This window comes from Callorhinchus milii, unplaced genomic scaffold, assembly GCF_018977255.1.
Source record: "Callorhinchus milii isolate IMCB2004 unplaced genomic scaffold, IMCB_Cmil_1.0 Scaffold49, whole genome shotgun sequence".
In the NCBI taxonomy this organism is placed as follows: Eukaryota; Metazoa; Chordata; class Chondrichthyes; order Chimaeriformes; family Callorhinchidae; genus Callorhinchus; species Callorhinchus milii.
In genome coordinates this window covers 342,141-414,229 of record NW_024704790.1, presented here as the reverse complement: position 1 = coordinate 414,229, position 72,089 = coordinate 342,141, and the positions used below count along the sequence as shown (strand labels likewise).

Genomic DNA, 72,089 nt, shown 5'->3' with positions numbered 1-72,089 from the left:
GAGGATCTGAGATAATATTGCTCTCCATCACACAGATGGGCTCCAGGCCATTTTGAAGAAAGGATTACCGCAAGTCTGACAATTAAACTTTGGCCTAATTACAGTGAGAATGTGCTTACGTGTTACATTTACCAAAAAATTATCTCAATAAATATTGACCCGATAGGTCATTACCGTAAACTATCAATCATTACCTGGAAGTATCCTGCATTCAGTGTGATTCGTCATTTATTTTATTACTACAATTACTTTATAGTATATCCTGTGAAGTGCTTTGGGACATCCTCTTGACATAAAAGGCGCTGGAACAAATTTAAGGATTGATTATTATTATGATTTTCTCTATTTCCTTGTTTTTTAATGTTGTAATAACTTGGGATACCCACATCAATAGTATTACATGTACAATCTATTTAGAATAATAATAATCCTTGCATTTGATATAGCGCTTTATCACATCTTTGAGATGTCTAAAAGTTCTTCACAGAATACACTGTAAAGACTGTATATTTTGGGCGAAACGAGGCAGCCAGTTGCGCACAGCAATGTCCCACAAACACTCGTGGATTGAGTAACCAATTTTTTTTTGGTGTTTTTTTAAGGGATTGTTACCCCCAGAAAGCAATTCGCCAATAGACTTAACAACTGCTTACTGCTTAAATAGAGGTGTGTGTGTGTGTGTGTGGAGTAAGCAAACTTGCCTAACGTTTTGTCCTGACCTGCCCGGGAATCGAATCCAGCTCCTCTCGCTTGCAAGGCGAGCGCTCCAACCACTGCACTACCGGACTCCATCCGGCTAAAAACATAAGAAATTGGGAGCATTTGGCTTCTAATTTGGGAATCCAATTTGAAATAAAAACAAAGTTTTTTTTAAAACAAAAGCTACACATTAGGTTTCATGCTTGTGCCGGGCAAGCACAATTGTAGGTGGAATGTGGTTAATGATTGAAATGAACAACAGACCAAATTACATCCTAACGCCCACAACCTGCTACGCGATTACTATATATAGCGATCGAGATCGAGAGTGAACACGAGAGTGAGCTAGCTTCACTGATAGCAGTAACAGGCGTGAGTTTTTTTGTCAAAAATGTCCGTGAGAGGTATCACTGTATCTCTCTATAAAGAGGTGACCCAAGCTCAAGCTGACAGAGGTCTCACTAGGGTTACCAGCTACCTCAATCAGGATTACAGAAAGCTGAAGGCAGCATGTCTGTCCAAAAGGACACTCTTTGAGGATCCCTACTTTGACGCTGGTCCGAAATCCCTTGGATACAGTCAGCTGGGACCTGGGTCTTCAACAACCAGAGACATAGTATGGCTACGGCCCAAGGTAAGCAATGTACATTGGGACGTCCTCCCGACGTGAAAAGTGCTATATCAAATGCAAGGATTATTATTATTATTATTATGTTGATTTGTATTTTCTCTTCACTTTGGTGTCAACTTGGTCCAACTGATAGTGCTCTCCTGATCAGAATTGGTTAATCAAGTGGAGAGCTCACAGTCAAGGCTGACAAAGTCGAGCAGAGCTGCTTTTTCAGATGCACCGTCCTCTTCAGTTGAGGCGTTAAACCGGGACTCCACAGTGGTGTGTCCATTGAACCAGTCGTTGAGGCTAAGTGTCCTGGCTGGCAATCCGGGATGAGTACTTTAGAATGCATCAACACAGGTTTAAAGTCGCAAAAGGGCAATTTCAGAACAGAACCAAGTGTTTCTTTATTCAGAGGGTCTTCAACAATTGGAACAGGTTGTCAGGAAGAAAGGGGTTGAGGCCAGGATACTGGGACATATTTAAAGAGCAGCTCAATGACTTGATCGGTGGTGGGGAGGGGTTCTAGATAGTGCGATCAGGTGGGCCAAAGAGTCTTCGTCATCTGAACTGATCTTGTGACCAAGCTGTTTTTGATCAAGTCCAGGGTCCTGGCCTCACCCACTCTTCGTGGCAATAAACATTACAGATCTGAAATTGCCCTTTGCTTCTCTAAACCTGTGTTTGAAGTGTTTTGAGATATTGCAAAGTGACAAGGAACTATAAAGTATTTTTCCAATCCTCCCTATGTGTTAATATTTACCCAACAAAATCAATCTGCTCTTTATTATTGATTCTATTATAATCTGTTATGTGTTGGCTGTTGAATTGAGTTCCAGAACCATCTGTAAAAGGGAATCAGATAAATAATATTGGGAGAGAAAGCAGGGAATGGGATTAGAGTAGAGAGCTTCAATGGGGAGCGAGCACCAGCACAGACACAATGGGGAGAGAGCAAGGAATGGGGTTACAGTGGAGAGCTCCAGTGGGGGACACGATGAACTGAATATCTCCTGTGCTGTGAACATTCTGTGATTGAATCCCATACTACAGACTGATGGTTATTGATAAATTCTCTCTTTTGAAGGATATCTGCATGGGTGTAATGCCTGAATTCATCAACTGGTCTTCAAGTCGCATGGATATATGTCAGGGAGAGCTTGGTAAGTATTAGATTTCTGGTGATAATTGCTATACATTTCCAGTTACACAGCGCCCTTCACATTGCGTAAGGGTTCACTTAAGGAAGACATGTCAAAGTGCTTCACAATGCTGCCTGGGCACCCAACCTAGAACATGCATTAGCCTGGGTCGGTCAGCAGCACTCTGGCCTCCAGGCCACCTGTGGATCTGAGCTCTCCCACCCACAACTAGGGGGTAAGAAACAGAAAATGTTCATGACGTGTTTCTGTGAGCATCCAAGAGTGAAATTATCATAATAACAATCTGCGTATTTGATTCAGAATCTTTCAATTCAAGATGATGTCTCAACTGGAGTCCTGTAGCTCAGTAGTTAGAGCACTCGCCTCGCAAGCGAGAGACCTGGTTTCTATTCCCGGCAGAGCGAAATGTTGGACAAGTTTCCTTACTCCATACGTGTCTTTTTACCGAGCAGCAAGTAGGAACCCGGTTGTTAGTCGATTGGGAGATCGCTTTTCCGGGGTTAATAATCCCTTCAAAAAAAATAATAAATTGGTCACTTCAATCCATGATTGTTTGTGGGTCACTGCTGTGTGCAATTGGCTGTCGCATGTCACCCACAAAATATAGTCAATTCACTTTACAGTATGTTCTGTGAAGCACTTTGAGACGCCTCAAAGACACGATAAGGCTTTTGATATAAGGCGCTATATCAAATGCAAGAATTATTATTTATTAGAAATGTTTTACAGTATTCAGTGATTTGTGTTTTGTGGGCAAACGCGGCAACCAATTTGCACACCGCAACATCCCTCAAATAGCCATGAAGTGAACAATCAATTTTAATTGGGTTGGGGGTTAGTGGGTGGTGGGGAGGGGAGATTTTTGGCTAGGACACCAGGAGAAACTCCCTTCTCTTTTTGAGTAGTGCCACGGGATCTTTATCGTCTACCTGGGGAGCTCAGTTTAACATCTCACCTGAAGGACAGCACCTCAGACAACGCCACATAGCAAGTCCTGACATGGGGACAACCTCCTGACTCAGAGGCAGAAATGATGTGCCTGAGCCATACTGACACACACCTGATAACCATTGCAATTATTTCTGGCAGGTAATTGCTGGTTTCTAGCCGCTGGAGCCTCGTTAACCTTGTACCCCAAACTCCTCGCGAGGGTCGTCCCACAGCATCAAAACTTCCACACAGATTACGCCGGCATCTTTCACTTCCAGGCAAGTGTGGCTTTGTGCTTTCAACAGTCGGACATCACATTCAGGTCTCACAAGTCCCTGGGTTCAAATCCCGTCAGGTCCACTCCACATTCCCTCTGTTCATAAAACAAGCACCACAACTGAGAGCTCAATACCCACACAAAATCAAGAGAGAGAGAATCAGGAGAGAAAAGTAGAGAAAAAAATTAAAGACAAAAGAGAGAGATAATCAGAGTAGGAGATAGGATCAGAGAGATGGAGAAAGTCAGAGGCACAGACTTGTTGGCACAGTACTCCAATGTGAAACATTTTATTGTAGATAAGGAGGCACAACAGACCATTGTGTGTTTAAAAAAAACTTGTCTGCCAATAACCAAAAAGCTCAAAGCACTTAATGTTGACTAGCACCTGTGCTGGGGTGGGGTCGCGCTCCGAGATACTATCCTTCATGGAGGGCACTGTGTAAATGCTATTGTTGTTGCTATCATTGACCTGTTGTGCTTTCCACTTCCTAGTTCTGGCAGTACGGGGAGTGGGTAGATGTGGTGGTGGACGACAGATTACCCATCAGAGATTACAGATTGGTGTTCGTGCGATCCACAACCAACCAAGAATTCTGGCCATCCCTCTTGGAGAAAGCCTACGCCAAGTAAATACAATTCCATCTTGAGAGAAGATGATTCAGAGGGGACCTCATGGTGTTAGGGGGCAGTGGGGTTGAGGGGGTGGAGGCTGTCAGGAGAACGCTACGTTGTCGGACGCTCAGTTTCTCAGATGAGACGTCAAACCCAAACTACCTGTCTGTGCCATGAACAGGTGGTCCTTTTCTCACAGTGAGATTGCACAACCTCCAACTGTATCCAGACTCAATATTGAACCAAAATAGTGGGGTTATCAATCCTGCCAGTTTATACATTATTGGTGTGATCGTACTTGAAATTCTGCTCAAAGGTTCTGGTCGCTGCAGTACAAAAAGGATATTGCAGTGATTGAGAGGATAGAGGAGGCAGAATGATTGAGAGGATGGAGGGACTGGACTATGAGACGCGATTAAGTAAACTGGATATGTTCACACTGGAGAAGAGAAGATTGAGAGGTGATATGATTGTTGTTTTTAAGATTCTAAAGGGATTAGATAATGTAGACCATGGTAAGCTGTTTTACCTTATCCAGAACAGTAGAGAACATGTCCTGCAATTGAAGAGGGGAAATTGAAAATCAGTCTGCGGAAACACTATTTCAGTGAGCGAGTAGTAAATCTACAGAACAGGCTCCTTAGGGAGACGGTGGAAGCAGATAGCGTCAATAAACTCAAATACAAATTGAATAATTTCTTTTAGAAAATAATATTTGGGGATATGAGTAATTTGAGACATGAGAAGTTGTAGTATGCTTGGAAGAACTAGGTATCTTTGGATCTAAGGTTCCCAAAGCTTTCCCCTCTGCTGTAGATTAATCCATACAGAATTAATTGCTATCAACATCTCCATTATTATACCAAGTAACTCCCGACATGAAAGGCACTATACAAATGTAATTTTATTGCTGTTGTTGGTAGAACGGGGATTAGATGGACCTTGGTCTTTTTTCGTGCAGGCTTTCTGTGTTACCTTGTTCCTTCTAACCCAGGGGCAAGATAGCCACAGGCCTGACAACAATGGGTGACCACTGCTCCCCTTTTTATCCTGCTCACAGGCTAAATGGTTCGTACGAGGCCCTGAATGGTGGATTGATGGGTGAAGCATTTGTGGATTTCACTGGAGGGATCAGCGAGCACATTGACCTCAAGAGTAGTCCTTACAACCTTCTTGAACTGATCAAGAAGGCAGCAAGAAATCACTTCCTCATGGGCACTTTCATCGAGGTAAAGTTCTCCCTTGTCTTGTCCTCAAACCCCCCTCCCGCCCCATCCTCCCCATCCAAGGGATTATTTAGGGTCCAATGTGGGACTTCCATTAATTCCTAAATTCAAAACAAACAGCCTTCACTCAGGATAGAGTTTGGAGCATTCTCAAACTCACTCCCCAAGTCCCTCCCTCTCCTCGTTCAAGCCCTCTCCTCGTTCAAGCCCTCTCAAGATGTACCTTTTTGACTGCTCTTTCAATCATCTTTCTACACCCGCGCCCCCACCCCATCCTCCATTCCCCCCAATCTGCACCTCACCCCAACACAGGTGCCCAGCCATATTGTGGTCTGATGGGTGTTTGACATGTGCAGAATCTAATCAAAGAGTACCCAAACCAGAATTCCATGTTTGCTGGGTAACACCCTCCCAAATATGTGTTGTGCTTTACAGAATAGAAAAGTGGGTGATTCTGAATTAGTCAGGCCTGACGGCCTTGTAATCGGTCATGCGTATTCTGTGACAGGAGTTCAGGAGGTAAGTGCCAGCGCTCACATTCCGAGCAATGCAACTGTAACGCAACTCAGCCCACGGTTTACCCCTTCACCTCTGGGTCAGAAGGTTGCTGATTCAAGCCCCAATGTCGGGAGACTTTGACACCACATTCCAGCGCAGTATGGTGGTGGTTTTGGTGGGGGTGGGATTGGCACATTGTCGGGGGTGACATCCTTTGGCCTAGAAGTGAAACCAAACTCTCTCTCTGTGCCCTCTTCAGCCTGACATTAAAAATCCAACAACGCTATTGGAAAAGAGCTTTTCCCAGTCCTGGCTGATAACCCTGTACCCCCCAACCGATAAAATTACCCATTCACTTTGTAGCTATTTGGGGGATGTCACTGTGTGCAAATTGGCTGCTGTGTTTCACCTACAATACACAGTCATTTACACTTGACAGCAATCAATTTGTGAAGCGCTTTGGGACTCACCTGCTGACTGCCACACAACCAGTAGAGGGGCACTAGAGGAATCAGGAGCAGGACGCCAGGCTGGTTTTACCCCCCCTGACCTGGGAAGATCAGCTCCCACCAAGCAGCGGAGCCTGAGATCAGCAAAGGCACAGACCAGCATTCGAGCTGGCAAGATAATAATAATAATAATCCTTGCATTTGATATAGCGCTTTTCACGACTTCTCGACGTCCCAAAGCGCTTCACAGAACACACTGTAAAGTGAATTGACTGTATATTTACGGGCGAACGCGGCAGCCAATTGCGCACAGCAATGTCCCACAAACAGTCGTAGGTTGAAAATGACCAATTTTTATTATTGTTTTTGGTTTTGGAGGGATTATTATTAGGCTCTGTGTGGAGTAAGGAAACTTGCCCGAGGTTTCGCCCTCTGCCTGGAATTGAACTCAGGTCTCTCGCTTGCAAAGCGAGTGCTCTAACCACTGAGCTACAGGACTCCACTCCAAGATCATGCTGTGTGAGCTGCAGCTCTATCCACAACATCAACAAGGCGTGTCGTTCGCTTAACTTGTGTTTTAATTACTTTTGCATCAATTTTGTTGTCATTTTCACCTACAGATCATGAGTTATCGTAGGTCGATCAAGCTGCTGCGTCTGAGAAATCCGTGGGGGCAAATGGAGTGGCGAGGACGCTGGTCTGAGAGGTGAGTCATGAGAAAAAGGAGAAATTACTTAGAATGATCAGTGAGCCAATGACTAGAGGGCACCTAGTCCTGAGCCCATAAATATACAGTCAATTCACTATTCAGTATATTCTGTGAAGTGCTTTGAGACGTCCAGAGGACTAGAGTCCTGTAGCTCACTCGCCTCACAAGCGAGAGACCTGCGTTAGTTCCCCGGCAGGGTGAAACCTTGGGCAAGTTTCTTTACTCCACAAGCCTAATAATAATCCGTCAAGAAAAAAAATATTTGAAAAAGTGGTCACTGAATCCATGACTGTTTGTGGGACGCTGCTGTGCACAATTGACTGCTGCATTTTGCCCACAAATATACAGTCACTTCACTTTACAGTATATTCTGAGAAGCGTTTTGAGATGTCTCAAAGACGTGAAAAGCACTGTATCAATTTAAGATAGCAAGCAAACGGAGATTGGGAGAAAAGCAGGCAATAGTGGGAAATTAGAGAAAGTAATCTTCCACTATTGTATTCTTTTGTCTTGCACCATCAACACTTCTGTGATCTCATCATCTCCTGTCCTCCACCTAATTTTTTCCTTGTCTTTCTGTTTTTCCTTATAAACCGCTCCCTTCCAACATCTCCAGTTCTAACAAAAGGCCATCGACCTGATTATATGATTTCGCCCACAAATATACACCAATTCACTTTACAGCGTATTCTGTGAAGCGCTTTGAGACATCTGGAAGACGTGAAAAGCGCTATATCAAATGCAAGGATTATTATTATTGTTATTACTAACATTGTTCTGTGTTCCTATTTAAGGAGCAAGGAGTGGGATATGTTGGACCCCGCAGTCAAAGCACAATTGAACGTTAATATGGAAGATGGAGAATTCTGGTAATGTTTCATTCCCGGAACCCAGGTTCCAGATACCCAATACTCAGGGCATCATTGAGAATAATCTTCAGTGCCCTCCTGTGTTGCCTTTAGGACTTTGTCTTCTCTCTCCCGCAGGATGGACTTTGTGGATTTCCTGGAACATTTTGACGTACTAGAGATCTGCAGCCTGACCCCCGATTCCCTGGATGATGGCAACCCAGGAAAATGGACCATGAGCTGTCACCAGGGTAGTTGGAAACCTGGATTCAGTGCTGGAGGCAACACAAGCTATCGAGGTACCATACAATCCCACTCTCCTTCCTGTTTGATACACACTTGGCTCAGATGCCGTTGCCTCTGCAGCAGGAGGTTGTGGGTGACACTAGTCACATCAGCAACCTCAGTCGGGGAGCGGCGGCAGGACAGCGCGGGGAGGAGCCTGGGCCTACCGACCAGCTACTTAAACTCGACGCCGGAGCGAGTTCAGCCCCGGGGGGGGGGGGGGGGGGGGGGGGGGGGCGGAGCGGGGGAACTGCGACGTCATAGATTAGTTTTCAGGTACGTGCGCGCGCACAAAAAAAAAACAAAAAAAAACCCTCTGCCCCCCCCCCCCCACCGGGGCTCACATCAGAGCCCACTATGGTCCTGTTGGGTTCGCTGCCCCAATCTGCGGGATAATGCCATCCACCTGACCGCTCGCTCCCGGTCCCCGCGTGCGCACTGTGGCTGCCGCTTTGACCTGAGCCCCCTCACCCCCTCCCTCCCGCCCCCTCCTCTCTCCCCAAACCCTCCCCCTCTGCATCTCTCCCGCTCTCTCCTCCTCTCTCTCCGTCCCTCTCGCCTTCTATCCCCACTTGACCCTCCCACCCCCTCCCTCTGCTCCATCCTGGGAATCCTCCGCCGGCCGGGCTCACCGCGGCACTCGGCGTTGGCTGTCCAGCAGCAGCCACACCGACTGCCCCATTCCCCACCACACTCGCCACCCACCCCGGACACAGACCCGGGGAGCCAACCTCTCCTCCCTCATCCCCATTCCCCCGACCCCTGCCTCACAACCTGGACCCCCCTCCCCTCCCACACACCCTTCTGTCAACCGCTCCCTCCACATCGGACTGCAAAATGTCCGCTCCCTCTGCAACAAGGCCCTGGTCATCAACGATCTCATCCTTGATGAGAGCTTTGACATTATGGCCTTAACAGAAACGTGGCTCACCCCAGGCGACACCTTCCCCCTCACGGAGGCCACGCCACCCGGCTACACCTCCCACCACATCCCCCGCCCCAACCGCCGTGGCGGTGGTGTTGCCCTTATCTCAAGGACACCACTTGCCCTATCCCCCTACTCCACTGGCTCTTTCCCCTCCTTTGAGCACCTCACCCTCTCCCACCCCTCATTCCTCTCCCTTAAAATCCTCCTCCTCTACCGGCCCCCTAAAACCTCTCCCACCCTCATCTCTGACATATATACGGTCAATCCACTTTATAGTGTCCTATGGAGCTCTTTGAGACGTCTCAATCACATAATAATATCAAATGCAAGGATTATATATAGGTGTGTGTCTTAATTTTGTTTTTCGCACTCATCTTTCCTGTTATTTTAACTTAAAATCATGGCATTTCTTTTAAACCCCCTTACTAATCCTTGGATGCAGTGCAGCACCTGCTCTGTTGGAACATCCTAAATTGCTTCTCGGAGCTTTTTTTCCGTCCTGTGTAGTGATGGGTGTATTTCACAAGTGAAAGCTGCTGCCTAATTGCGTAGAGCAAATACCCAGTCAAATGGATGTGAAGTGAGTGACCAATTTTTTAAGAGGATAAAAAAGTGCAAATACAAATTATTTTGCTGTTGCTCTTTCCTGACTTTCAGATTAATTTAATTTCATGTTCTACCCATCCCCTGTGTTTTTCCTCTCACCTTCATTCTTAATTGGAACTTTTGCCCCATTAAAATTATCAGCACAACTTTTAAATTGTCACTTAAAGTTGCTTCCTTTGTTTTCTCACTCTTCCTTTAGTTCCTTCGATTTCTTATGTTTTGGGATTATCACAGATGGGATATTATTCCATTAATGGTTTATTGATAATTTGTAAGTCATTTCAACATCATTGTTCTTTACTCAAAACCGTCCTTTATCATTGGCTAGTGGACTAATGTGTTTATGCACCAACTCACATTTCCCTGGAGTGGGATGCATCACATCAGTGTGCTGTAACAGTGGTTGTGGAGAGTTCCAAGATCAGCTAAATTGTATTGGTATTGGAAAAATGTCGAGTAGCAAATTGGAAGATTAATCCTTGAGCCATGGTTTTCCTATATAGCTGTTAGCTCAAAGCAGGAGGCCTTTGAGCTGATATGTAATCTATGGAGACATAACAACAACAACTTGCATTTATATAGCACGCTTCAAGCCGGACAGTGTCTCGGAGTACTTAACAGTGGTGGAGCTGGATGCTGAGCCAAGGAGAGGGGGAAGGTGTCCTGGCCAGGGAAGGGAGGAGGTGTCTTGGTCAGGGCAATGAGGTGGAGGTGGAGGAAAGCGGACCTGGCCAGGGACCAAATGTGGGGTACGCAGAATACCTGAGGATCGATCGGGTTGGGTGAGGAAGTCTGAACCGCAAGAGAGAAGATGTTGATGGGAGGAGTATGAATTCAGTCTTGTCAACGTTCAGCTGCAGGAAGTTTGCACTCATCCAGGCCTTGATATAGATGGAGTCCTGTAGCTCAGTGGTTAGAGCACTCGCTTTGCAAGTGAGAGACCTGAGTTCAATTCCAGGCAGGTCAGGGCGAAACCTTGGGCAAGTTTCCTTACTCCACACAGAGCCTAATAATAATCCCTCCAAAAACAAAAAACAATAATAAATTGGTCATTTTCAATCTACGACTGTTTGTGGGACATTGCTGTGCGCAATTGGCTGCCGCGTTCGCCCACAAATATACAGTCAATTCACTTTGCAGTATGTTCTGTGAAGCGCTTTGGGACGTCCTCCCGACGTGAAAAGCGCTATATCAAATGCAAGGATTATTATTATTATTATTTCAAAACTCCTCACATCTCTTTGCCTATCCTCTGATCGCCTCATCATCCTGGGCGACTTCAACCTGCACTTCACACCCTCCTGCTCCATCTCCACAGACTTCTCTTCCCTGCTCTCCTCACTCAACCTCTCCTTACACATAAACTCCCCCACTCACAGTCACGGCCACCCACTCGATTTGGTGATCACCCGGGGCCTCAGTGTCTCGGATGTCACTATTACCGACAAGGCCATCTCTGACCACCACTTCATCTCCTTCACCACCTCCACCCCCCTCCCCACCTCCACCAGACCCACCACCATCTTCTACCGCCCTTGGAAGAAGTTACCCCCACAATCCCTAACCGATGCCTTGGAGTCCTCTGAACTCCTCTCCCTCTGGCCTTCAACCCTCACCGACCCCTCTTCTCCTCTCTCCCTCCTCCACAATACCCTCTCCTCCACACTCGATACTCTTGCCCCCATCACTTCCCGCACTGTCTCCTACTCCCGCTCCTCCCCCTGGTACACCACCCACCTCCGCTCACTGAAAAGCCAGGTGCGGGCTGCTGAACGCACCTGTGTCAAATCTGGCCTAACGGTCCACCGACAAATCTGGCTGGACCTCCTCAAAATTTACCGCTCCACTCTAGCCTCGGCCAAGTCGTCCTTCTACTCCAGGATAATCCTGGAGGCGAAGAACAACCCCAGGCTACTGTTTTCCACCACAACCCGACTCCTCCGTCCCCCCCGCCACCCCGCGCAGGTCATCTCCTCCAACCTTCACTGCGAGGAGATGCTGGATTTCCTTGAATCCAAGATCAAGGGAATCCGCTCCGCGGTCACTTCCCCTCCAACTTCCACCCACCACCCACCCCTTCCCTCCCACACTCCGACTCCTACCCATCCTCCCCTACACACCTTCGTACCCGTTTCCCCACCCTCTGTCACTGAACTCATCCTATCCCTAAAACCAACCACCTGCTCCCTTGACCCCATCCCCACTCCACTCCTTATCTCCCAGCTCCACTTTCTTGCCCCACATATCACTGACATCATCAACCTGTCCCTCTCCTCTGGCTCTGTCCCCATTCCATTAAAAACTGCCATCATCACGCCCACCCTGAAAAAACCCTCCCTTGATGCGTCGCAGCTATCAAGCTACCGGCCCATCTCCAACCTCCCCTTTCTCTCCAAGGTCTTGGAAAGAGTTGTCGCCTCCCAACTGCGCTCTTTCCTTTCCACCCATTCTCTTTTCGAACCCCTTCAGTCAGGTTTCCGTGCTGCCCATAGCACAGAAACTGCCCTGGTCAAGGTCACCAATGATATCCTGACCATCTGTGACCAGGGCTCCCTCTGTCTCCTCGTCCTCCTCGACCTATCGGCAGCATTCGATACGGTCGACCACGCTATCCTACTCCACCGCTTGTCCTCCCACCTCAACCTTCAAGGCACTGTCCTTGAATGGTTTAGGTCGTACCTTTCTCACCGTCTTCATTTTGTCTCGACGAATGGCTTCTCCTCCACCCCCCGCACTGTCTCATGTGGTGTCCCTCAGGGCTCTGTCCTCGGTCCCCTCCTCTTCACCCTCTATATGCTCCCCCTTGGTGACATCATCCGCAGACATGGAGTTAACTTCCACATGTATGCGGATGACACCCAACTCTACCTTTCCTCCTCTACTCTCAACTCCACGACCACCGATGTCCTGACAGCTGCCTGTCCGACATCGAGTCCTGGACGAGAGACAACTTTCTTCAGCTCAACGTGCGAAAAACCGAGGCCCTCCTGATTGGCTCACGTCAGCGCCTCCGCACCTCAGGCGCTGACACCATCAGCATCCAAGGCTGCACTCTCCACCTCTCAAAGCCAGTCAGGAACCTCGGCGTTTTGTTCGACCCTGAGCTGTCCTTTCTCCCTCACATCCGCACCACAACTGGCACCGCCTTCCATCACCTCCGGAACATCGCCAGACTACGGCACTACCTCACCCCTCACGCTGCTGAAACCCTGGTCCACGCCTTTGTCACCTCAAGGCTGGACTATGGGAACTCTCTCCTCGCCGGCCTTCCCGCCACCTCCCTCCACAAGCTGCAGGTCATTCAGAACTCTGCAGCTCGTGTACTGTCCCGCACCAGGCTTCGAGACCACATCACTCCCACCCTCGCTCGCCTCCACTGGCTCCCCATCCCCCAGAGGATTGATTTCAAGATCCTCATCCTCACCTACAAGGCCATTCACGGCCTTGCTCCCTCCTACCTCTCCAACCTACTATCCCCCTACCTACCTGCCCGTACCCTCCGTTCCTCTGGCTCCGGTCTGCTCCACGTCCCCCGCCCCAACCGCCCTACCATCGGTGGTCGGGCCTTCAGCCTCTCAGCCCCAGGCTCTGGAACTCCATCCCCCAGTGCCTTCGCCGCTTCCTCCCTTTCCTCCTTCAAGGCCGGTCTCAAAACCTTTCTCTTTGACCGAGCCTTCAGCTCCCCTCTCGACTCTCTTCCCCCTCCTCGCTCCCTCCCTTCCCTCCCCTCACCCTGACCATTTCCCCCCTCCTTGCTCCCTCCCTTCCCTCCCCTCACCCTGACCATTTCCCCCCTGCTCGGGTCATGACCCAACTGTGCAGTGCCTTGGGACGTCCTCCTGACGTGAAAGGCGCTCTATAAATGGAATCTTGTTGTTGTTGTATTAGCTCCAAACCTTACCAAACCCACATGTTCATCCCACAAAGTTCTACTTTGTAATCAAATCCAACCTCTTTAAACAGCTCACCACACCAGCCCCCCCCACCCCTCTCTATCGGTCTATGTAACAATGTTCGTGACACATTATGCTGTAACACATTATGTTGTTCATTGTGCGTTGCAGATACATTCTTCAGTAACCCACAGGCAACTGTAGCCCTGAGCGAGGAAGATGATGATCCCGATGATGAAGAGGTCGGATGTAGTTTGCTTATTTCGCTGATGCAGAAACACAGACGGCAACAACGGGAATTTGGACAAAACAATGTCGCAATCGGTCTCACGGTGTTCAAGGTATTAGCCCATCTACTATCCTGTCAAACGTTTGTTGGATGAGATGATAAACTGAGGTCCCGTCTGCCTGTTCAGGCGGTCGTTAAACATCCTATGGTGCTGTTCAACAAAACTGCCATGCGCATGTTCACCCACAATACACTGTATAGTTCAAGAGAGCGCTTTAAGACATTAATTTGCATGCAGAAGGCAATGTGTGAATGCGAGTTATTGTTCTGTTATTGAAACAGAAATTAGATTCGTTTCCCATGAGACAACACGTGTCCAGTCAGAAGACCTGCGTAGCAAGGTCCGTATTCACATTTTCCAGGAGTGTGGTCATACGTATGAAGCTGCCCCCTGGAGAGTACATCATCATCCCGTCGACTCACTCCCCCAACCAAGAGGCAGAGTTCACCCTCCGAATATTTACTGAGAAGCAAGAGTCTCTCTGGTTAGTATATGGTTCACTTCAGAAATTCACATTTCAGTTAGAATCCCCATTTGGTGCATTTAGCTCATAGGCACATCACACACTCTGGGATCAGGAGGTTGTAGGTTCAAGTCCCCTCCCCCCACATCATGGACTTTGTGATCTGTCTAGGCTGATGTTCCAGTACGGTGCTGGGGGGGGGTGGAAATGCAGCACCGAATTGTCAGAGATCTTCATCAAAGATCCGGCGCATAGTTGGAAAAGAGAAGGTAGTGTCTCTCTCAGCAAGTCAACAAACCCCTAGATTAATGGAGTAATTTCCTTCATGGCAGAACTAAAATGGCTGCCTAGATTACAGTAAACTCCTGATAGTTAAAATGTAAATGTACAGATTATTTGTGGAACATTACCATTAAACAGGCTGTTTCTTCATATTCCAGGGAGCTTGATGGTCAGATAAAAGCAGACAATATTTGGGTACAGTACCTCATTTTCCATCCCAATTTCTCTTCCAGTCAGCTAATATAGTCCTTCTTATCTCTTATCTCTGTGGAGTCCTGTGGCGTAGTGGTTAGGGCGCTCACCTCGCCAGCGAGAGGACCTGGGTTTGATGGCGAAACTTTAGGCAAGTTTCCTTCCTACACACGCCTGTGTTTACCCAGCAGTAAGTAGGAACCCAGTTGTTAGTCGATGGAGGATCGCTTGCCGGGGTAATAATCCACAAAAATAAACGTGGTCACTCAATCCACGATTGTTTGTGGGACACTGTTGTGTGCAATTGGCTGCTGTGTTTCACCCAAAAGTATACAGTCGATTTACAGAATAAATCTCTACTTAGAAGAACACGAGGTAATTAGAGACCCCCAACATGGATTTGTTAAAGGCAAATCTTGCCTAACAAATCTAATAGAATGTTTTGAAGAGGTGACTGCGAGGGTTGATGAGGGAAATGCGGTGGACCTTATTTACATGGATTTCAAAAAGGTTTTTGACACAGTACCGCATAAGAGATTAATAAAAAAATTAGAGGCCCCCGGTATTAAGGGGACAGTGGCAGTTTGGATTAGGAACTGACTGAGTGACAGAAAGCAGAGGGAGGTGGTTAATGGGTGTTTCTCGAAATGGAAGGAGGTGTGCAGCGGTGTCCCCCAGGATCGGTATTGGGACCACTGTTCTTTCTAATATATATTAATGATCTGGACTTGGGCACAGGGAGCACTATTTCCAAGTTTGCAGATGATACAAAGTTAGGTCGGGTAGTAAATAGTGAGGAGGACTAACCAACTGCAGGCAGACATACACAGAATGGTGGAATGGGCTGACATGTGGCAGATGGATTTCAATGTGTATAAGTGTGAGGTGATACACTTAGTAGGAAAAATGATAGGAGGCAATATAGGTTTGGTAGCTCAATCTTAAGGGGAGGTGAACGTACAGAGAGATCTGGGTGTTCAAGTAAGCGAATCATTAAAGGTAGATAAGGCAGTAAAAAAGGCATTTGGTGTACTGAGCTTTATTAGTAGAGCATAGAGTATAAGAGTAGGGATTATGGTTAATCTATACAAAACACTGGTTAGGCCTCAGCTGGAGTACTGCGTCCAGTTCTGGGCACCTTACTTCAGGAAGGACATTAAGGCACTGGAAAGGGCGCAGAGGAGATTCACGAGAATGATACCAGGAATGGGGAACCTTAGCTATGAGGACAGTGGAGAAGTTAGGACTTTTCCCATTAGAGCAGAAAAGGTTACGCGGGGACCTGATAGAGGTCTTCAAGATCATGAAAGGTTTCGACAGGCGAGATAAGGACAAGCTGTTCTGCTGGTAGGTGTGTCAGTGACCCGTGGTCACAGTCTGAAGATATCACCAAAAGAAGCAGAGGGGAGGTTAGAAGAAATGTTTTCACTCAGCGAGTTGTTGGAATTTGGAATGATCCGCCCGAAAGGGCAGTGAAGTCCGATTCGATAACAGCTTTTAATAGAGAACCGGATAGGTATCTGGGGAAGACGGGTTTGTGGGGTTATGGGGAGAAAGCTGGTGATTGGGGTTAGTGAAAGTGACGCTCTGTTAAAGAGCCGCACAGACTCGATGGGCCGAATGGCCTCCTTCTGTGCCGTAACATTCTATAATCTATGAATTCTCTTTACAATATACAGTCATTCTGAGAAAGCGCATTGAGGCATCTCAACGACATAAGGCGCTATAATAATAATAATCCTTGAATTTGATATCGTGCTTTTCACGTCTAGATGTCTCAAAGCGCTTCACAGAATATACCGTAAAGTGAATTGACTGTATATTTGTGGGCGAAATGCGGCAGCCAATTGCGCACAGCAGCGTCCCACAAAGTCGCGGATTGAAGTGACCAATTTATTATTGTTTTTTTTCTTGAGGGATTAATATTAGGCGTGTGGAGTGTGAAACAAAATATTCAGATTTTTAGTTTCAATGGTTTCAGATCTTGAACATTCCTGCAGTAAATTATAAAAGAAATATACCAGTGATATCAGCTTATGTGGAGGGTTTCTGATCTCTGTAAGCTGAGGGAAAGTGAGTAGGTAAATCAAAACTACCAAATTAATTCCAATGTATTACAAACTTAACCAGGAATAACTTAATTTCAGACTTGCTATATTTGTTATATCAAATGCAAGGATTATTATTACCTCATCGCTTCACTTCCTGTCTCATAATCCTGGTTCACGATGAGCTGAGTGGCCTCTGTAAGTTTCTATGGTACAGTGTAGACTCTCTCAATATTCCAATTAATTGCCCATCTCAGCATCTTCTCAGATCCCAGTGTTTGGGACCACTCCCTGATGTAAAAGGCGCTATACAAATGTAATTTGTTGTTGTTTTGGTCCCCATTTGGCTGGTGACGACCTCTCAATGCTGTTCTGGGTGAATCACTGATTTGGTTTCTTTTCCAGACATTTAAGACAAATATCACCATCAACGACAAGTTCAAAAGTCATTTTATGGCGACGGCTGGTCAGGTAAGAGCTTGCAGGCTGTCCAGATGTTTGGCTCCTTTTACCCGTTTCACTCACTCCCCTCCTTCCCCCCCATCCCACCCCACCATCACTCAGCTCTCCCCCATCACTGGAGGATGAAGGAAGGCCAGAGGGCAATGCGAGGAGCCCCGTGGGGTTTCTGGTGGGGAAACACTACCAAAAAGTTTATACCCCAAACTGTTAATAACGAATTGCATTTTCTTCTACAATTAGGCCATAAGCGTGAGGATGGTGCAGGAAACACTGAATGGTCTTCTGCAATCTCGTAAGCGGATTTCCTTCCTTTACTGGTTCGGCAAAGAGACAGTGGGGATGTGTGTGGGGGGGATGGGGGGGGATGGGGGGGGCGCCAGTGTGGGCCTGTTAAACATGATCAATCTCTGATCAGCAGGTCTCCCATCACCTGGGAGAACTCAGTCCAGACTGACACTCTAATTCAGTGCTGGGGGTGGGTGGGATAGAGGCGCTATTCACTATAAACTGAGCTCCCCAGTCCACACCCTGTTCAGGGGGTCATTAAAGATATTCTGCGGCAGTGTTTAAGAACAAAAGGGAGTTTCTCTCTCGGTGTCCTGGCCGACAATCCCGTAGATAAAATCCCTTCTACACTTTACAGCTGTTTGTGGAACCTCGCTGTGCACTTCTACACAGTCACTTCTACAGTAAACAACAACAATAACAAAATTACATTTATAGAGCGCCTTTCACATCGGGAGGATGTCCCAAAATCCTGTGAACCATTTTGAGACATCTTGATAACACTGTATTAAATGTTACAATTAGTAATTATGTCTTTTTGTTGTAGAACCAGAGTTGAAAACGAATGGCTTTTCTCTGGAGGCCTGCGGCAAAATGGTTCAGCTGCTGGATGTATCCTTAAAAAACTTCCTTACAAAATCCACAATTGCCTGTTTGGAATAGCGCAGTGGAGATGGTTAGCATCAACCTGATCAAGGTGGGAAACAGGAGCTTGGACGTCTCATCCGAAGGATGGCACCTCTGACAACGCCGTACTAACCAGAGCCTAAAACTGTGAGCTCAAAGTCCCTGACGTGGGGCTTGAACTCACAACCTCCAGCTGGGAGGTGTGAGCGAGGGAGTCACAGGCTGACTGCCACCACTAAGGAGAGTATATTAAAGTGAGAGAACATTTTGCTTAACTTTTGTTCAATGTCAGTTCAACAAGAATCACAAACTCGAGGTGGACGAATTTGCTCAGCTCTGGGAGAGGATCACACAGTGGTGGGTATGTACCCAAGTCAATCACCTCAGGGGGAACTATTGGCTCTGGGCAGAAAATTGTGTGTGTGAGCTCCCACGTCAGGGAGTACACCAAAACATTCACACTTGCCAGCAAGGCAGGGAGGGAGTCACTGCAGGGATTTCCCCCACCTCCCTCCCTCTTTGTCCACACTCAGGGAGGCCATATCTATTGTCCACACTGACATAGATGACTGGGAGCCCGAGCTGGAGTGGAAGGATTAGCTGAGGAGAGTGGGAGGAGAAAGGTGGCCAAAAGCATGGTCGGGGCAATGGGGAGGCAACAAGAGGTCACAGAGGCCATGATAGAACAACGAATCTCCCAGGGAACCGTGTCTGTGAATTGGCATTGTATCATCACGTGTGTGTGTGTGTGTGTGGCCACAGTGAACCTCACCTGCTGCAATTTATTTCTCTGTAGAAGATCTTCACCAAGTATGACATGGATCATTCAGGAACTCTGGATGGGTTTGAGATGAGATACGCTCTGGCAAGCGCAGGTAAATCAATGAGGGCAAGAAGGTTAACACGGGACAAACACTAACCCCTGGTTGGTGAGTCAGTAACGAGAGGGCATCGAGTTAAGATCATCAAAACAAGCTACCATGTGAGAGGCATCAATAGCATGCCCTTCACGTAATATAATGTCTTGTCTACCCTCTTGCAGGTTTCCACCTGAACACTCAGCTCAGTGAAGTCATCAACAGGAAATACATGGACGCAAATTACATGATAGATTTTGATTCATTCGTCTCCTGCCTGGTGCAGTTGGTGGGCATTTTCAGTAAGTCCAGTCTGGCACTAACTCTCTATTTTATCTACATTTGTTTCTCTCCTCTCGATTGTCCCCTCCTCTCTTGATCAGCTCACTTCATATTGCTCTGGTCAGAAAATAGGTCAATGTAAAGAATTAGCACTTTCATAAAAACACATAAATATGTAAAAAACAGCATCCGGATCACATCAAAAACATAACCGTGACGGCATTTCTAACCATGTTCCATCTCTTGCAGGAAAATTGAAAAGCCTAGACAAGAATGACACTGGAACCTTAAACATGTCGTATGATGAGGTAAAGGTGGCATTTGAAATATAAAATTATTCTTGCATTTGATAATGGTTTATTGCAAGTGGACCAATCAGAAGCAGCTCACGCAGCTGTATATATAGGCGAACTGATACATGGTGCGATTCACAAGATTGGGGGTTCAGGATTTTGAATTCACATAGTGAGTATAATGCTGTCTGACACTGTGGGCGGTGCTGGGGAGAAAATGCCTCACTGTCAGAGGCATTAATGTAAGCTCCCTGTTAAGGTAGGTGCAACTCGAAAAGAGACAATTTCTCTCTCCGTATCCTGGCCGACATTCCCACAGATAAAATAATCTGTCACTCACTTGACTGTGGGACACTGCTGTGCGCAAATTGGCTGACGCTTTGACAAAAAAATAGTCACTGAACTTCACAGCAAATTCCTGCTTTGTGGGATGGTTCTGATGTGAATGGCGTGATAGAAGTGTAAAATTTCAGAGCGCTTAATAGTGGCAGAGCCAGATGCCAAGACTGGGGGGAGAGAGAGCCCAAGTACATTCAAAGAGGAAGGACTTCAGGTGCGATCTAAAGACGGGCAAGGAGGGTGCAATGCAGAGGGATGGAGTTAATCTATTAATAATGTCTGGTTTCTATTCCAGTGGCTGAAGGTTGCCATCATCACCTAATGAGGAAACGGGTTATAAACCAACAGTCAGGAACAGAGTCACCGGCCCCATTTGCTCAACACCATGAAACTCGCACATCAACCTTGCGCTCCCAATAACCACAATTTTGCTGCCAATCTTCACTATAAATCTTTGCAAATTAATTCATTCTATAGCTTAGCAATATGTGTAATTGATCATGTGTATATTCACGCCTGCGGTAATTTATATCTTTGTATTTGATACAGCACCTTTTGTATTGGGCGCAAAACAGTTCACAGGAATCTAAGTGTAATGACTGTTTTGTAGTAGTTTTAACGTCCACCCGAAAAGGCATGGATGGGGATCTGGGTTTAACATCTCACGGGCAGTCCAGCACCTCCCTCTCTAAACCTACACTGGAGAGTCAACCACCATTGTGAGTTCAGAGTCCCCATCGAGGGCTTGAACCCATCAACTCTGAATTCAGAGGCAAGAGAAACTGCTACCGACTATAACCTCCAAGCAGGAAAATACTTCTAAAGATCAAATAATTCGGATGGAGAAAGCCCTGACACTCTCACCCCTGGAAAAGCCCGAGGCGAATTCCCTCTCTGCCTTGACAATGTGGGCAGCAATTAAAGGGGAAGCTCTCTCACCAAGCATTCGGAGAACGAAATGACAATCAGCACTGCCGCAGATCAGACAAAAGTTTAAAAACCATCCGCTTGAGAAAAAATATTTTCCCCACAGCTTTCTCACCAATTTCTTTTTGTATTCCCAATCCCGGCCATCAGGAGGCAGCAGAGGGCAGCGTTACGGGATTCTCCAGCAAGTGAACGAAGCTGAACCTGGTCACTCCTGTCGCAGCCGCTCTCCTTATGTTCAACTATGACCCAATAAACAGAATTTACAGATTGAAAAAAAATACATCTCCTCTCCTTGCTATCGATCGATCGGGTTTCTTGTATTAAATAATCAATCAATCAGGTAACCCTCCAAGGGTCAGGGAGGGAATAACCAGCCGGGCGAGGTTCCTGATCCTCATCTCTCAGGGCAGGAATGGCTATATTCTCGGTCTCCAGCTCAGTACATTACACTTTCTCTGTTGCTGACATGTGCAACTCCACTGCGAGCTCTATGTGAGGCTGCAGTGGACAGAGACTCCAAGCCGTGTCCTCGTAAACACTTTGCCTCACTTCTGTGTTTTCACTTCTACCGTCACTGCCTTGACATCAGTCCCTGTCACTAGTTCTGGCTTGAGATGGGCTTCTGGAGCTCAGTCATTGCAACTGCGAAGAGCAAAAACAAGAGAAACACAATATCTTCATAATATAATCTCAAATGAGGTTTGGATGAAGACTATTTCCCACCAGTTCTCCCATGGCAGCACATCAAATTGCCTCTTAAACATCCCGCATCCCTGGTTAACTCTGTTCCCTCGGCTTATTCCCCTCAGTGCAAAGAAATACTTCTTGGATCTATTGAAATGGACCCCCAACCCTACTCCACCCACCCAGACCAGCGTCCTCTTGTCCCACTGCCTCAAAATCAAAAACTATTATAAACAGTTTGTTTGTAAAAAGAGATCAAATTTGCTTTAAGATTCCATTGTTTATTACAAAACCATTTCTTTAATAAATAGCTTAATATAAATGTGTACAAAAATGCTCACTTGTTTTAGAGTAGGAGATTTAGACTATACAGTGGAGGGGAGAGCAGAGGAGGGGAGAAACGGGTGGATGGGGGGGGCGAAAGAGAGAGAGAGAGAGAGAGAGAGAGAAAAGAGCACGAGAGAGAGGTCAAAGATTGCCAGTTCATTCTGCATCCTTCATGGTTTGACAGAACAGTTGATGTCCTATAATGAAGTCAGGTAAGGCCCCCAAAATATTTCTATTGAAAATATCATTTTCCAAAATGAGGAGACATTTTCCCCCTATTCCTCCACGGCCCCTTTGAACAGTAAAACAAAATTGACAAGACCGAGCTTCGATAGTATATATACAATCATCTTGGTCTACAGGGTAAACGAGCGTAGGCAGAAAGTGGTGGTACCTAACCCTTCCCTACATAGTCAACCCAACCCCCACCACAAGTGCCCAGGATAGAGTTGAGATAGCTCAGTGCACTGCAATCGTGGACACTACCACTCCCCCCCAGGAATGTTTGGAAACAGAAATTAAAAAAAGGCAATCTTTTTGTCGACAGGACTGTGTGTGGGTGTTGTCTCAGTGTGTGTATCAATGTGTTGGTAGATGGATGTTTATTTGGTTTCCTGGTAACTCCATTCCTACTATTCATTCCCTCTCTGTTCTTCCCTTCCCCCTCCTCCAACCTCTCAATACTTGAATTATTCTGCTGAAGGTCATCCAAAGAGACGGTATCCCTTTAAGTAGCGGAACACAGCGTTGAGAAGTTACACCCCCCAACCTCCATGTTAATGTTCGACAACATGGACCAATTGGTGAGAACGTGCGCACACACACACACCACACACATACAGACACACAAAGAAAATACCATTTCTTATCCCCCACCCCCAAAAAAAGTGTAGCATCAGGGCTCTAAAATTAGCTTTCATAATTGATCGTGGCTTCCCTCAGTCAATTACTCTTGATAAACCTTTGACGAGTCAAACACAAATTCAACATAACCAGATACCTTGCTTTGCAGGACGCAACCTCAGCAAGTCTACCTCAATGTTCACTCCCTACCTCAATGGAATGCATTATTCCAGGGAAAGATTAGCTCCATTCCTTTACCTAGATATTAAACCACCAATGGAACATTGAGGAATATACATGTACTTCAATTAAGCTGGGATTTACCCCTTGTCGGCAGTTTAAGGCTTGCTCTTCGTGGCCAATAAATCATAGGAAAGAAAAAGGAAGCTCTAAGAGGAGGAGGGAAATAGAGGAGGATAGAAGGGGCTTAAAAAAACATTCCAGCCAGCTTGCAGATGAAGCCAGAACAGAACTACAATCACATACAGCATCATGGCCCAGTGTTGAGTTGATTGATAGCAATGCGTTTTAATGCAGAGAAAAATCATCAAGGTCTGCCCTTGCCATAAAGCCATTGATACCATTGGTGGAAGAGGCTTCATTGGCTGAACAGTCTCCACCTGTTCCTCCTCACCTGGACAACACGACCCGTGCAGAGGCCATGCACAGATCAAGTAGACAAACTAACAGTAATGACCCAAAAGCCTTGGCAGAAGGCAGGTTAACCTGCATGGCACGACAGTGTGAACACTTAAACAACAAGGTGACTCACTGAATAATAAAAGGGGAGTGTATGCAATGTAGAAAATATCCCTCTCCCCCCATATTTTCACAGTGACGGAGCTTGCAGAACAGCAGCTTGTCTCCAGGTCAATGGTGGAGCAGCCAGTCGAGGTACTACAGGTAAGGGGGGAATAACTTGTTTCTCTTCCATGGAGGAAAGGGTCCTAGCAAAGCACTCTGGGACTCTTGAAGATGGAATGGGACAAAGAATTCATGGAATTAAATTGAAATGGCAAAGGAGGAAACTCAACAAATGAAAAGCATCAAAGTTTGCTGCTCGCAGACAGTGGGCATGGCAGGGGGCGGGCTGTGGGAGGAGACCCTCTTGCTTGAGTTTACTTACGATGCGCTTTTAATTTATTTTTTAAAAAGAAAAAATTCTCCAACCACTCTCTCAATCTCAAAGGCAAATCAAATTATAATAAACATCTCGCCTTTCCTAAAAAAAAATTAAAAATCCATTTTCATCTCTGTATTTGAGGGTTTCTTCAAATTCATTAGGTAAAGAGGTTAAATAATGCACATTGCATTGCTTCGCAACATGGTTTTATGCTAATCACATTGTTCCTGGCTGAGGCGATAAAAATACTTTGGGTCTCAATATTAGCTTCAAATTAATTTTCAAAGAAAGGCTTCCAAGGAATTTCAATACTACACAACAGTTATGAAATGTGAAAAATAAATTTGTTTAAACATCACTTACAGCACACGTTCAATTTATATCTGAAAACAGGTAGTGTATTGTACAAGGGTCAGAGATGGAGACACAGAGAGAGTGGGGCAAGGGGGCACAAGCACATAGATAAATAGATATATAGAGACAAACACACAAAGAGAGACACACACAGACAAAAACAAGCTAAACAGAGAGAGTGAACGAGCAGGGACACACACACAAACACACACACAATGAATAGAATCTTTACTCACAAGGTGCGCTGAGCACCTTAAAGCGATAGGTTTTCAGACCAATATTGCATTAGTACATACACCCATTCATTGGGCCAAGCTTTGAAATGCATGGGGACAAAGATACAATGCGTTTGAAGGGGACAGACCCTGGCTTCTCTAAAGCTGAGCCACTTACCTAAACCAAGGTCAACAACAAAGGCAGGGTGATATCAGCAGGTACACCATACACCCACCGTTACTGAAAATCTGGTTCTTGATCTCTTCCACGCCCCCAAGTGTTCACCCAACAATTTACAGAAATCCACTTCCAATCTCAATACTTCCATTTAACCTCAAAACTCTGAATGTAGAAGGGAATTTAACATTCTCTGCAATATGTTGCACCTGAGCACACCCCAGCCCCTAAACTCCATCGACTCACAGTCAACTCATTGTCCACTGATAGATATCCAGTTACAGCAGCTGGCTCTGACCTGCTGAAATGCTCTTTTCAAATCAACATCGCAACCAAAATACACAAGCCTGCTGCCAGCTAATAGATATTCTGGCATCCATCCAGCAGCAAAAAAAATTGGCTGATCTGGATCTCTCAATCCCCTTGATTTGGGGCCGGGTTGAAACAAGATTTCTAATAACCAAGATTCAAAACAATAATAAAGGGAGGGAAAGAGAAAAAGGGGAGGAAAAGAGACAAGCGAGATTCCATTTGACCCACGGAATGGTGTTTCATTCTGTAGTAGCTCCCGATCTCAAACTTCACAGCTGATCACCCCCCCCACCCACCCCATACATACACACACACACACACGCTTGCGCACACACCCACATACAGAGCAGACATAGTATCTACCGTTATCTACATGGAACCTTTTGCTGAAGTGGATAAGGTTAAGGATCCAGTTGACCATTTCATTTCGTAATTTTTTCCCATCATCTCTACGTGATGGGAAAAAGTACGTCTAGTACGTCTCTCTGACTCAAATGTTTCACATTTGCCTTTAAATAACGTGGATCCGAGGACCAACATCCCTCAGAAAACCACTTGTAAACCTTTCTTTCCTTCCCTTCTTCCCTATTCCCCTCCACCCCCAACAATAAAAACAAAAGCCTCAACTGATGGTTACACTGATAGGGTTGTGATCTACTTTTTCTTAAACTAATTTTAAAAACCCCAAGAATACATTGAGTGCGATATTATTTGGATCTGATATTGGGAACTAGTTTTCACAAATACCATCAAGGTTGGTTCACGTAAAAGGGATACCGTCTCTTTAATGAGCCGTGATGTGGATCTCTAGCACAACACTGCACTAATTCTGGGCAAAGATACTACTTGAGCCAACTGAGTCATCTAGTGTAAGTTCTAGCTCCAAGGCCACCATTGTGATTGGGTGCAAGATAGCTGTCTGAATGGGGAGTGGGGGAAAAGGGCGAAGAGTTCATTTCTGAAGAACTGTACGGAGACGACACCGGGTTTTGAGCCACCGGCGTGGACTGCGGTTGCCTCAAGTTCAGGATACTGTCAATGGCGCTCTGCAAGTGCTCATTCAGTCGGTCGTCTTGGGGGCTGTCACTGGAGAAACTTGCATTGTCCATGTCGAATGACTCCGACTTGCTCCGCTTGGTGGGGGGGAGCTGGAGCTCCCAAGCCCCGTCGTCGGGCGGCTCTGCTTTGATTATACCGTGCATTAACTCATCTTCCACATCGGACAGTTCCTTCATGAGGCTTGTGGCTCCATCGTCTCCTTTTCCAGCAGACGGCTGCTCAGATTTGGGGGGCAGTAGGTTTGTATGAGTTCTTGCCTTCTTACTGAACCTTGAGACCTTGAGGGTGTCCTCCGATTTGCCTTTCCCCATCCTAGCCTTTGGAATTCCTGTTGACTTGCACGTGGCTATGACACTTTTAGAACTTTCTTCCGATTTGGATGCCGTTTGCCTCCTTCTGTCCTCCACCTTAACACACCCAGTCAGTGATGGGCTACTAGAAGTTCGGTCAACTGAGAGCGACTGCATTTTGTCTCTGTATGTCTTGCGTGGTGGAAGCTTGCAGTAATTGGCCCCCCTAGATGAGGGTGTGTGATCGAGGGACCCGTTGACCTGACCCACACTGGTGACCGCCGGGCTCTCTGTGCTTTTGATTACAGACCTCGTTGTAACAACCGGATGATGAACTGGGTCGAGGGCTGTGTTGTGCACCACTTTACTGAGCCCCGCTTCTTGCTTGATCTTTAGCTTCAACCCAATCCTACTGCGCGCCTCATAGGTTTTCATGGGAGGTGGTCTACTCCGGGTATGGAGGGTCTCATCATCCCCGTCCAAGGAGGGAGTGGCTTTTGCCCACGAGACCGAAGGGGAGCCCCCAGTGTGCTTAATCACCAATTTGGTTGGGTTGATTGGTGTCGCAATTTGAGTACAGGGGATTCGAGGAGTTTCTACTGAGGCGGATGAAGTGTGACTGGAAGGGAGTGAAGAAGAGGTAGCCAGACCGTGATATCTATAGGAAGATGCCATATATTCATCTAGGGTGGGCGAGGGCCGGGGGGATGGAAGAAAAAGGAAATTAAGAATTGCAACACTTAATTAGAACAAGCAATAGAAACAAAATCAACAGCCAGGCGACTGGCAAACACAATCTAACCCACTTTGTTGCGGCCAATCATAACAGAGAGATAATTTTTTTTTTTAAATCCACCCACATTAGATAGCTCCTGTGTCCACATTTGATACCTACTCTCTGAGGCACAATAGCGGTCCCACATCTCCACCTAGTCTTGATCTGTGATTTACGTAAGACTATGGTATTGGCGCAGAAACAATCTAGTCTGTGCTGGTGTTTATTGTTCACCCTCCTTATTTCCTTCCTTATTCATTAAAACAGCAACGTGCGTTATACAGCGCCCTTCACATGAGGTAGCGTCTTGGAGCACTTATAATTTGCAAGATAGCACAGAATTGGGGAAAATTTTAATTTGGGGGACAGCTCTTTGCAGTTCTGTTAAAAAAGAAAGCTTCCAATTTAATAACAATTAACAATGTTTGCAATTAATATGGCACCTTTCACTTTCGGAGGATTCAGATCCCATTGGCCCCTACCCCGATGCCTCTTAAAGTGCTACATTCAGCTTCCGTGCTCCACAAATCTTACCAGGTTTCTCTTTTGCCAGCTGTTTGTCAGTGGTGAGTGCTATTTTTTCTTCTTGTATAAACATCCTGTCAATCATCACCATCTCAGCCGACGGGCTCAACCTCTGAAAATTCAACCAAAGACACAGTGAAAACCAAAGCCCCACTTTGTGATGCTTAGCAAAGAAAGTGCAGTCACACGTGCCCAGTGGCAAATGATTCAGCACCTCTCAGGGCAGGGCAGCATCCCAGGGGCTTCTTAAATGATACCTAATAATCCTTGCATTTGATTACAAGCACCTTTCACATCTAGGCTTCCATGCAATGTAGTCACTACATTTTACAAAGCAACAACAAGATTACATTTGTGTAGCGCCTTTCACGTCGGGAGGACGTCCCAAGGCGCTGCACAGTGTACAGCATTTCAGACTCGAGCTGGGGTCAGGGGGGAGAAGGGAGGGGGGTGGGGAAGGGGGCTGACTGATGGCAGGATCGAAGAGGAGGGTTTTGAGGCGGGATTTGAAGGAGGCTAAGGAGGGGGCGAGGCGGAGTGACTGGGGGATGGAATTCCAGAGGTTGGGGGAAGAGCGACTGAAGGCTCTCCCACCAATGAGGGGGTGGGTGGGTTGGGGGATGTGGAGCAGCCCGGAGCCGGCTGAGCGGTGGGAGTGGGCGGGTTGGTAGGGGGTAGGAGGTCGCAGAGGTTGGGTGGGGCAAGGCCATGGAGGGCTTTGTTGATGAGGACCAGGCTCTTGAACTGGATCCTCTGAAGGATAGAGAATCGGGCGAGAATGGGGGAGATGGGATCACGAAGTGCATCCTATGAAGTGCATTGAGACATCCTCCCAAAATGAAAGGCGCTATTCCAACTGCAAGGATTATTATGGTTATATAACTTGGTCTGGGCTTGACTGCAGTTGGTCGGACAGGGAAGCCTGATGTTCTAAATATCTACTCCCCTGACCTGACAGTAAACATTTTAAACTCCACACAGACCAATATGACAGACCGGGCTCAATCATTCCATTGCAAGACATGGTGCACAGAGGACAAATACAATACAATTTACATTTATATAGTGCCTTTCACATAGGGAGGTCTCAAACCACTTCGCACTGCTTGCTAGAGAGGCACCTGAGCTGTGGGTGGGAGTCGAGGTGTGGGGAAAGATGACTGAAGTGCGGTCACAGAGGTATGTTTGATATGGACCTTGAAAGAGGGGAGGGAGTCAGAGGAGAGTTCCAGAGAGTGGGGATAGAAGCTGAAAGCTCAGACGCCAATGTTGGAGCAGATTGGGTGGGGATGAGGGAGGGGGGAATAGTCTTGTGGACGAAGGGATCAGCGGGGTCTGTAGGGAGTAAGGAGGTCACAGAAACAGCAATGTGGGAAACAAATGAATTACCCTGGCCTCCTCGATTAGCAGCATTCTGTACTTGTTCAGCATGGCCTGGGTGCGTTTTAATAACTGCGTCGATACCGTCTCAAACTCATCATCCACTAGAAGAAAGACATTAGAGTTACATATTTCAATTATAAAAACTTCTACAATTTTTTTGGGGGAGGAGAGAGGGGGAAGAGTGGAGGAAAGAGAGCGGTGTAGGAGAGGCAGTAACTTTTTAGATTCGAGTGGGGAGGGGAACGAATGAATCAGACACTACACACACACAGGAAATTAATGGAAATAATATTCCTAGTATTTAATAAAACCTCTTATTACATTGTTGAGGAATCAAAAAGGGCGTCACAGAATATTATTGTGAAATGTACTGACTGTATTTGTGGGCAAACGCAGCAGCTAGTTTGCTCATAGCAACATCCCACAAACAGCCATGAAGTAAATGACCGATTTTAATTGGGGGATTGTTGGCCAGGACACCAGGAAACATTCCCTTCTCCCCGAGCAGTGTCATAGGAACATTAACAACAGATTGATCTCTGGTTTAATGTCTCATACAAAGGATAGGATCTCCGACAATGCAATGCAGGCCCCATCCCAACCCCCCAGCACTGCACTGGAGCATCAGCCTGAACTGTGAGTTCAGGGCCTGAACACAAAACCTTCCGACTCAGAAGCGAGAGTGCTACCGACTGAGCCAGGCAAACGATGCTGATATACATTAGAGCGCACATCTGTGAAAACTCCATGCAACAGTGTTGTGCAACACTGAGGTGGTGGTGTGGGGTACGCAGAAGGGGTACATTAGAACTGTAGAGGATTTTGCTATGTAACAGAACCGGCGAAATTTTCAACATAGAAGGCCGCTCGGCTCATCATGTCCGACTCGCTTAAAGAGCAATCCTTTTGGTCCCATTTACCTGCCGTTTCCCCATACTCCCGCACTGTACTCCTGTTTAGTTAGGTAGGTGACATATATATGTGGAACTCAGTATAGTTTGGGGACTCATAAGCCTAGCAATGGTCCCCCGCAGATGTCAAGACACCAGACTGACCAAGTTTTATTGATTATTAGATTACAGTGACTGATCTACCTGACTTGTCCCTGTACCCTGTAACCGCTAGAGGATGCCATGGATCAAGCCCTTCTCCATACCTTTCTTGTATTCCTCCCTAGAAGGCAGTGTTCCCTGGTAAAGGTGATATGGCACGAGCCTGTGCATCACGTCTGCGTGTGACTGGAAAGGCGGTTTGTAACCGGGTTGTAACACTGCGTTCTGATCCTTCAGCAGGCGGTCCAACAATCTGCAAAACAGAAACACACGGTTAAACCCTAACACATGCCCATCAGCCAAAACATCTCAAAGCACTTTGCAGGCAAGTAGCTGTCTAGTTGGCTACTGTCAATGTGTAGACACAGCAAGATGAGGTCCCACAAACAGCCATAAAGCAAAGTACTCCTGGAGATTATCAGCCAGGACCCTGGGAGAGAAAAACTCCCTTCTCATTTTTCAAATGATACCATGGGATCTTTAACGTCTACCTGAACTCACAGATGGGGCCATGGTTTGAGGGACAGTACCTCTCTCCTTCCAACAATGCAGCCGTACTCAAGCGTCAGCCTCGACTGTGAGCACAAAGTCCTGACGTGGGGCTTGAATGCACAACATGGAACTCCCTCTCTCTACTCCTCTCTCGATTTCTCTTTAGTTTCTGCCTTAAAACCCTATCTCTCTGACTACGTCTATGGTCACCCTCCCTTTCGCAGAGCACAGAACGACTGCGATTGCTGCAAAGGAGAGCGAAAGGTCAGTACTCACACAGCCTCTTTGGTTGGCTGCAACGTTGAAGCGGCTTTCAGGCCTCCAAGTTTGCTGTCATTCTGCGAGAAGGTTGTGTTGTAGGAGTAAGAAACAAAATAGAAGTTGAGCACAGAAGCCGATTCACCAACAATATAACAATAATCAACAATTTAATAAAAATAACAAAGATTGTGAAGGACATCTCAGGTTTGTAATGTTTGAGGGAAGTTATTGAACCTCAACTCTCGTAATTGCAACACGACACGTTTCCACAAAGAAAGCTTTCAATAATTACTGGCACAGTCAAACAGTAAGGTCTTCAGGTGTGATCTGAAGGGGGGACAAGGCAGAGGGTTTGGGGCAGAGGGTTCCAGAGTCTTGGGGCAGAGTAGCTGAGAGCACAACTGCTGATGGTGGAATAGAGGGGATGAGGGCGTGTAGGAGGCCAGAGCACGCTGAGCAAAGGGAACAAGTAGAGAGTGGGGGTGTCGGCAGGTTGGACAGGTAGGGAGATCCCAGAACATGAAGCGATTCCGACGTTAGATGTGAAATCGATGCGCTGACATCAAGATAAAACAGGACAAAGACTTCATGCTTCTAAAGTTACTTACAGCAATGAGATGATGATCTGGGAAATCAGTGATAAAATAGTATAGAATATAGAAATGTCACAAAAATATTCATGACTTCTCGCGACCACCCCGAACATCAGCCTGAAAACAGACTTGTCTCACTGCTACCCACCTGCTGATTTACCTGTACAGATGTTGCTGGCATAATTTGTGTTAACCCTTTGCCGACAAGTTGGAGTTGTATCCCTCTGGAAAGGCTGAGGCCTGGCATCGAGCTGATCACTCCCGGCTTTGTCTGCTGGCACCAAACATAGTCCATATCAGCAATTAAGCAATACAGCATAATAATAATACTAACAATAATCATAGGTCAGGTCCGCACAGGGGCAGGCATGCACAGTGGCAGGCACGCACACACAAGCAATGCCCAATCTCTACCTGTAAACCCGACTGAATCTGTGAAGTGGTGGGTTTCATCTGCAGAGGGACACCTTTGCCCTGCTGTAGTTGAGAGGTCACTGTGGCAGCACCGCCCGAGAAAACCTTACTGTCCGGCGACCTCATGCTGGTGCCTGGCCAAACAACACAAAGGTCAATGTGTGGAAACCCCGCATGGGGAAAAACAACAAGGCGTATTCATACAGAGCCATTCATATCGGCACTGCCCATAGAGAGGGTAAGAGACCAAGCAGGAGAGAGCAAAGAGGGGAGAGGTGATCGTAGGCACTATCAGGAGACGGGGGTTTAAGGCGGTACTGAAACACGGTGAAGCCCACAGCTGCTTTTTACGTTGCTCACCTGCTCCGGATGTCTTGACGAGGACCGAGGTTTGCTGCAGTAGAGTGGCCAGTGCTGGTTGCCCAGCACCCTGGGTCTGGGGCTTAGCAGTCGCTGAGCTGCTCTGGACCTGTTGCTGAACGCTGGAAGACTGCACATGACTGCTGATCAGCATGGTGGGTCCCTGGCTGGTCAACTGGCTCAGACTACACACAGTCTGGTTAGCTGGAGACTGCTTTGCCTGAAGAATTATATTGTGTTGCATCTGTTGGAAGTTATGAACCAGAATAAAATAATAATACTTGCATCCGATACAGCATTTTTTTTTTCACGGCAGGAGGATGGGACATTTCAAAGCACTTCATGGGATTTATGGAAAAATTTAATGACTGGGCGTGCGTATAGGCAAATGCAGCAGTCAACTTGTGCACAGCTGTGAGGCGAATGAGCAGTTTTTAATTCAGGTGTATTGTCGGCCAGGATACCAAGAGAAATTTCCTTCTCTTTTAAATATCTCCATGAGATCCTGAATGTCCACCTGGACAGCTCATCCAAAGGCTGTCAACTCTCCTCCTTCCCTCCTCGCGATAACAAGGCAATGTCCGCCAAACACCAGCTGACAGGACCACCTACCTGCTGAAGACTCTCCACTTTGCTCTTTTGTTGCTGAGTCGGGTTTTGAATGGTGGCCATGGCCTGCAGTTGGTTAGTGACCATCTGAAACCTCTGCTGCTGCTCGGTAGTCAAGTGTAAGGTCTGATAGACTGGTTGCAGAGTGTTCTGAACAGGGAGCTGGTGTTGAGGCTGGCAATGGAACTGGAGCTGGATGTGCTGAGCTTGGGACTGGACAGAATGGTGCTCTCCTTGGGCCTGGGACGAAGATGCTGACGGGTGTAAATGGTGAACCTGTTGCTCAGGCTGAGGCGAGGGCTGAACCTGAAGATGTACCTGGTTGGCTGAGGTTAACTGGGACTGGGGCTGCACCTCCGCTTGAAGCTGCGTCTGGGAGGGGCTCTGGAATTGGACTTGAACTTGTGGCTGCGATGGGGGCCTGATGGGGTGCTGAGCTTGAGCAGAGCCGTGAGAGGGCGGCTGGATTTGTGTCTGGATCACGTACAGGGGCTGCAGAGGAACCTGGGACGGAGTGCAAGAGCGCGATAAGGGCTCCGAAGGTGGCCGGGACAGCACCTGGGGCTGAGAGGGGGGCCGCGACTGTGGTCGGGACGGGGGGCGGGACAGAGGCTGAGGCTGAGAGGGAGGACGGGACTGGTGCGGAGACTGCATCTGATGCGGAGACTGCATCTGGTGCGGAGACTGCATCTGGTGCGGAGACTGCATCTGGTGCGGAGACTGCATCTGGTGCGGAGACTGCATCTGGTGAAGGTGAGAGGCCTGCAGTTGGCTTTCACTCTGTGGTGTCTGAGGTAGAGGTGACTGAGATGTTACTGGGATCTGCTGTATGGTCGTCTTCTGACCAGCAGCCATCTAAAGACAGAGTGAAACAGTACTGATGGTCACAATATTCTCAGCGCATCATGTTCACTTCCGCCAGACCATCCCATAGTCCACATAGCACCATCGTTTTGCAATATTCCCTGATTTTCTTTTTACTTACTCCCGAGCTTACTCATTAATAATATGAAATAATAAACGTTGCATTTGATACATCACCTTTCACAACCAGAGGACATCTCAAAGCGCTTCACAGGATTCATTGCAAAACGTAGTAATTGTGCGTTTTGCAGGCACGCGCTGCGCACGGCAAACAGCCACAAATGCGCATGAACAAAGTACATTTTTGCACACACACATTTTCCTAGGCACATAAAGGGAAAGCGAAGTGTTAAACAATAAAAGACGAAATGAAAAGGTAGATGAACAGAAGCTTCAAGCCGAAAGGTAGGACAATTAGAGAAATACTATTTGTCAGGCGCACGGTCAGCTGGACTATCAAACGGCTACAAAGAGAGGAATAGTCAGCTGATAAAAAGCATCTTTAAGGGGGTTGAGGTTTGATCTCCCATCAATAACGCCCTTTGCTCTCTCTCATTTAATTACCATCAATCTAATAATCTTGGAGGGAACTGAATTTTGGAGATTTAACTACAAAGCAGGGTGGGGATGGGGATGATGGGGAAGTAAGGCAGAGAATTAATTATTTTTGATAATGAGCCCACAAGGATATTGCTGAGAGATGGGAAGCCTTTACTAATTGGGAACAATGTGGGAATTCAGGCCAGAGTAAAGCTCCACCCCTAATGCAACGCCATGCCTCAGGAGAAGCTCCATCGCTGCTCCAAGGAAGTGTGACGGACGTCACTTGTTCCCATCTACGAGGTCATCAATTTAATGGTTAAAGCAAGTTAGATCATTCCCCCTCTCCCCTCGCCCACAGTTGGCATAGATACTGTTGACTACGCCCATCATACTCAGAAGCAGTAGCGAGGTTAGTAAAGAGCAGCAGAGCAGCTGGAGAGCGAGAAGTTGGGGAAGAAATTGGGGTATTGAGGGGTAAGGGCTGACCTGACCGGCCAATATCTGCTGGTAATGACCGCCTGACAGCTGAGGTAACACTGTTTGTCCTTTGGAATCCACATTTCCTGCACTGGTTGGCGTGTGTGCCAGAGCCACGCCACTGCTGACGATAACCGAAGCTGGGACGCTGCTAGTGGTCACCGTCGGAGCTAGGCTGTGAGGGGACGGCTGATTCAGGCCCTTTTCCTGCTGGAGTTTCAGCGCTGCATGGTACAACTGCTGTTGCTTCTGCTCCTGCTGTAATGTGCAACACAAAGGCATGATGAGCATGGCTGTTGATGGAGGCTTGGCACTTCAGAAATCCAAACGAGACCTTGAAGCACACCAGAGATGGGCATATCTTATTGAGGGTGGGGTGCAGAGGGGGAGGATGATAATATGATGGGTAGGTAGGTATCCTTTCCAAGCTTTACTGTTTTCCTTTTCCCCATGCCTCCTCTCCCTCTCCCCACAAGCTTACCTCTTTGATCACCTGCGATACTCCTCTCCCTGCCCACTGTAACCCATCAGCATCGGCAGGTAAGATTTCAGCCGTAATGTTCCCACTCTCTGGAATTAATTCTCTCTCCCCAAATCTCTCCCTCTTCGCTTTCGAAACCTTTCTAAAAAAAATTAATGTCTTCCAGTGTACCCTCAGCCAATTCCCTCCTCCCTCATCAACTCCACCCCACCCCCCACTCCCATATGCTCCAGCTCCCACTCTGACTCTCTGTCCATCATCTTTTGAGACGTTTTCCCTGCAATGAAAGGCGCTAGATAAGTACGTGTTGCTGTTGGAGAGACTGAAGAGGTCTCCACTATATGGCACTATGGTCATGAGGAGAAATCACTGATTGCTGTAGAGCAGCATAGAGTGTTAGCCAAGGAGGGTCTAAGAGCAGGTTAGTATCCTGGAGGCTATGATTCGATCGCAACATGGAGTGGCAGAAGGTCTCACAATTCCCATTTGCTGTGTTACTGAACGCTAGACATTTCAATGAGGGGGTAAAAAGCAAGAGGAGGAGAAGTACTTGAAGAGGAAGAGCAACGGAGAGCATCTCCAATCCCATTGTAATGGCCACTCACTCAATGTGGGCCTTGATGCAGTGAAGACCAATAAAGAAGGGGAGGAAAGAGATGGGGAGAAACAAACACACAACAGGACGAGATGGTTTATACATCTGTAAATGTGATACCACTCCCAAGATATATTTTCAAAGGTTAAAGGATCAGTGTCTTGGATCCAGCAATGTTGTAGGCTCGCTCTCAGTTGTAATAGCATCGAAAATAATGTTTAAAAGAAGTTTTTTTTGTCTTAAAACACCTTGAAAATAAAAGTAATGAATTTGTTACTGCGCCTTTCATGTAGGGAGAATGTCTCTTACCCCACAGCATGGTGTTGGAGTCTCAGCCTAGACTAGGAGAGTTCAATGTCCCAACATGGGGCTTGAACCCACAACCTTCTGACTCAAAGTTCTAGAAAGTTGCTGGTACCAAGTTCAAAACAACCTAACCTAACTCAGTTAAATTTACTCAAGTAAATAACGTCCACATCATTCATTGTTTCTATATAATATAATATCTAAACCCTTTTACTTTTCATTTAAAAGTTACCTGTGGGGCCGAAATTCTACCTGGGTCTCGATTTACTCTATTTACATCACATTTCAGAGCGTCCAGAATTTGGTCAATTTATGAATTCAGGCTCAACTTTGAATCCTTTTTTCGTAGTTTCTTAATAGAACGTAGATCAGCTTGTCTGCTGAAGTATCAATCCAGGTCAATAACTTCCAATACCTAACCCCAATTATGCGATGACTTAAATTTTAATGTGAAAGAAACTGCTGGAGTCCTCAAAAAACTACTCTAGTCATAACATGCCTCATCGGTCAACCACATTTAACACGCAAAGCAGACACGAGGCGCTTTATGTTACCTGTTGGAAGAATATCTGGGCTGCGTCTGGATTCATACTCCCTCCTGCCCCCTGCTGGCTGATGATGATTTTCCCAGGAGTGGGAGCCATGGAGCTGGGCTGAGACACGGTTGCTAGTTGCTGCTGAATGGGATGTTGCTGTTGCTGCTGCTGGGGCTGCCCTTGAGACTGAGAGGCCGTCTGGACGGTCAGTAATGAGGGCTGCCCTCCGCCAATGGTCATCAAGCCAGGGCCAGATTGCTGTTGCTGGATTACGCTCGAGGCTTGGACATTGGCGGATTGCTGAATGCTGACTGTCTGCCCCAGGCTCTCGTTGCTATTGAGCATGGTCAGCCCTTGAATGAGAGTCTGGCTCTGTTGGTTGATGGTGCCACTGGTCAAGGCAGATGCTTGAGTCTGAGAGTTTAGGCTGTTTCCCAACGAGACTGGCATCTGAAAGACGCCCCCAGGCTGCAGCTGGATCGGAGCTGCCAAGATGTGGGCATTTTGTGCCGCAAGCACTTGGCTGAAGTTCAGCTGCCCCGCGAGGCTCTGGTTGGTCAGGATCTGAGAACTTAACGCTTGGTTGGCGATCAGCTGGCCTCCTGGTCCCTGGCTAGCGATAATGTGGGTGGCTGGGGCCTGACCGCCGGCTGACTGGGCTGTCAGTAATTGACCGCTGGCCTGCAAGGCTGAGAGCTGCTGTTGAAGGGGAACGCCCGAAGCCCCGACAGCTGGCTCTGCAGTAGGAATTGGTTCTGACCGTGCAGCACAGCCTGCTGGACGTGTTGGGGTTGGAGGACGATGCCACTTTGGTTGACAAGCTGTAGGTTGAGCGACTTGCCGAGCGCCTGCTGAGCCTGGTGCGACTTGAAGACGGTAGAGGAGAGGGTCTGGGGAAAGCCAGCTCCCGGTGTGGAGAACACCACATTCTGCCCTGACTTCCCCGTCATGAACGTCACGTTCTGCTGAGCCGCCGCCTTCTGCTGCTGCTGCTGCTGCTGCTGCTGTAGGGCATTCTCGCTCTGGATGGTCAGCGCGGCGTTGGCAGAAGGGAACGTCTTTGAGCTGATCTGAAAGAGCTTAGGCTGAATGACTCCCGCTGCGGGCTTCGGCTGGATGGGAGTGGGGGTCCTCTGAATGATGACGTTCTGAGCGGACAGCGGACCCTGCAGCATTGCATTGCTCATGGCCGGTCTGACTGTCAGGGGCTGGGTGGCCTGAGCCACCGAACTGCTGCCAAACAGCGAGTTTCCATTCAGTGCAGCAGAAGGCGGGTTCTTCTGGATAACCAGCCCAGCATTGGGCGGTGAGACCCCAGCAGAGTTCAAGGCCACTTGCTGCTGGTCGGAGGCAGGTGAGGTGATGTAGTTGCCCACCGGGACGGCTTGGCCGGCTTTGGGGATGATCTGATGAGCCGGCTGATTGATGGTCATGACCGACTGATTTGATAACTGTCCCACCACCTGGATCTGGCCATTTGGCAGCCCCTGGATATTGGAGACTGGCTGAAGAGTCACATTGCCCAGCCCAACTTGCTGCAGGAACGGCTGGACATTGATGGCTTTGTTGACCACCTGGCCGCCAACTGTCTGCTGCTGGATCAAGGTCTGTTGGGTAAGAACGGTCGGCTGCTGCTGGAGGCTGATCAGATCGGAGCTGGTGGAGAAGAGTTGAGAGGTGTCAGCTGCCTGAGACACTGGCTGCAGGGAAGGGAAGTGGAAGGAGGAGATGTCCAGGTCGGCCTCCTCCTCCAGGGACTGCTCCGTAATGTTGGCCTCTTGTAAGCTCTGCTGCAGGATGTCACAAGGCTGGTCAGAGTTCTGCAGGTTTGAACCGGGACCTGGAGACGACCCAAGGATGTCATCCTCCAGGAAATCAAGGTCAACTGCACCGCTGGACGGCTGAGTCTGTCCGCTGTTCAGATGACTGATTGCAGTGTCCTGTACATTAAGCTGGGAATAAAGAGAGGGTTAAACTACAAACACACAATATCTTCCAGCCAAAAAAACAGAAATCTTTGCATCTGGCCATCAAATGTAATGACTTGTGTATTTTGTAGGCAAACTAATTTGTGCACAGCAGTCAAGGGTCCCCCCAAATCACCTGGGGTATTGTCAGCCAAGACATAGCCAAGGTTTATGTGCTTTCTTTGCAAGAGACTTGCAGAAAAACTGGAAGCAAAATGAAGGTTGTTGAAGAATTTCTGGATCCTCTCAAATGCCACATAAATAATAATATAGCGCTTTAATATAACGCTTTTTACATCTTCTAGACATCTCAAAGCGCTTCACAGAATATAATAATAATCCTTGCATTTGATATAGCGCTTTTCACGTCGGGAGGACGTCCCAAAGCACTTCACAGAACACACTGTAAATGCACAGCAATGTCCCACAAACAGTCGTAGATTGAAAATGACCAATTTAATTATTCTTTTTAGTTTTGGAGGGATTATTATTAGGCTCTGTGTGGAGTAAGGAAACTTGCCCAAGGTTTCACCCTCTGCCTGGAATTGAACTCAGGTCTCTCACTTGCAAGGCGAGTGCTCTAATCACTGAGTTACAAGACTCACTCCAAATAGAATGAACCAACACCCGGGTGGAATTTCTACACACCAATGCTATTTAAAACGCGAGACAAAGCCAAGGTAAAATAACTCACAGATGCGTCATTGAAGAAAGCGCTGGTGGGGTCTGCTGTTGTATCAAGGAGATCATCACCATCAAGCTATTAATATTAAGCAGAAACACGTATAGTCTCATGACTAGTTCAGGATAAAAGATTGCTTTATTAATAACAACAAGAATAATTGCATTTGATAGAGCAACTTTCACGTCAGGGGATGTCTCAAAGGATAACCCTAATTATGCGCTGACAATGCAATAAACCGTAGAAGTGTAGTGACTGTATTTTGTAGGTGAACCTTTAGCCAATTTGTTCCACAAACAGCCACACAGTGATATTTTTTATCATTTGGGCGACTGTGGGCCAGGACACTAGGAGGAACTCCCTTCTCTATTCAAACAGTATGGCGGATTTGTAATGTCCACTTGAACAGGTACAAATGAGGAGACTGGTTTAACATCATCCGAAGGACAGCGTCTCCGACAATGAGTGCTGCCTGGGGAAGAATCAACCTAGCGCATGTGAGCTCAATGTTCCAACTTGGTGGCTTGCACCCACACTATGACTCAAGAGTGAGATCGCTGCCAACTGAACCTCGCTGACACATATTTGGGATATATCTCCTGTAAATAAAATACAAAGGTCAAAAAGCACGCAAAACAGGGACACACAACAAATTGTATTTAAAAATTAGGAGGCCGTCCCAAGGCTTTGGACAGTTAAGGGTCTGCACCTGAGTGGAAGGTTGGATTTGGGAGGGGTGGGGGCCAAGTAGGTTGGGAGAGGATGGCCAAAACAGCAGTCAAAGAAGAAGCTTCTTGAGACAGCCCATGAAGGAGAGGAGGGAAGGGGCAAGGGAAAGGGACTCCATGAGATGGGGAGACCATGGAGCCAGGCGAGAAAGGGGGCAGTAGGACAACAGAGCAGAGTTCTGGACGGTCTGCAGTTTGATGTGAAAAGCGTACACAAATGTAATTTGTTGTTGTTGTTAAGGAAAGATTTGGGTCCAACACATGTCCAACTTACTTGGTCCGAACCATGCAAGAAGTCATTCAAGGCCTGGGGGTCACTGTGAGGAGAGAATACAGTTTAGGGATAATGACAATGATCTTTGCATTTGATATAGCTCCTATAAACACCAAAACACCTCACAAAATTTTACAAATTTATTGTAAAGTGGAGTGACTGTATTTTGTCGGCAAAACACACAGCTAAACCAAGATCGAGTGAAAATGATTTTTAAACAGGCAACATACAAGTCACTGAACTGTCTAGGTTCATAATTAACCATTAATAATGTCTTCCAGGAGTCAGGTAACTGGCGATGAGCACTCACTCACAGGGAGTTCCAGGTACCGTTATCCACCCAGAAAGGGCTCAATCATGCGTTTGTTCAATATCAAGAGATTCTTCCCATTCAGCCCTGCAAACCAAAGCCGCAACGGGTAGGGTAGTCCTAGCTGGACAAGCAGCAGGAAGCTTGTCAGACATCGCTCACTTTTAAGGCTCAAACTGGGGCCAGATAATTCCTATGGAAGAATCGTATGGATAAACCTGAACTGAGTCAGACACAGGAAACAATAGCTATAGAACAGGTCAGAAACACTTCCACATCTACCCCAAACAAATGAGTGTAGTAGGAAATTTGCATAAAGCTCCATAGGAACCAGGGCATTCAATCCATCTAGTCCATTTCAGTGTTTATATTCCACTCGAGCCTCCACCCTTTCTACGTCCCTCACCCATACCCCTCTAGTCCCTTCTCTTTAATGTATCTCTCTCACATATCTCTCTCATGTACGTATCAAGAGGAGCTGGGTAGGACAAACCCCTACCCCCATTGGCTGGTCTGCTAAGGTTCCACCAAAATCATAATCATAAACACTTCAATTAATCCTAGAATTGAAGCTAACAAGTCTCATTGTTGCTGTTCCTCTTTACAAGCTCAAAACTTACCAAATTACATCTAGCAAACACCGGCCATCTTCATCATCCATGTCAACTGCAGGGGAAAAGATTTAGCATTACACCAATGGTTAGTCACTGTGGCTTTGATGTTTGTTGTGCTAATTACAGATCCCTTGGCTAAACAGAAGCAAGGGTCTCCCAGGGTCCTGGTCAACAATTCTCCCCGTTTCTCCCACCCCCCATACAATTGCTCATTCACCTCATGGCTGTTTTGGGGACATCGCTGTGCACAAATTGGCTGCACAAGCTACATGCCAACAGACCAATAAAATAAACCACACTTTTAATACAGCACCTTTCATGCCAGGAGGATGTCTCAAACCACTTAACAGGATATACTGCAAAATGTAGTGACTGTATAATTTGTATGTGAATACGATAGCCAATTTGGAGATGGAGAGATAAGAGTTGGGTTCCCTTACATGTGAAAATGGACCCCAAGTGAAGTAATGATGAAAAGGAAAGGATCGAACATAGAGCCCTGAGGAACACCTGATGTAACTGCAGTGGTGAGAGAAACTGTTAAGAGGAGACAGTGAAGATACTGAGATTGGTAGATGATGTAATAGGAAAGTACAGAACCATAGAAGTAGAACATGGAGAAGACGTGATGGAGAAGGATAGGGTGGTCAACTGTGTTGAAGGCAAGGGTGAGATCAAGCAGAACGAGGAACCAGAGAGAGCTCTAGTCGCAGATGGGCAGAATGTCTCTGGTGACCCTGACCAGGGCATTCTCTGTCCCTGTGCTGTGAACAGGGAGGCAACCGATCAGAGGGGTTTGAGCAGGGAATGCTGGGAGAGGGAAGAGAGAAGCTGGGAGGCAACAACTCATCCCAGCACCTTAGAGAGGAAGAGTAGGTTGGAGACAGGTCTCTTCTGAGACATCCCTTTTCAAAGCTGATAAGTCCTCTTGTTTTGCCTAATCATTTCTCACACCTCATTCCTGTAACAATTGTTGCTTTTCTCTGCACTGAGCTCCGCCAACCCCATGATTCGTGGAGACCATTTGTGGCCTGACCAGAGAACCACACAGCCTGGCTTTGCCCTCGCAGCTCATTAAGTGGCTTGCCAATATCACCTTGACAGCCTGTTTGCCTGGTTTAGTGCTGCTTTGCTTGGTGTTGACACCATAGGTGAGCAAACTCTTGGGGGGGTGGGGGAGGGTTAGGGGCAAATGTGATGTTCACCCAATAACCTTAATCCGTGAGACAATCAACCCAAATAGTGAGGTCTAGGAAATACTCAGATCAAATTCGGGGGTGGAGGGGGGAGGTGATTCAGAAACCAACACCCGAAATAAGAAGGTATCGATCGGCATCAACAACAGTCACAGTTAACCACCGCAGAAGCTGCCACAAGTCACCTTTAATCTACTGACGTTTGCTATATTAATGTGTGTGAGGGTCTCTGCGGCCTGCAGTGTTAAGACAGAGGTACAGCCGTGCGATGGTGCAGAGGTGGGGTAAGGAAGAGCAGAACATGGCAAGGAAGTGGGGTAGGAAGGATAGGTGAGGGTCAAACAAGACACCAAAGTTCTGAGCTGGTTTAGTAAGGTGGAGTGTGCACCTTTGGATGGTGATGCTGATGTCAGCGCCTGAGGTGTGGAGGCACCGAAGGTAAACAATCAGGAGTGCCCAGGTCTTGTTGACGTTCAATTGTAGTAAATTAGCTCTAATCCAGGACCAATTTTATTTGGCCAGGATACCGAGAGAAACTCCCTTCTCTTTGAGTAGTGCCACTGGATCTCTAATGTCCACCTGAACATCGTGGATGGGACCTGGGTTTAATGTCTCACCTGAAAGACTGCACCTCCAACAATACAGCTTTAGTTATTTCAGCGTTCTTTATACTGTAGCTGTATTGAAGTGGGTGTGAGGCCTTCATACATCAACTTTATAAAGCAAGGGTTTGCATATTTGCAATTGAAGGTTAGTGCACGTCTCTTATTGGCCGGTCAAGGCAGAAATACCTCAATGGGGTCTCACGTATAAGAACAGTGCAAAGCAACAAGCATCAATGGCTAAAGCAGTCTGCAGCAGACTATAATCTGGAATAATGCAGATGATTGAACCAATGATTATTGAAAGAACTTTTGGCTTCTAGTATTCCAGTGTAGATACTGTCTCAGACTGAAAAACTACAGCAACATTGTATTACTCCTAATAGAGGAGTGACTATTTTTTACCTGCACGAGAAGACATCATAAAATCCCTTGACTAAACACCTTGTGATTTAATCGTCTCTCCGTCCTTTATTCCAGCATAGAATTCGCTGGAGACTGCACAAGAACCACATTACGTCACTCGTGAGCAATCGGGAGCAACCTTCTGCCTGCACAATAAAGACAGGGATTAAAAATTCTTCTGTTCATTAATAGAAAAACAAAACTCACAAATTCACAGGACCATTTTGAACAAGGGTGTAAGGGTGCTCTCAGCTATCATTATATCAGCTATATTATAGCTATCAAAATAGAGTATAAAAAAGCAAGGAAATAATGTTAAATTGATATAAAACTTTGGTTAGACCACATTTGGATCACTGAGCATTGCTCTGGTCACCATAGAGCAGCAAGGATACTGTCACATTGGAAAGAGTGCAGTGTAGATTTCCAATGTTACCAGGGATGAGTGTATACAGCGATGACAGGTTGGAGTTTTCTCTCTGGAGCTGAGCCGAGTGAGAGGGGACCTGAAGGAGGTGATTAGGGTTGTGAAGGGAAGAAAGAATATGAGGGGTAAGGACTCCTCAAGTGGAGTATTAATACTGGTACAGACTGGCTGGGCTAAATGGCCTGCTTGTGTACAACAGGTCTCCATGTAATTAAATTCTATGTAAAATAACTTTTGCATACTCTACACAAAACAACGATCACAGCAGAAAAAGCCACGTAACCAACCGCACACTGCAGGGCTCCAAGGCAAAGATTAAATGCTGTGATGTTGGCAAAATACTTAGCACAGATAAATTCACCCCCAAGACCCACCGCCCGCAGCCCACCACCCTGCCCCCGCAGCCCCCGCACCCCCACACACCCTGCCCCGGCCCCCCACTCTGCCCCAAACCGCAGTCGCCACTCCCCCACTCCCACCCACCATATGCACTCACAGAGAAACATAGTGTGAGAGACACAGACACACATACACACACACTTAGAATCGCCCGGACAGCTGCACTGTTTTAACAATCCCTGTCAGTGCCGAATTTGGGCTATTCACATCTTTCCCAGAGTAAATAAAATATAGGCCGAAAATACAGCAAGGGAACCACACAAAACTAAAGTTTTACAAGCGGATTGCAGGGTGCGTTGCCATTTTATATGGTTTGGCTGTCAGGAGGAAAGCCATGTGCAACATTTCAGAAGTTATGGGATTTAATAGCCTTTACAATGAGAGTCACTTTTAAAAGCTGAACCAGGCTGACATCTAAATTGAAAAACATCTAAATTGAATAAATATATAAAGAAAAATATTTGTAAAAAATGATAAAGAAAGAGGGCAGGCGAAGGAGCCTCAGTGGAGACCGCTTTCAGAGAGCAGACACAGCCGTGATAAGCTGAACAAGCAACCCAATGGTTTCCCCTGGCGTGGCCCATGCACTTCAAATCAATCGCCACCTACTAAGGCAGGCATACAGGGCTTCATTTACACACATGCAGCTGCATTATATTTATAGTCTACCATCTGAGCACTCAAAGATCGCTTCAGTTTCAAAATACTCTCGTCTTAAAGGGAACAGCAGCTGTAAATCTCCACTGTTGACTATAAATAGAGAGCGGGTTGGCCTCCCTAACGCCTCAGCGAAATACAACCTTCTGTTATTCTGGTGGCACAGCCTTCAACGACAACACCTGTATACTCTGAAACCCATTCTAAAACCTCTCACCTCACCCCTGCCTTCAAAACCATCTCTGTAAACAGGCAGACAATCTGGTGTCAGCTTGGCTCAGTTGGCAGCACGGTCTGTGCTCATTCAGGTGGATATTAAAAAGATCCTGTGGCACAATTCAAATAGCGTCCTGACCAACAATTGCCTCCCCGCCAACCCCTGCCCAGACAGAATTGGTCAATTCACTTCACAGCCATTTGTGGGACGCTGTCCTCTTTGGGATCAAGCCCCATATTGGGACTTTGAACTGACATTGTCTAGGCAGACGCTCCAATGCAGTGCTGGTTGGAAGCGCTGCATTATCGGAGGTGCCGCATTATCGGAGGTGCCATCCTTCAGATAAAATGTTAAACTGAGCTCCCTGTCTACCTATTCAGGTGAACGTTAAAAGATCCCGTGGCACTATGTGTAGGGAATTTCTCCCAATGTCCTGGCCAACAATTTCACAGATTAAATTTCACGGCTGTTTATGGGACGTTTCTGTGTGCAAATTGGCTGCCATGTTGGCTGACAAAATACAAAAGCCACTACAATTTACTGTAAAGCGATTTGACAATGAAGGACACTGTATCAAACGCAAGGATTATTATTATCACTGTTGGGAAAAACAAAAACCTCTGCTGAGCCTTTGTGGATCAGCAGTTGTACAGCTCCTTGTGGTAAAAGCAGATTGAGGGCAATAACAGTAACTGGAGAAACACTCCAGGCTTCACATGAGTGGTGTCTATTAACAGGAAACTAAATATTGGCAGAGCACACTTAATATCAATTCATTGTTATCATTTCATCTTCAGCAGAAGAAAGTGTCAGTGAATGCTTTGTACTCTGTGGGATCATGCATTGATCGCAGCCCGGGATGGGTGGGGGGGTGCAGGGGGAAATCAGTGTCTAATTTCTATCGCCAGAATATGTAGAGTCACGACTTGCTACTGAAATTGTTGCTGTAAAGGTGGAATTAGTTACACACTGCAGTAAATAATAATAATGATCATTGTAATCTTTGCTTTTGATACAGCACCTTTCATGTCAGGAGGATATCTCAAATCATTGCACACAATTTACTTATTGAGAAAAGAATGGAGTTTATCCAAGTATCCTGTCCAACAATCCCCTCCCCACTCCGATAAAATTGGACCTTCACTTCACAGCTATTTGTGATGGGACATTGGCCAAGCTCGAATTTCATCACCTACAAATCCAGTCACCACAGATTGACAGTGAAATCCTGGGATGTGCTTTAATGACATCCTGAGATGCTGGCAACAATTTTTATTTTTATTAACTTACCTTCTCAGAACATCTATGAAAAATTTCAAGGCAAGTTGTGTTACAGGAAATGAATGTGTATTTTGTAGGTAAACACAGCAATTAATTTGCTTGCAGCCAATGTCCCACAAGCACCACAGGGCAAAGGATAAATGGCCAATTTTTCAGGGGATCGACGGGCAGCACATCGGGATAGAGAAACTACCTTCCCTTTACCAATAGTATTACAGGGATCTCGTCACACCCACCTGGGGACAAGCAGACAGGGTTGGTTTAACGACTTGTGTTTCTAGTCCGGTCAGTCCCTGGCAGTAGTAAAGGCACATGTGAGTACTAATTTCCACCGAGGGCTGGTGTAACAGATGCTGCCCCAAGCTCCTGCCGTAGAGGAACTAGTCTGTGCACATTGCGGGAGGTTAAACCAGTACCAGAACAACAGAGATGTAGAGCTGGGGAAACACATCACGCAGCCTTGTCTAACAAGAACAGGAGGAACAGCAGAAGAGGTAAGGCCCACAAGTTGTATCCCACCAATGAACTAGTCAAATAACTCCCGGCTGCTTCGACACAAGTTATATTACACCACAGGTGGCATGTAAATCATTACGATAATGACTTCTGTTTGTACCATACATTAAGAATTAATTAGGCATAGTTAATTACTACAAAGAGGTTTAATGGTGCACTATAATCCTGTGTGGATTGAATCGAGCTCAGCTGGAGACAATGTAGTGATAGTGGGTTATTGGATAGATAGTGCTTACCCATAGAGCCAAGGTCTTCCAAATAAACATTCATGGGAAAAATGTTCTGATAATAATAATTCTTGCAATTATTATAGCACTTTATCATGTCTTCGAGACATCTCAAAGCACTTCACAGAATATACCGTAGAATGAATTGACTGTGTATTTTGCGAGTGAAATCTAAAGGCATTTTCATTGCCATGAAATATGACAATAACTTAAATAAATGACATCAATTACAAGGTAGGACAATGGCACCTCAGACTCTCTGAGAGAGCTACAATGATATCTTAGGCAGAAGATAAAATTCATCTTGTAAAGGATTCTCTTTAGAGGCTGAAGACACTGTTGTGACAAAGAAGAGAAAGCTTTACCAGCATTTATTCTGATATTCTTGCTGCTACCACTGGGTGACAAAAGAGGAAAATACACCATTGTTCCAATCTGCAGCACTGATATCCTTTACCATGCTGAACACAAGACCCATCCTCTCAACTTCTGGGTCAAGGTAACCCTGTAGATGCCTTTTATCTAAATAAAGAGCTTCGAATTCCACAGAACATGTCAAATTATCCACCACCAACAAATCCACAATCTGGTCCCACAAAACCAGGGAGAGTGAAATCAGAAAATGAATCCCTAACACAATGCTCTGTAGTCCACCTGAACAAGCACAGGGAGGGAGCTTGGTTTAACACAATAAGGATATCACAATTACAACTAGCTATAGTCCTGGAACTCCCAAATTCCAGACAGTCGGAGCCATAGTAGTTGGAGGGATGGAGGGAGGAACCAGTTGGGAGTGGTGGGAGGTGAGAGAATGGGCCTGGAGCAGACTTGACCCAAACCCCAAGTCTGAAGTAGCACCTTGGGAATAGGTCTTGTAAAAAAATCACAACCAACTATTCTAGACATAGTCAAAAACAACTTGCATTTTACACAGTGCCCCGGCACAGGATAGCGTCTTACAGCACTGCACCAAGATGGAGTTGGTAACTGAGTGATGGGGTGAGGGAGGTGATCATAGGCACGGTCGAAGAGGTCTTAAATGGAATTTAAATGTACACAAAAGGGGAGGAGAAGCTGAGGGATTGAGGTTTAGAGGTTAGGGGAGTCGCGATTGAAGGCACTGGCACAGAGGGAAGGATTGGGGGCTGTGCAGCAGGCAGTGGAGTGGCGTGCAAACATCATCCGAACTTTCAGATGCATAACAGTACAGTCCTAGCCACCTGTGGTGTGCCATTTCCTTCAGATTTTAAAACTATGGCTCTTACCGTATCCCACATAATCACGTGGGTTTTATCCCAACTACCTCCTGTTTTTCTCTCTACTGTGCTATATACTTTGGTACAAGAGAGTAACTGTTCCACTGTGGCTGAACAGGCTATGTCAACAATTCGACACAGAGCTGAACTTTCTCCTGCGAGTTTTCTCACCCGCCCTCCATTTCTTATTAAAAATCAGACAAGTCTGCCATATATTAGAACAATTCCACTGGGTCTAGATTTACTCAATAATGTGGCATTTTATAGTGTCCAGAATTTGGCTAATCCCTAAACGCAGCCTTAACTTTCAAACTGGTTTGTCTTCAAGTTTCTTTTAAGAAACTACAAAAAATAAACCTCATATTTGAGACTGAATTTGACAGTTCGCCACACGAGGGAGAGGGGAATAGAGGGGTTTGGGTTTGTATATTCTGGATGCTATAAAAAGCTACATAAATAAGAGTAATTAAATAATCCTTGCATTTGATATCGCGCTTTTCACGTCGGGAGGACGTCCCAAAGCGCTTCACAGAACACACTGTAAAGTGAATTGACTGTATATTTGTGGGCGAACGCGGCAGCCAATTGCACACAGCAATGTCCCACAAACAGTCGTAGATTGAAAATGACCAATTTATTATTGTTTTTGGTTTTGGAGGGATTATTATTAGGCTCTGTGTGGAGTAAGGAAACTTGCCCAAGGTTTCGCCCTCTGCCTGGAATTGAACTCAGGTCTCTCACTTGCAAAGCGAGTGCTCTAACCACTGAGCTGCAGGACTCCACAATTCTGGATTTGTATTGCTAAGCTGTTCTTGCCTGGCTTACCTCATTTCTTTGACTATGGGTTTCGTCAATATCCTTAAATCCTCCCAGCACCACATTATCATCTCTGTGAAGATGAGGAGTGCATTTTCTGTGGAAGGCATTACTTCAGTTCTCTGTCCAGTGATTGTTGCTGGAGAAAGCACACGTAAATTAGGCCAGGATGGGGACTTTCCACATTGTTGAACAGACTGCAGCCAAAGTCACAGCCTGCCCTGACGGACAATATGAACATCTACAACAACTTAAGTGAGATACTGGAGAGAAGCCAACAGATATGCAGATAGTGTACAAACGAGACACTTGCCTTAAGGAGAGGACAAATGGAAACCAGTGTACAACACAATAACTCACGAGCTCAGTGGCCAATGTTGGACGCTTGTAAGCACTGAAGATCCTCAGGTGGAAGGATCCCTACGCTGTCCCCATAGATTTCCCACCAACGAGAAGTTTTGAAAAACGACTCTAGGTTTTTGATCAGGCTGTTGTTCCAATCCAGACAGTACTAAGCATGGACTAACCAAGTTTAACCAGCTACTATCTTCAATCAATTACTGCCCATTTAACACAACACACTGGCTGTCCTACCTTTGTTTTGGTCTGACACTCGCTATCAAATCCAAAACAGACAGAGTTCCACACGTGCCAGCAACACATGGAGATTTCCCTGTCCCTGGAATGGGATGTGGTCTCTCTCCTTGGAGGGACACATCCTGCTTGCCTAGTTCCGAAGAGTATTAGGCGCAGCTCGGCAAGAGTCAAAGATGAAGTAGGTAGGGGGGGAAACATACCCTAGAGTGAGTTTGGGGGTAACAGCTGGAGTTCAACCAGCTAAACCCACATAACTTGCCATTGAGCACACTGTCTGGCAAGCTTGCCACTGCTTGTTGAGCTGGGACCACACTACCTGTACAGCTTTGGTTCAGGACGCTGTACAACAGCACTGTCCATCCGAACCCTAACCTCACCCTGTCCCCAGCCACTGAACTCAATTTGCACATCCTGGGAATGCTCTTGTCATCCACAGCCCAGTCAGAATCTGACAGACCTTCATCTCAGGTGTCATCTCAATTGGTATCACTCATCTCTGAGTCAGACAATTGTAGGTTGAGGCCCTACACTAAATGCAAGGAGTATTATTACTATGGGGTGTTATGCAAGTTTGTTCTGGGAACAGCACCAATGCTACAGTGATGGCAAGTCTTTTGTAATTGATTTGCAGGTTTTTATATCGCCAGATCCTCATTTGCTTTCAAATATACATTACTATACATTACTGAAAACCACCCTCCAAAACAGCATGGAATCCAAAATAATCACATTAATGTAGGGGTGGAGGAAAGAAAGAGAGCGAAAGTGTCTGCTTGTGTCTGAGGGGTACACACTCATTATAGTTCATAGTAAATTCTGTGCAGAACTTTGAGACGTCCTCCTAACCTACTCTATCAAATACAAGGATATTATTAAACTATAAAATTCTGAGCATGTAAAATTTCACCAACAAAATACACAGTGAATCCACTTTACAGAATATCCTGTGAAGCGCTTTGAAACGTCTTGACAATGTGATAAAGCGCTCCATATTATTAAGCGTAGTGTAAGCACCAGCCATTTACGTACCGCATTGTCAGAGATGCTGCTCTTTGGATGAGACTGTTACATTGGTCTCTTGTAACACTGTGGTTAATGGACAGATCCCATTGATCAATGAGAACACGGATCTTTACCAGAATGGAGCAACACATTCCCACAATTACCTCACAACCTGAGCTCCCCGCAAGAGCTGCGCTGTTTTCAAAATCACAGAGCAGATGCCTCCAACCCAACCAGGAATTGAGGCAGGAAGGGAAAAAGACCCGTTATTTACTTAGCAGCCAATTTTCAGAAATGTGTCTCATGTAACTCCCCAAATTGGTTGGACAAATGATGTGCAGTTCATTGCCTCATTTTTAATCTTTGCATTTGATTCTGTACCTAAACATCAAAACTTTGCAAAAACCATTTCACAATAATTTCACAATAACGCACTCCCGGGTGTCGGTCAGAAGGTTGTGGGTGCAAGCCTCCAATGTCAGGGCTTTACATGCATAGTCTAAGATGTGTTGCATTGTCAGAGATGCTGCTCTTTGGATGAGACGTTGAACTGAGGTTACATGTGTACTTGTTCAATTGGGCATCAGAGATACATTAAATTTCCCACAAGACTACAAAATCGAAGAGTTTCTCCTAGTCCTGGCCAACAAACTCCTAGGTACAATTGATCAGTCACTTCATACTGTGCATAAAATTGCTATGCGCATTCGCCTACAAAATGCACAGTCACAGTCAATTGTAATTCATCTACTATTCACAGAAAATCTTACAAATATACAGTCAATTCACTTTACAGTGTGTTCTGTGAAGCGCTTTGGGACGTCCTCCCGACGTGAAAAGCGCTATATCAAATGCAAGAATTATTATTATTATCTTTTGAAATGCTTTGAGACATCCTCCCGACATAAAAGACGCTATATCAAATGCAGGGATTATTAACATACTCGTGGCACTATTGGAAAAGAGAAGGAAGTTTCTACTGATGTTCTGACCCTCAATCCTAGAGCTAAAATTGGTCACTCACATCAGGGTTCTTCATGGGACGTTGCTATGCCCAAATTGTATGGCACGTTCGCCTACAAAATACACTGTACTCTATATTAAATGCTGTGAAGTGCTTGAGTCATTTCAACAACATGATAAGTCACCATATCAAATACAAGGATTATTATTATTATTTTGTAGGCAAACGTAACAGTCAATTTTCATGTGACACAATGAAAAAGATTAAAGCCATTAGGCATCTGTGTGCTAAGTGCGTGGCTATTATCGCTGGCTCTTTTATGGAGGTTTGTCTAAAGATCGGTTCAATGTTAATGGACCAAATAATATATAATTGAAAGGGCTGAAATACTACATTGATTTTTTTGTAGCAATCTTTGAACTAAAGCAGATTTTTGTGGCTAGCCTTTGTGATAAGACTGCATCACAGAGCAGGGAAGACATCTGGAAAACCACAATACCCAGACGTCAAACCGACAGTTCAATGTGTAACATGGTCAATGTTTTTTCATACAAGTTCCTATATGTTGCCTATTCAGATGGACAAAAAGAGAAGGGAGTTTCTAGATGACAATTTCCCCAGATTAAAATTTGTCTCTCACTTCATGGCTGTTTGTGGGACATGGCTGGGTGCAAACTGGTTGCCATGTTCACCTACAAAATACTCAAGTCACTCCACTCGAGAGTAAACCATGTGAAGCGCTTTAAGCCTTCAGCAAATCCCCCCTCCTCCAATTGCCAGTGAACACTCAACCTAGGTGACATAATGGAAGTTTGCCAGTATTTGTGGAACCATTCCCTTAGCATGAGTCAATGCCTAGAGGGGAGAGAGAAAAGCTACACAAGACTTCAGCAATGTTAGTGCAATCAGAGACATAGATAGCACTAAACCCTACAGAGCATCCGAACTTCAGCGTTGTATGGAATGTCAGGCGCAGAATGAGTCAGTGTTATGACAGATTCACGTGCCAGGCTGTTTTGGGACTAAATGCTGATTAATGCCTTATTCAAAATTTAGAGGATGTTGGCAGGTTGTTTTGAAAACTTTTTGCTTGCGGGTTTACAAGGTTTTTGAACATTATAAACCTAGGAATGGATCACAATCCAGCAGTAAACTTCAGCAAGTCAATCTTTACAAATAAAATTCACACACACAAAAACCCCCTCCCAGTTTAGAGCACACATGTAGATGCCACACAAAATTATTTACACAGCGGGAGGACGTCCCAAGGTACTGGACACGTGTGGGGGGGATATATACAATAATTGAAAGTGGGAATGGGTCCTGGGGAAGTATTTCAAGGATGCAGCACATTCCCAGGGAATGATGATAACTGTCGGGAGGATGTTCCAAGGTACTGGACAGTCAGGGATTTGGACCCGAGCCGGTGGTCGGGATTGAGGAGAGTGGAAGGCAGGAGATTGCACTTTTTTTTACTCTCTCCCCTTCTTCCCCCCCGCCCCTCCCACCCCCGCAGTCTAGAGCACACACCACCTATTTATGTCTATATACAGTATAATACACATTTAGACACACATACTGACCTTCTCCTCCCCCCATCCAACAACAACAATTTTACATTAGGAGGGTGTCTCAAAGTGATTTACGCAGCTGATTGTGCGCCTGGACTTGAGTGGGAGAAAAGGTGACCAGCTCACATTTAGAAAATCAGTGCCAACATACAAGCCAGAATGATGGATGTTGAGCTCGCAGTTCAGACTCATACAATGCTGGGAGTCAGACAGGCAAAACTCTAACAGAGTAACCACAAATTAGCCGGGAGAGGGCAAATTGTGCGCGTGTGTGTGTATGTGAGTGTGCGTGCATGCGTGTGTGTGGGGGGTGGGGGGGGAAAGAAGATATACAATTAATGAAAGTGGGAATGGGTCCTGGGATGTATTTCAAGGATATAGCACACTCCCAACGCAAGATGTGGTTAACTTCCTGGAGTGTTTTAACATTGCATGTGCTTGCAGACACCTGGGATTCAGACATGTAGAGACGATATAGCAATAAAAAGCATAACCATACAAGACTTCTTCTACAAAACTATAGAAGGAAAACTACCACTAATAGTGATAATAATAATTATTCCTGCATTTGGTTCAGCAGCAACAACATCAAAACAGCTCGACACTGTAAACCCAGCACCAGATTTGAGCCCAACCAATCCAACAACACGGCAGGAGATGAATGACCAATTTAATCTGGGGGATTGTCGGCCAGGACTCCCTTCTCTTTATCAAGAATAATCCTTACATTTGACCTTACCAGGTCAACGAGATGTCTCAAAGTCCTTTACAGGATATTCTGCAATGAAGTGATTGTATTTTGTGGGGTGGGGGAACGCGTCATGGGATCTTTAATCTCAACCAAACTGAGTACCTCAGTTTAATGCTTCATCCAAAGCAAACAAGCTTTGCATAACTACTCCATACAAATTGCCTTTTGCTATACATTATAACCAACACAAAGTCAACATGCATTCACAACAACAACTTGCATTTATATAGCAATCTTCATGTGGGGTAGTCCCGGAGCACTCACAAAACATTGGAGGGGGTGGGGGGGGGAAGAGAGAAAAAGCAAAAAAAGGAATTCAACTCTCCACTAAACATTTCCTTTCTGCTGTAAACACAAATAATTGGAACAGCTTCACAGGGAAACAAGAGCTGACTGGGGGCAGCCAGGCTTGCATCTGTACCTATCAGTAATGGGAGAGATTTATTTAGCATTGAAGAACAGGGAAAGTCCTGGCACAGTTACTATCCATGAAGTTACTGCCAAGACAGAACCAATGCTGATAGGCTACCACAATGCTGGAGAGGATCCTCCCTGACCACAGAAACTTCCCTTTGAACATCGTTGCGAGCTCCAGTTGTTGCTTCCCCCAAAAACACTTTCCAGCCAGTTAGTTCCTTTGCAGATTGTAGTCATGTTACACAGCATTTCCTTCCAATAATTTCTGTCAGTGAGGCTTGTGTTGATGGCACCAATACTTTGTCAGCCTGGTGCAGTCTGAAACATTCTTGCCTCTAAAGGACTTGAGTAGCTTGCTAGGCCTGCCTCAAATCCTGTGCGTTTGTTTATCTTTCTATCTATCTTTCCAATATCAAGCGCTTTGAGATGTCCTCCCGATGTCAAGAGGGCTCTATAGTGAATATTGTACTATATTTCAGAGGGCATTAAGAGCGTGGGACTGGAATCACTTTCAGGCCTGACGAGGTAGGGCCTCCCTCAAGAGAAGTTGGTTCATTTCAACAATCCCTCAATCCTGGCCACAATGACCACACCTATGACTTTGGGGTGAATAGCTCAGTAACATTATCCTCCACCACTGTCCTGATTAACCACTGCAACACTGTCCTAATTGTAGATCTCCCCACAGATAGACATAGCGTTATACAATGTAATTTTGCATTGTATTGTATCGGCTGTAGTGGGATTATATCTGGGTTTACATTGCAGTACACACTGCGCCGAAGCTCAACAGTCTCCAAATCAAACTAATGAAAGTTCCACCTAATGAATGAAAATGTATCTCTGTTCTGGAGGGCTGCAGCTGCTTACCTAAACCTGGTGCGGAGCGGTCGGTCTTCAATAGCCAAGGTATGGGGAGCCCAGAGAGCAGATTATGGACAACTGCGGCAGTTACTGCGCCGCTTGCCACGACAAACACAAGGGGAGAAATTCCACCTGAGTCTAGATTTACTCTGGAGAGTTTGTGGAATTTGGTAAATTCTTAAATGCAGCTTTAAGTTTAAGGCTGTTTTTCAGTAAAGTTCTTTTAAGAAACTGCAGAAAACAAACTTTGAAGTTGACACTGAATTGCTACATAATTAGAGCAAATCTAGACCCAGGTGGAATTTTTCCCAGCAGTCTGGAAGCTTCTTACTGCTTGGTGAGCTAGGACCACCCTACTGTTAGGGCTTTGGCTTGCAGGGTTAACAGGAAATGAGAGAGAAGAATCCCCGTCTCTTCTCTCCCTCCCGCCCCCCACAGTAAAGCAAATTCCCTGTCCCCAAGGAACACAGCAGCAGAGTGAACATTTTATTCTGCTTCTTTGAAATAAAAGTATAAAATTTGTCGGCTGTCAGCCGGCTCAGTTGAAGGCAATCTCTCGCATCCGATTCAGAAGGGTGTGGATTCAATCTCCACATCAGGAATTTGAGCTCATACTCAAACTTTAGGCTGATACTCCAGTTCAACAATGGGGGAGGACTGCATTGTCAGTGGTGCTATTCTTCAGATGAGACATAAACTGAGGTCCCATCTTTACTGTTCAGGTGGACATTGAAGATCCCACAACACTACTAGGAAAGAGAAAGAAGTTTATCCCAGTGTCTTGCCCAACAATCGCCCCAAGATCAAACTGGCCACTTATTTCATGACTGTTTATGCAACATTGGCTGTGTGCAAATTGGCTGCCGCATTTGCCTAGAAAATACAACAACAACAAGATTTCATTTATAGAGCGCCTTTCACGTCGGGAGGACGTCCCCCAAGGTGCTGGACAGTTGGGTCAGGACCCGAGCCTTGGGGGGGGAAATGGTGAGGGGAGGGAAGGGAGGGAGCGAGGAGGGGGTAGAGAGTCGAGAGTGGAGCTGAAGGCACAGTCAAAGAGAAAGGTCTTGAGACCGGCCTTGAAGGAGGAAAGGGAGGAAGCGGCGAAGGCACTGGGGATGGAGTTCCAGAGCCTCGGGGCTGAGAGGCTGAAGGCCCGGCCACCAATGGTAGGGCGGTTGGGGCGGGGGACGTGGAGCAGACCGGAGCCAGAGGAACGGAGGGTACGGGCAGGTAGGTAGGAGGATAGTAGGTCGGAGAGGTAGGAGGGAGCGAGGCCCTGAATGGCGCCTTGGGACGTCCTCCCGACGTGAAAGGCGCTCTATAAATGGAATCTTCTTGTTGTTGTAGGTGAGGATGAGGATCTTGAATTTGATCCTCTGGGGGATGGGGAGCCAGTGGAGGCGGGCGAGGGCGGGAGTGATGTGGTCGCGAAGCCTGGTGCGGGACAGGACACGAGCTACAGAGTTCTGAATGACCTGCAGTGTGGAGGGAGGGCCGGGAAGGCCGACGAGGAGAGAGTTCCCATTGTCCAGCCTTGAGGTGATAAGGGCGTGGACCAGAGTTTCAGCAGCGTGAGGGGTGAGGTAGTGCCGTAGTCTCTGGCGATGTTTCGGAGGTGATGGAGGGCAGTGCCAGTTGTGGTGCGGATGTGGGGAAGAAAGGACAGCTCAGGGTCGAACAGAACACCGAGATTCCTGACTGGGATTGAGAGGTGGAGAGTGCGGCCTTGGATGCTGATGCTGTCAGCGCCTGAGGTGCGGAGGCGCTGACGTGAGCCAATCAGGAGGGCCTCAGTTTTGCGCACGTTGAGCTGAAGAAAGTTGTCTCTCGTCCAGGACTCGATGTCGGACAGACAGCTGTCAGGACATCGGGGGTCGTGGAGTTGAGGGTAGAGGAGGAAAGGTAGAGTTGGGTGTCATCCGCATACATGTCTGCGGATGATGTCACCACAGGGGGAGCATATAGAGGGTGAAGAGGAGGGGACCGAGGACAGAGCCCTGAGGGACATCGCACGAGACAGTGCGGGGGGTGGAGGAAAAGCCGTTTGTGGAAACAAAATGAAGACGGTGGGAGAGGTACGACCTAAACCACTCAAGGACAGGGCCTTGAAGGTTGAGGTGGGAGGACAAGCGGTGGAGGAGGATAGCGTGGTCGACCGTATCGAATGCTGTCGATAGGTCGAGGAGGACGAGGAGGCAGAGGGAGCCCTGGTCGCAGATGGTCAGGATGTCATTGGTGACCTTGACCAGGGCGGTTTCTGTGCTATGGGCAGCACAGAAACCCGACTGAAGGGGTTCGAATAATGAATGGTTGGAGAGGAAAGAGCGCAGCTGGGAGGCGACAACTCTTTCAAGGACCTTGGACAGGAAGGGGAGGTTGGAGATGGGCCGGTAGCTTGATAGCTGCGATGCATCAAGGGAGGGTTTTTTCAAAGTGGGAGTGATGGTGGCAGTTTTGAGGGGAATGGGAACAGAGCCAAAGGAGAGGGACAGGTTGATGATGTCTCTGATTTGTGGGGCAAGGAGGTGGAGCTGAGAGATAAGGAGTGGAGTGGGCATGGGGTCAAGGGAGCAGGTGGTGGGTTTCAGGGATAGGATGAGTTTGGTGTAGGTGGGTGGGAAACGGGTACGAAGGTGTGCAGGAGAGGATGGTAGGAGTCGGAGTGTGGGAGGGAGGGGGTGGGTGGTGGGTGGAAGTTGGAGGGGAGTGACCGCGGAGCGGATTCCCTTGATTTTGGATTCAAGGAAATCCAGCATCTCCTCACAGTGAAAGTTGGAGGAGATGACCTGTGCGGGGTGGCGGGGGGGACGGAGGAGTCGGGATGTGGTAGAAAACAGAAGTCTGGGGATGTTCTTCGCCTCCAGGATTATCCTGGAGTAGAAAGATGACTTGGCCGAGGCTGGAGTGGAGCGGTAGATTTTGAGGAGGTCCACCCAGATTTGTCGGTGGACCTTTAGGCCAGATTTGAGGTTGGTGCGTTCAGCGGCCCGCACCTGGCTCTTCAGTGAGCGGAGGTGGGTGGTGAACCAGGGGGAGGAGCGAGAGTGGGAGACAGTATGGGAGGTGATGGGGACAAGTGTGTCGAGTGTGGAGGAGAGGGTGTTGTGGAGGAGGGTGAGAGCAGAAGAGGGGTCAGTGAGGGTTGAAGGCCAGAGGGAGAGGAGTTCAAAGGACTCCAAGGCAGCGGTTAGGGATTGTGGGGGTAACTTCTTCCAGGGGCGGTAGAAAATGGTGGTGGGTCTGATGGAGGTAAGGAGGAGGGTGGAGGTAGTGAAGGAGATGAAGTGGTGATCGAAGATGGCCTTGTCGGTAATGGTGACATCCGAGACACTGAGGCCCCGGGTGATCACCAAATCGAGTGGGTGGCCGTGACTGTGAGTGGCGGAGTTGATGTGGAGGGAGAGGTTGAGCGAGGAGAGCGGGGAGGAGAAGTCCGAGGAGATGGAGCAGGAGGGAGTGAAGTGCAGGTTGAAGTCGCCCAGGATGATGAGGCGATCAGAGCAGAGGCAGAGAGATGTTAGTGGGGTAGAAATATTGGAGATGAAGGTGGGGGAGGTTTTAGGGGGCCAGTAGAGGAGGAGGATTTTGAGTGAGAGGAAGGAGGGGTGGGAGAGGGTGAGGTGCTCAAAAGAGGGGAAAGAGCCAACGGCGGTTGGGGCGAGGGATGTGGTGGGAGGTATAGCCGGTTGGTGTGGCCTCCGTGAGGGGGAAGGTGTCGCCTGGGGTGAGCCAAGTTTCCGTTAAGGCCATGATGTCAACGCTCCCATCAAGGATGAGATCGTTGATGACCAGGGCCTTGTTACAGAGGGAGCGGACATTTTGTAGTCCGATGTGGAGGGAGCGGTTGACAGAAGGGTGTGTGGGGAGGGAGGGGGTCCAGGTTGTGAGGCAGGGGTGGGGGAAATGGGGATGAGGGAGGAGAGGTTGGCTCCCCGGGTCTGTGTCCGGGGTGGCTGGCGAGTGTGGTGGGGAATGGGGCAGTCGGTGTGGCTGCTGCTGGACAGCCAACGCCGAGTGCCACGGTGAGCCCGGTCGGCGGAGGATTCCCAGGATGGAACAGAGGGAGGGGGTGGAAGGATCAAGTGGGGATAGAAGGCGAGAGGGACGGAGAGAGAGGACAGAGCGGGAGAGATGCAGAGGGGGGAGGGTTTGGGGGGAGAGAGCAGGGGTGAGAGAGGGGGCTCGGGTCAGAGCGGCAGCCATAATGCGCACGCAGGGACCGGGAGCGAGTAAAAAATAGTAATCCTTGCATTTGATATAGCGCTTTTCACGTCGGGAGGACGTCCCAAAGCACTTCACAGAACACACTGTAAAGTGAATTGACTATATTTGTGGGCGAACGCTGCAGCCAATTGTGCACAGCAATGTCCCACAAACAGTCGTAGATTGAAAATGACCAATTTATTATTGTTTTTGGTTTTGGAGCGATTATTATTAGGCTCTGTGTGGAGTAAGGAAACGTGCCCAAGGTTTCGCCCTCCGCCTGGAATTGAACTCCAGTCTCTCGCTTGCAAAGCGAGTGCTCTAACCACTGAGCTACAGGACTCCACAGCGCTCAGGTGGATGGTATTAGCCCATGGGCTGGGGCAGCATTTTACAGGAAATTTATACAACATTTTATAGGAAATTTTGTGAAGTGCTTTGGGATATCTTGCTGAAAGTCACTGTATTAAATGCAAGGATTATGATTATTAACATTTAAAACTTGCTCAGTCTAGGCTGATGATTCATTGCTCGCACAGCAGAATCTCTAATAGCTTATAGAAGAGAATCAGATAAATATTTGAAAAGGAAATACATAAAAGGCTGCATTGGGGGAGTGTGGGAGGTGGGGGAAGAGAAGTGGGAATGGGACCAAATGGAAATTCTTCCAAAGAAGCAGAATAGGCTGAATGGCCCACCTTCTGTTCTGTAAAAGTCTACGATATAAATAAAACAAGAAACAGTCCCTTTAACAATTGACGAACAACCAGATTCTTACAATACAGATTGAGTTACCATTGCACTCAGTACACTAACTTGAAGAGCTAAAATGCAGCTCATGTTGCTGGTGAAAGTAAATATTTAGCCAGGTCTTGGAAATTTCCAAGAAATTGCAAAACCGAACCAGTCATCTTCGGTCCCAGCAAAGCAGCTTCCATTGTATCAGAAATCTCACCCAAACTCTCTGCACTTTAAAAGGTGGGAATTTTTCACAATCTGACCAGCACAGGACGTTGTTGTTCACAGTTCAAGGGGACTCAAGAAAAAATAAGCATTAAATCCGCCAGTGATTTCACGATTGAATAAGTCACACACCAAGCTAAGGCCAATTTTGATCTAAAGTTGCCATATTATTAATCTAATAATAATCCTTGTATGACATTGAGCCTTTCATGCCAGAAGACATCTCAACACACTTCACAGAATATATTGTAAAGTGTACTAACTGTATTTTCTAAGCAAACATGACAGCCAAGTCATGCACAGCAACGTCCCATAAACAGCACAAGGTAAATGACCAATATTATCTGAGGAGAAAAGGTAGCCAGAAACCACGAGCAACTCCCTTTGCTTATCGAATAGTGTCACGGGATCACTAATGTCCACCTAAACATTTTGGGCCAACTGGTAAAAGCTCGTGTTTGTGCTCCACACAAATCTCTACCCCTTTTAATGCCCTCTCCTATACGCTTCTCCCTTACGTATGAATCAAGGTCCCTCTTAAATACACTGATATTTTGTGCTTCAACCACAGCTTCCAGCAAATGAGTTCCACATTGCCACTGATCTCAGCAGAAGGAGGTTCCCTCTGAACTCCCTTTTTGATCTACTACTTTATACTTATGTTCCACTGAATCGGCACATGAGATTGAATAATAAGGATTGAACCAGCTGTAGATAGTCAAAGCAAGAGAGAGAAACACCTTTCTCAAAATCCAAATTTTCGTGTTTCCAAAAATTTCGCCAAACAAGACCACTCTATCTGGTCGTGCCGTCCTCTAAAGGGGGTTGGAGGAGCAGACATGATGGCTGAAAGCCCACAAGCTGTAGGGGGAGGATGGAGGGAAAGAGAGAAAAAACAAACAGACCACAACTCTCAACCTTCTCAACCTCAGCATTTCCTTAAGACATGTCAGAATAGCAGCTGTAGTGTGGTAAAACACAGGACGCACGCTAGTGCCAAGGACTCTTCACATGGCAAACTTGTATTGAAGCGGGCAACTCCAGACAGCTTTTGCGCCTCTCCACACACACAATTACAAATTGGCCAACAGGGTGTCTACCTGCTCTGAGATCAGGAACAGTGTGCGCCACAGAGAGACATTGAAAGAAATTCACACTCAGACAAGTTTTCACATTAAGAAAGACAAAATTATATTCCCGTGTATTACAGTGTACCATGTCCTCTCCTGCACCAGGCTCCGTAACCCTATCACCCCCTCGCCCGACTCCACTGAGAAGGAAACAGTTCAAAATCCTGGTGCTCACCTTCAAAGCCCTCCATGACCTTGTTTCCCCCTACCTCTGCAGCCTTCTAACCCCCTACCAACCTGCCCGCTCCCTCCGCAGGTTCCAGCCTGCTTTACGTCCTCCCCGTTGTCCTCCCCACCAATTGGCCTTCAGCCACTCTGTCCCCACCCACTGGAACTCCATCCTGCAGTCCTTCTGCCTCACCCCTTCCCTTGCCTCCTCCAAGACCAGTCTCAAGACCCTCCTCTTCGACCGCACCTTTGATCACCCTCCTTCGCCCCCTGCCCTCCCTTCTCCCCGATCCCAACCCCCAGCTCGTGTCCGAAACACTGATTGTCCAGTGCCTTGGGACATCCTCCCAACGTGAAAGGCACGATAGAAAAGTAATTTTGTTATGGTCTAGGCTGACGCTCAGGTGCAGTGCTGGGTGGGAGGGGTGTGGGGGAGCACTGCAGAGATGTCGTGCTGCAGGGACGTCCTCCCAATGAAAAAGGCGCTCTATAAATGTAATTTTGTTGTTGTTGTGCTTGAGATGAGATATTAAACTGAGACCAGTTTGTGCCTGTTCAGGTGAATGTTTAAGATGCCTTAGCACTGCTTGAAAAGAGTAATCAGCCACGAGATAAAATTGGTCCTTAATTTCATGACTGTTTGTGGGCCGTTGCTGCGCACAAATTGGCCATCTACAAAATACACAAGTCACTGCACTTTTCAGTAAATCCTGTGAAATGCTTTGAGACTGATTGTAAAAGGTGCTCTTTTGAATGCAAGGATTAATTTAAAATGTAAGTTGCTATTCAACACACACAATCATCACATTTAGCCCTTTATGTACATGAACGGCCTGAAACCTTGCCCTTAAAAGGATGCTGCCAATTCATAACTTGCTTAGGAAAGTAAGAACTTTCATTCAGAACTCTGCTGCCCGCATACTCACCCGGACCAAACTCCTTACCTCCATCTCATCAGTTCTGGCCCAGGCTCCACTGGCTACCCATCACAGAACGGATCGACTTCAAGACCCTCACGCTCATGTTCAAATCGCATCACTCCCTGGCACCTCCCGCCCTCTCCGACCTCCTCATGCCCCAATCCACCAAGTGGCACGGTTGACTGGCACCGGCCACCGGCTTGTCCCTCGCACTCTCCGCCCCACCATCGGAGGTCGCGCTTTCAGCCACTACGCCCCGAAACTTTGGCACACTCTCCCTCAATCCCTCCGCCTTGCCCCTCTCTCCTCTTTTTCAAGTCCTGCCATAAGACCTTCCTTTTCAACCATGCTTATGACCACCTCACCCCACCCAACTCAGAGTTAGGCTCTGCCATTGTTAAGTGCTTTGAGCCACTGAACTGCATTGAGGGTGTTATATAAATGCAAGTAGTTTAAAGAAAAGCATGGATAATATCTGTTATCCTGATGGAGTTAGATTCTGCTGAAGTTAGTCCATTCCACTTTGATAATAATCCTATAGCGCCTTAACTTATTGTCATAATATTTCAAAGCTCTTCACAGGATTCATTGTGAAGTGCAGAGCCTATGCATTTGCACAGTGTAATATCCCACAATGTCCTAGTTTATATATACACGATGTCCCATAAACAGCACAAAGTGAATGACCAATTTTATCTGGGGGATTGTCAGCCGGAACACCAGGGGAAACTCCCTTCGCTTTTCAAGAAGTGCCCAGGATCTTCAAAGTTCACCTGAACCGGCACAGATGGGTTAGTTTATCACCTCATCCAAAGAACAACACTTTCAACAGCTTTTCTCCAACAATGAATTTGAGGGTAGTCCTAGCTGGACAAGCAGCAGGAAGCTTGCCAGACGATGCTCTCAACGACACACTGTGCGGTCTTAACTGATTAAATGAAAGCAGTTATGCCCAATGCACACAATGGGTCCTTGAGCTGTAGCTCTTGCCAAAGGTGTACCTTAATACATTCTCTAATCAGGTAAGCAGGGTGCATCCCTCCATTCCACACAGGGGCATACATAGCCAAAACTGTCAGTCTAGCTTGTATACTGAAGCATGGCGATGGGTTTCCACATGCGTTGGACCAAAAATTAAAACATAGTACCTCGAAGTCTGTATCCAAGTGCAGCACCCCAGCTGCAGCTCAGCTGAAATCAGCTAACTCAGCACGCACAGAGATTGGAATTTGGGGCCTGGTGTCTCCAGCTGACAGTGGCTCCTTCAGTACCAATTGAAAACACTGCCAATGTGCAGACACCCTATGCGTAATGGAACGTCTATGGAACCCCTACAGCTGGTAATCCAAACACACACAGCACCAATTTAAACAAATTCATCACAAATACGACAATCAAAAAGGACAGGACTCAAGTGACCTATTCATTATTTTACTTTATTCATCTATATAATCTACATGAGCTATAATCTGATTTACTGGAAAACTATGGATCAGAAAAGATTACACAAACTCAAGCAAGCTAGTATTGGACTGGGGTAACACAATAAATTCCACATTATGTTTTGGGTATGGGGGGGTGGCAGGGAGGAGGATTTATGTTCTCAGGCTGATGCTATAATTACTTCAAAGCACGTGAAGAAAATAGGAACAGAGGACAAAAACAGGAAAGAGTGAACAATAAATATTGCTTTGTTACCAAAAGCCCTGTGAGGAACAATCCAAGAAGCAAGTGACAATAGAGTCACCATACTCGGCAATGGTTAGTTTTGAGATGTTTTGACATATAAGACACTAAAATGCAAGTACTCTCCATAGGCAAAAATGTTGAGGTTAGTTGTAACACAACTAGATGGGCTGACAGGGGAATTATAATAATAATCCTTGCATTTGATATAGACCCTTATTTCGACTTCGAATCGTCTCAAAGCGCTTCACGGAATATACTGTAAAGTTAATTGACTGTATATTTTGTGGGCGAAATGCAGCAGTCAATTCCACACTGCAGTGTCTCCACAAACAGTCGTGGATTTAGTGACCAATTTATTATTATATTTGAAGGAATTATTTTCCCCGGAAAAGCGATACGCCAATCAAATAACAACCCTTCCAAATAGAATTATTTCCAATCCTACTTACTGCGTGTGTGTGTGGAGTAAGGAAACTTGCCCAACGTTTTGCCCTGCCACGAATCAAACCCAGGTCTCTCACTTGCGAGGCGAGTGCTCTAACCAATAAGTTACCACAATAAATCTTAATTACCAACCCCACGAAAAAGAGTGCATAGTTTGTCACATCTTCCCATCCTTAGTGGGAGGCTGACAATTTATAACAATAATAATGTTTGCATTTGATATAGCATCTTATCACGTCTTTTAGACGTTTTAAAGGGTTTCGCAGGATACAATATAAAGTGGATTGACTGAACTTTGTGGTGGAAACCCAGCAGAAGCTTTGCACACCGCAAAGTCCCACAAACAGCCATGGAATGAGTGACTAATTTTATTTGGAAGGAAACTTCCTTCTCTTTTCGAATACAACAACAACTTGCATTTATATAACGGCCTTCACGCGGAGTAGTGTCCCGGAATGGTTAACAGTGGAGTCTGGCCCGAGCCATGGGGAGAGGAGGTGACTGTAAGCACGATCAAAAAGGTCTTCAGATAGAACTTGAAAGTGAGAGGAAGGGGGCAATGCGGAGGGATTGAGTGAAGAGAGTTCCAGAGTTTCAGGTCATAGTGACTGAAAGCACGGCCGTCGATGGTGGAGGGGAGGGGGCGAGGGACAAACAGGAAGCCAGAGCCAGCGAGTGGAGGCAGCTGGTGGTGGAGTAGGAGTTGAGCAAGTCAGAAAAGTAGGAAGGTGCAAAGCCATGAAGGGATTTGAAAACGAGGATCTTGAAGTCGATCCGTTAAGAAATTGGGAGCCAGTGCAGCCTGGTAAGGACTCATGTGATGGGGGTCCGGAGTTAGTATCCGGTAGAGTTTTGAATTAATTTTGAATAGTGCCATCGGGATTTTTAACATCCACCTTAACAGAAAGATGGGACCTCGGTCTCATCCGAAGCACAGCACCTCCAACAATGCAAAACCTCCCCTCAGCACAGCATTGAAGTGTCAGTTTAGACTATGCGATTCCAAGTCCCGACGTGGGGCAGTCAACCTTCTGACTTAGAGGTGAGAGTGCTACCACTGAGCCAGCCTGACAAATAATTTAATGCTGGATTGAGCCAAATTATGAGGAGTTTTGTGCTTATGGACTGAACAGTCCTCTGGGACTCAGGCCGAACACGCAGAAGCGTGTACACCTTGATACCCGCAGTCTGGGTTGGATTGAATCATAGGTCAAGAGATTAAAGCACAGTGTGCAACCTCACCGCACTATACAGCACCAGATACATTGGTTTGAATTGCAAAATAATGCAGGCTATTAGTTTATTTCAAACCAGTTCCATCACAGAACGTTAGCTGATATATATATATATATACATATTATATATGAAGGGCTCTCCTAGATTAGGAATATTGGGCTAGATGGCCTCTTATGAAGGGTACATTGGCAAGTTTCTTTGGAGACTTCTTTGGCGTAAATTGGTCCAAAATGGTGAAAATGTGAAACCCAAGGGGTCTCAAGTTAAAAATTAGGAATCAGGTTTGAAACCCAAGTCTAGCAAAGCTTTAGTTTGTACACAAAGGAAACTAGACTGTACAATAAGTTACAAGGGAATGTCAATAGTACAACAAGTTTAAATAGCTGGTAATAAATGAGTTCAAGAAGCAACTATTGGAAAAGAGAAAGGAGTTTCTCCTGGTGTCCTGGCTAACAATCTCCCAGACAAAATTGGTCATTTACTTCATGGTTGTTTCTGGGATTTTGCTGTTCACAAATTGGCTACTGCGTTCATGTACAAAATACTGCACTCTACAGTATATCCTGTGAAGTGCTTAGAGACATCCTTTTGACATGAAAGGTGATATTTAAAAATTTAAATTTATGTAAATCAGATGTCAGCCTGGCTCAGTCAATTCACTTTACAGCGTATTCTGTGAAGCGTTTTGAGATGTCTAGATGACGTGAAAAGCGCTATATCAAATGCAAGGATTATTATTATAAGGTATCTCAGTGCTGCGCGAGTGTAGTGACTCCCTTTACTACTTGGCTGCTTCCTTCACTCAGTGAACACCGGCCTACTTCACGTCTCCCGCTCTACCATCTCACCATCAATAGATGGGTTTTCAGCCGTGCTTATGCCTCTGAGTCAACAGGTTGTGGGTTCAAGCCCCACAACACGACTTCGTGGGGATGGAGGGGGGGGGGAAAGGCACTGCTTTGTCAACCTTGGATGAACTATTAAACCAAGTTTAGTTCTGCCTGTTCAGCTGGACGTTAAAGATCCCATGCCACTTTTGAAAAGATAAAATTGGTCATTCACTTCATCACTGTTTCTGGTGTGCAAATTGGCTGCTTGCGTTCACCTACAAAATACAATTGCAGAGAGGGAAGAAGCGAGTTGGAGAGTCTCCAGGATGGAGTTCCAGAAACCTGGAGTAGCACGGCTGAAAGCCCATCTATTGATGGTGAGATGGATAGAGCGGGAGATGTGAAGTAGGCCGGTGTTCACTGAGTGAAGGAAGCAGCCAAGTAGTGAAGGGAGTCACTACACTCGCGCAGCACTGAGATACCTTATAATAATATAATAATAATCCTTGCATTTGATATAGCGCTTTTCACGTCATCTAGACATCTCAAAACGCTTCACAGAATACGCTGTAAAGTGAATTGACTGTATATTTGTGGGCAAAATGCGGCAGCCAATTGCGCACAGCAATATCCCACAAACAGTCATGGATTAAAAATTACCAATTTATTATTGTTTTGTTTTGGAGGGATTATTATTAGGGGTATGGAGTAAGGAAACTTGCCCAAGGTTTCGCCCTGCCTGGAATTGAACCCAGGTGCCTCGCTTGCAAGGCGAGTGCTCTAACCACTGAGCTACAGGATTCCACTTGAAAAATTAGATGCCTTGATAACATCCAAGTGCAAGGATTATTATAAATGACTATTGTTCCTTCTTTCACAGTTCAAATCAGCTACTATCCAAGTGACGTGGGCAGAGTCTGGGAACACACAGTGTCTTCCTTACGCCATTTCTCCAAATGGCAAAGGCCATAAATAAGCAATTATAGCCAGCTCTTGAGGCCCAAACCATTTATGACTGAATTGAAATAGCTTTGTATTAAAACAACAGGCTAGATAGACCACAACAAACCCACTCACAAGCTTGCTCTTTGTTGCTTAATGCCTATCTGAATAAGTTGTCTTTCAGGTGACTTAAGATGTCAGTAGTTTGAATGAATGACCCCGATCTACTTATTTTATACACACAAGTGCAGGAGGCACTTATGTAAGCATAGGACTTGTTGTACAGCTAGTAAAAACTTTTTAAAAACTCTTATACTCTTCATCTAAATTTCTATATTACAATAAAATTTACATTTTATTATATAGTGCCTTTCACATCAGAAGGACATCTTAAAGTGGTTCAATTATTCAAATAGCTAAATCTCCCTCCACTGCCTTCCTGTGTAAGCTAGTCAACAAACTGACTTTCCTGCTGTAAAATACTGTGATTACCAATCTGAAAAATAGATAAAAATTCAGAGAATAAACTTTGAAGTCCCACCCAATAAAGTACCCTTGCAGGAGATTTCTTTATAAAAAAAGTAAGCATTATTATTATGTGAAATATTATTGATGCAATTTTCAACTAAATGTTCTCATTTATAACCCTAATAAATAATAAGTGTTTTGAGTCATCTCAGTGACGTGATATCAAAGGCAAGGAATATTATTTTTATTAATAAGCCTCGTCTTTGATACAGTCAGCTGCGTGAAGTGGTTTGGGACGTACTCCCGACGAGAAAGGTACTATATAAATGTAAATGGACTTTGGCATTTATCACATCGAAACATTTCTCTTCAACCGTGCCTTCACCTCCCCTCTCGACTCTCTACCCCCTCCTCGCTCCCTCCCTTCCCTCCCCTCCCCTCACCCTGACCATTTTCCCCCAAGGCTCGGGTCCCGACCCAACTGTCCAGCGCCTCCCGAAGTGAAAGGCGTTCTATAAATGCAATCTTGTTGTTGTGTTCATAGTGTTGCAGAGTTTTCTGTAAATTGGAGTGACTGTGCCTTTTGCAGGTGAACAGAACAGCTAATTTGCACGCAGTAACGTCCCACAGCCATGAAGTTAAAGAGGCATTGTTTTACCTGGAGGATTATTGACCAGGACACCTGGGGAAAAACTCCCCTTTTCTTTTCAAATAGTGCCGTGGGATTTTTAACATCCACTTGAACAGGTACAGATGGGACCTCGGTTTAACTTTTCTGACCATGAAGTCAGCCTAGATTGTGAACCTCAGGTCCCCAATGTAGGCCTTCAATGCTTCTGAGCCAGAGGCGAAAGTGCCAAAGAACCAGACTCGTATGAAAAACAGTCAAAATGCAGAAATGATAAACGCTTAAAAAAAGCCACAACTTTGATTACAGTTCATTGGATCTGAATGATTAATTCCAATCCTATTGTTTGTAAACTACAGAAATGACTGCGGGGGTTGCTAATTGAATTACGCCAACAGTATGGCAGTGTACGATACTCCAAAACGAGTTACTGTACTTCAGTTGCTAAACTGGTATCAATCATGGCGCCAAACACTAATTTGTCACCTCAGCATATCAATATTAATTTTTAGGGATAAAAACAGGAAAGTCATTTAAACTCTGATTTTTTTGTAGTAAAACAGATACTTTTGTCTTTTAATCCAAAAGCTTTGAAAGAAAAGATTTTAAAAATATGGACTTTTTCCAAATTTGTGTAAAATAATAATTGAAATTAACTGAGGGAAACAATCATGCAACTTATAAAAGGCAAAAACATGGGCATCTGAAATTAACCCTTGATCTGATATAATACCCTTCTAAATATACTTGGAATTGAATTCAATACAACCACAGAGTGGGGGGGGGGGGAATAAGAAAGCAACAATAGACCACTTCACAGAAAAAAATAAGACAAATAGAATCATGAAAAATCAAATCAAGAAAACTCATGCACAGTGCACACAAAACCTGGATGCATTTATTTCAAAACAGGGAATGAAAGAGATGCAACTTCATACTAAGTAAGTTAGTACTGGAGGGCCCTCCACCCTCCAGAAACAGAGCATAAGTGTACTCTCACATTAGCACAAAAAACACACCCACTGCAACCCAGAAATAATCAGACAGGTCAGTTACTAAAAACAGACGGCTAACTGAAATGTAATTGATCTGCAAAACTTTCTTCTGCATTAGTTAACACCCTGAAAGCAGATCAAGTTAAACATTTTAACATGAGAACTTGAAAATGCTGAGGATCGCTTAGAATGCTGAACATTCCGCACAGATCAGGGGTGGGCACTTCTCACTATCAACATTAGAAGATCATTTGATGATCAAAGTTTTCCTCCTACACTGAAAACTGTTCACAAAAAATAGGTAGAAAGCAACTTCTGGTAAAACCCAAGGTTGATATCTGAGATGTGGTTGGGTTTGTGGAGCCCCTTTGATCAAATCGTTAGGTTTATTTATTGCTCAAAGCAAATCGAGATCAGTAACTGTTTTCATTGTGGCATAAAGGTGAGGGCGATGCACTCCAACACACTCCAGGTTACCACAGTGCTGAAAGCTGAGGGGATGATGTGAGGATCCCTCAAAGTGGCAATGCAATGAATGTAGGAGTTTAACATTCCACAGAGGCTGTTAACAACGTTAATTTCCCGTCTGTACATCCGGTTTTTATATGTAACACAAGTCATATACGCTATAATATATACATGTAAGATGTGAAGGGAAATGGTGTGTGTGTTTAGGGGAGGGGGTGAGAAAGTGCATCGCAACTAATATGGTGGGACTGAGGGGGACGCGGGGAATCCGGATCTTTAAAGCGCAAACTGGGCCATAACGACCTAAATTAACCCTCAAAACTTTCAATAAACGGGAGGAGGGGAGGCTGAGGGGAGGGGGAGGCTGAGGGAGGCTGAGGAGGGGGAGGCTGAGGGGGGCTGAGGGGAGGGGGAGGCTGAGGGAGTGGGGAGGCTGAGGGGGGGGAGGCTGAGGGGAGGGGGAGGCTGAGGGGAGGGGGAGGCTGAGGGGGGGGGGAGGCTGAGGGGAGGGGGAGGCTGAGGGGGGGGGGGCTGAGGGGAGGGGGAGGCTGAGGGGAGGGGAGGCTGAGGGAGGCTGAGGGGGGGGGAGGCTGAGGGGTGGGGGAGGCTGAGGGGTGGGGGAGGCTGAGGGGAGGCTGAGGGGAGGGGGAGGGGAGGCTGAGGGGGGGGGAGGCTGAGGGGAGGCTGAGGGGGGGGAGGCTGAGGGAGGCTGAGGGGAGGCTGAGGGGAGGGGGAGGCTGAGGGGTGGGGGAGGCTGAGGAGGGGAGGCTGAGGGGAGGGGGAGGCTGAGGGGAGGGGGAGGCTGAGGGAGGCTGAGGGGAGGGGGAGGCTGAGGGGTGGGGGAGGCTGAGGGGAGGCTGCGGGGTGGCACTTGGCTGGAGAGGAGGAGGAAGACGAGGGGGAGGGGGAGTGCAACATTAGATCAACAATCGGATGTAGAAGGTTCAGGAATGTATCGCGGGTGTATTTATGTGTATAAAAGAGGGGCATTGCAGCCCGGACCTGACCTGAGGGGGGGGTACACCGAGAAGGTGCTTCGGGTGGTGCTGCTCGGAGGGGGAGGAGGAGGAGAGCGGGGACGGGATTTGGCCATTTTTCAGGGATTATTCCCCTCTCTGTTGTTCGGGGAACGCGGAGAGAGAGAGAAATAAGGAAAGACATTTAAGAGAAATTTGTAATACTCGAAAGGAACTCACCGTCATGAAGAGCGCTGCCTAACGGGGTTTCCTCGCCATCACACCAGGGGCCAACATGACTGAGGGGAGGTCAGCGACAACAGCTGTTCCCACACAGTCCTGAGAAGAAATCCAGTCACGTTGGGGGGGGGTAAAAAACAAGAGAGAGGGGGAATATCCCCCCTTCCTTCTGTTTTTTTTAAAAAAAATACCGCTCCCCGTTAGCTCCTGTATACGTGCCCATGTTTATATGTTTACACACATTCCTGCCCTGTACTCAGGAGTTGGATCAAGGCAACTGCTCATCCTTCAACTGGGGAGGGAGAGGAGGAAAGGCTATATAGTGT

General features: G+C 46.5%; 2 protein-coding genes across 2 annotated transcripts; one reads left to right on the top strand and one right to left on the bottom strand.

The window, feature by feature from the left end:
• Positions 1–1,050: 1,050 nt before the first annotated feature.
• LOC103189212 (calpain-1 catalytic subunit) lies at positions 1,051–21,367 on the top strand. The gene is made up of 20 exons (XM_007909543.2): positions 1,051–1,333; positions 2,400–2,475; positions 3,565–3,683; positions 4,178–4,311; positions 5,358–5,526; positions 5,959–6,042; positions 7,091–7,176; positions 7,974–8,048; positions 8,166–8,326; positions 13,911–14,080; positions 14,311–14,513; positions 14,933–14,969; positions 17,420–17,485; positions 17,717–17,768; positions 18,309–18,373; positions 18,681–18,749; positions 19,185–19,263; positions 19,431–19,547; positions 19,777–19,835; positions 20,455–21,367. Exons 1-20 carry the CDS (start codon positions 1,091–1,093, stop codon positions 20,479–20,481), a joined length of 2,091 nt encoding a protein of 696 aa, XP_007907734.2. The 5' UTR covers positions 1,051–1,090; the 3' UTR covers positions 20,482–21,367.
• Positions 21,368–25,719: 4,352 nt separating this feature from the next.
• Positions 25,720–71,818, bottom strand: bicra (BRD4 interacting chromatin remodeling complex associated protein). Its single transcript, XM_007909557.2, is given in 17 exon segments — positions 25,720–27,157; positions 27,784–27,886; positions 29,164–29,258; positions 30,314–30,462; positions 30,978–31,039; positions 31,704–31,829; positions 31,970–32,103; positions 32,330–32,573; positions 32,942–33,793; positions 34,832–35,080; positions 36,759–37,448; positions 37,451–38,692; positions 39,402–39,467; positions 40,392–40,434; positions 41,322–41,367; positions 43,519–43,664; positions 71,764–71,818. Coding segments are annotated over 16 exon segments (5,292 nt in total). The 5' UTR covers positions 43,538–43,664; positions 71,764–71,818; the 3' UTR covers positions 25,720–25,985.
• Between the last annotated feature and the right edge of the window lie 271 nt (positions 71,819–72,089).

Bases quoted from the DNA above. Each gene is read 5' to 3' on its own strand.
- LOC103189212 (XM_007909543.2), top strand. From the start codon at position 1,091: ATGTCCGTGAGAGGTATCACTGTATCTCTCTATAAAGAGGTGACCCAA. The intron at 2,476-3,564 runs GTAAGTATTAGA...TATTTCTGGCAG, and splicing joins TATATGTCAGGGAGAGCTTG to GTAATTGCTGGTTTCTAGCC. The intron at 19,264-19,430 runs GTAAATCAATGA...ACCCTCTTGCAG, and splicing joins ATACGCTCTGGCAAGCGCAG to GTTTCCACCTGAACACTCAG.